Here is a 72089-nt window from a genome sequence, read left to right on the forward strand (position 1 = left end):
GCTCCGCCTAGAAAGTGTGATGGGTCTGCTGCTGGAATTCTTGGCTCCGTCGTCCTTTGGGCTCCCACTGACAACGTCTTTCTGATGCCTGGCTACTTTTATCTTGAATACAGTTATGTCCTCATAGGAGTAAGAACGACGAAAGAGGCGACGGCACCAGAGGTTTATCGTGTCCTACAACGGAAACGTCCTCCAAACATCCTGAAGGCAAAGAATACTTATCATAGTTGGTAGGTGGTGTGGTGGACGATACATGTTGTTACACAGGATACAGACGTCCGAAGAACGTGGTACTTCACAGTCAACGGTACATAGGTCACCCGACTGCACCTCAGTGCGCGAAACACGGAAAACCAGATGTGGCACAGAGGAAGACGTATGGTACTTGGTGAGACAAATTTTGGCGTACTTTCTAAGAGTGAAAACGAAAGATTTCGCACCTAAGCATCAACTTTTTACAGTTGAACTATATTTCCTGCGCGCCAAAACCAACACAGTCACGTGGATCCGTGGGCAATTTGGGAAATATTTATTTCACAATGGACCCAAAGATGGCTCTGAGCACTATGGGACTAAACAGCTGGGACTAAACAGAGGTCAGCAGTCCCCTAGAACTTAGAACTACTTAATCCTAACTAACCTAAGGACATCACACACATCCATGCCCGAGGCAGGATTCGAACCTGCGTCCGTAGCGGTCGTGCGGGATCCAGACTGAAGCGCCTAGAACCGCTCGGTCACACTGACCGGCTCCTAAAGATGTATTGGACTTTTGGAACTACCTTCAAGTACTTCATATTAAGATTGTACAGAACCAGAATAATGGCAACACTTTTCTTACTAGTTAGGAAGTATCTTAAGCGATCTTCCGCGCACATGGATCATACACAGGTAGAGGAAGATACCCATTAACTGGGCTGACGACGACACGACAGAATATCGATGGAATAACCTACGACATTCGTGAAAGAGTACCTGGATGATCACACGTAAGGACAACAGCGGCGCACCCCTCTGCATCGTAGTACGTAGCACGTTTTCCATTTCCCCATATATATTGCCTCGGCATAGGATAGTACTGGGATATTTGTTTCTTTACTTGGTGCACGACGCAGTGCTATAGTTGGAGCCATGAACAGCAGCGTTGGGGTTCAGGCTAGTTCTGCGCATCTGACGTGACGTGTTCCTCCGACAGCCAATGAACATTCAGTAGATTTCTCAACACTCTGCTGTCAACATCTTGGCCAGTGAGAGTGTCAAACGTGTTTGTGGAAGTTATTAGGGGATTTTTTCGGTTTATTGCGATTTGTAATTGCTGATGGTGGTGGTAAGCGACAAATTCTCCATAAACAGGCAAGAGACATAAATTACAGGATACACGCTCTCTTCAAGCGCTTAGATGAAAACGGTGGGCCTATCAGAAATGTTGCCAGATCTTAGGAACGGACAGCGGCAGGAGTGGCGACAGCTTGAGAACTGTTCAGAGGATTGCCAGTGAAGGTAATTTGTCTTCCCATACAACTGAAGCCCAGTTTTTAGATCGCCAAGGAAACATCAAGTCGTGAGAAGCCTGTCACCAAAATGATGTCCTAAGTCGAGTTGTGTTAAATTGGTACAAGACAGACGAATTTCCTACTGTTAAAAAACTTACGTTTAAATTGCGGGAAACTACATACTTCAAAGGCAGTTTTACATCAATGGGAAGAATACTGAAAGACATTGGGTTCAGATATGTAAATACAAATTACGGACGAAAAATTTTTGCGGAATTTCGTGATATCACTGCTTCAAGGTCTCAGTTTTTAAGAAGTATTCTTGTAATAAGAAAATTTCGCAATCAGAATATTTTTTACCTGGACGAAACATGGGTAAACCAGGACATACAAGGAAGGAATGGGTATTGAAAACTGAGTGTTGAAATGGCTCTGTGCGCTATGGGACTTAACTTCTGTGGTCATCAGTCCCCTAGTACTTAGAACTACTTAAACCTAACTAACCTAAGGACATCACACACCCACGCCCGAGGCAGGATTCGAACCTGCGACCGTAGCAGTCGCACGGTTCCATACTGTAGCGCCTAGAACAGCTTGGCCACTCCGGCCGGCAAACTGAGTGTAGTTCGGGTGGTTTTAAAGTACCACTTGGCAAAAGGGAACGAGTAATTCTGGTTCTCACTGATTCTGCTTTAGGATTCATTCCAGAAAGCAAACTAGGGTTTGGGGAAAAAAAATGGCAATTCAGGTGATTATCATTGAAATGAGAAAATTTGCCGCGCGGGATTACCCAGCGGTTTAGGCGCTGCAGTCATGAACTGTGCTGCTGGTCCCGGTGGAGGTTTGAGTCCTCCCTCGGGCATGGTTGTGTGTATTTGTTCATAGTATAATCTAGCTTAAGTAGTGTATAAGCTTAGGGACTGATCACCTTAGCAGTTAAGTCCAATAAGATTTCGCACTAATTTGAACACATTTTCAGAAAATTTACCTTATGGTTTATGAAACAGTTTCTCCCTTACTTGACTGCAAACTTAGCGATTGTCATGGGCTCTGCAAGTTACCACTAGATTGTTTTCACAAGGATCCCACAACAAGTACAAAAAAAGGCGATATCATGCAGTGGGTTGCAAGTAAGATGATTCAGCGCACTGCCAGTCAAACTCGACTAGGGTTTCATAAGTCTCGTGTGAAAGTGTACGAAATCCATTATATTGCACAGGAATATGGACATACAGTTCTGCGTCTGTCACCATGTCGGTGCCAGTACAATCTGTTCACTTGGACTAGAAGACACAGTCCACTCCACGTAAACATAGGGGCACAAGTTCAGAAGTGAAAGGATATGTTGCAGAATGAAACACTAGATGAAGACAGTCGCTGCAATTGAAAACAACCACTGGTGAGCTGCACATACCATGTTCACGTTGTCTTTTCTATTTTTGTACTTTCTCTTCCGCAGTTGCAGTTATAGCATTAATATTTAGATATATTCTGTCTTTTACGTCTGTAATGAATGTCTTATTTATACCAGCCACTTTTTACTTTATTTTGAGGCATCTTCAGTGGACAGTATTTTGACTTCTATAAGACCACTTGAATACCTGTCGTAGTTTTATGCGTCGCTGCGATTGTAAGATCATATTCAACGTTTCTCTCAACTGATCTATATTTTAGCAATTAACTGCTGTTTGTATATGACAGACACACTCAAATAAGTTCGTATTTTGGTGCACGTCCCTTCACTATATAACACTCAATAATTTTTTGTCTTTATCTCTTCGTGAGTACGCAACTGACTTTACATACTTTATCTACTTTGTTTTAATCGAGGTGCTTTAAAAAAATGTGAAATGTGTCTGGCACAAATAAAACGTTTGACACAGTCAGAAAAGACGGAAAATTTTCTAATACTGCATACAATATTTCTGTGGTATTAAAATTATTTCATTCAGAATGTTACAGTGCTGCATGAAGAGGAACAAAAATCTTAGAATTCCGTTATTTAATGGTGTAGTTTTGCATTTTGAATATAATACAGAGGAATAACGCTAGACAGTATCTTTCTATACCCTATCTGTAAACCACTGAAGATAGATGTGTGCTAAATATTTGAAATGTTGAAAACAGATTTAATAATTTTCTGATATTGATAAGGATATTATGAGAGATTATATTGGATTAGAGAGTAATATGAAATCGTATTGTAGCTGTGTGATATTGAGAAACAATGAGGAACTGTAATATGATTTTGACTGAAGCTATATAAATTGATAACATTGTAAAGAGTGCCAAATCACACATATTAGCATGAAACGTCTCACTTCAGTAAAGATGATCATATTGGAGATTGACTATTGCAAGAGGGCTGTAGGTAACAAACAATTTATATAAAGAATTCGTAAAATTTTATATAATCGACTACTGCAATTAATTATATTTTGTATGTATTGGAGTGATGACTAGTAATGATATATGTTTCCTGTGGGGTATGAAACGTGTGTTTTTGCCAGGAGCAGCATGGGTTGATGGGTACTTACCACAAGAGTATTAGGATATAAACTGAAGGAATAGTTAGCACATTTCAACATCATATTAAAATCAACATACGGAACTCAATATTGAGAGATGAGGTGTCACACGGGGTGTTAAGTGATGAACAGTTTGAGATGTGGCTGTAACAATCAAAACAAAAAAGAAAGTCCAGTAAAAGTGGGCAGTATAATGCATACCTTAAATGATATGAGGACTTGTTCATTTTCGATACCGCAAAACCGATCTCTTCTAATGAATTAATGCTCATAGCTCTTAAGGTATGCATTTTATAGGACATATTTATTGGACATTTCTTCAGGTTTTGATATTTACTATTACCTTTCATAATATTAGACACTTTTTTGACATGATGTATAATTATTTCAATAAAAAGGTCAATAAATATTCACGTTATGAAAAAGTATCTGACTGAACTGCAATTTTCAAGAAGTAAAGGAATATGAGCATTTGTATTTACTATACTTCCACAAATGTACGTTATCAGTATTATTAGATTGTACATGTAACCAAACTAATGTCTATAAAGATTAGGAAATAAGATAAACAATGATTTGTCAGTAACATTTTTCAGCATTAAGTGTAAAATGATGCAACATCCACAGGGCGATTGAAATGAAATGGATCCAATTAGTGGTTGCTGCATTTCATGTCATTAGAAATCCGAACACACCGACCATCATGGTGGTTTTAATACCTATATTGGCTGAAACCATGGACCTGCGGGGTTAGTTGTGTATCAGTGTATCTGCTGGGGTCTAAGGAGCTTTTGTATTGTTGCCATCCTGGTTCCAGACTGCAGCGGTGTGCGACTTAATCCCCGTACCGTGGCATCAGCCTAGGAGTCATTGCCCTTATTATATTTACCACGGCAATATTTGTTATAAATGTATATCTAGGATGTAAAAACCATTAGGAAGCGTTTATTCCCCTCTTATGTTACTATGAGCCATGAGGAATATGCTGATCCCTTGGGATCCTCTGATCCTCCGATAATACTCTTCATACCCGCCCCCCCTCCCCACAGCCTCCTTACCATGATGGCTTGGTACAACATGTCTTGTGTTAAGTGTTGAGAACGGATTCAGCCTTAATTTCAGTGAAAGTCATTAGTGAATGTATTGTCTACAAGTAAACGTTTAGTGGCAGAATATTATCAGAAAAGACATGTCGAAACCAATAACATACGTTTGGGACACAATAAGCGAACCATGTCCATCAACAGCGGCAAACTACCACATCGTTACTACAAGGTCAAGGTCTCCTATCTGGCTCATAATCCTCATATTTTTGCGTTTTTGTCTTTGCCAAAATACTCTCCATTGTAAAGAGTAATGTTCCTTCCTTTCCTCTTTAAATGCTCAGCGATAGTCGTTTTGTATTCTCATATTTTTATTGACGTGTTCCTGGGTATTAACGATGTTAAAAACTTCGATGATACATGTGTTGAAGCACAGAAACTCAGATTTAAGTTCTCGTTGTTTCACTTATTTTCAACAACCTCCGTAGTTTTACAATTTATGGCGACTGTTTTAAGCAGTGAATGCAGTTTCATCCGTTCAAAACTCACGAAAATAACTCACTCGATTGCATTTATATTTTTCACCCTATGTCTCCTATAATGCCTTGCAATAATTATTAAAACAATGACTTGTAATTTATTCTGAGAAAGGAAATCCTATACATTGTTCTCACAGCATTTTTTGTACAGAGACTTAAAGAGTGTGATCTCTTTCCAAAGTGTACTGATTCATTCATTTATTTTCTTCCAGATTTCAGCAAAAGACCGACCTTGGCCTTCAACGGGGGTAAGTGTATTTCAGATTTTGATTTTAAACTGAATTAATATGTGCTCTTACTGTCAACGAATGGAGAAGCTCATACATGGAAGGAGACGTACCTTTGTTTTCCACCAGAGCAACGGAATATGTTGGCTAAAATGTATTTTTTGAAACTCTGGGCATATAATTTAACGTTAAGCTTCTGATGTGAATTCGTGAAACACAATCAATAAAGTCTCTTGGTCTTAGTTTTAATTATTGGAAAGACGCATACCAAAAATGTGTACATGCTCTTGGGTTGTTAATGTTATCATTACCTGAGTTACAGGCTATATATGTGTTTTATGTGTTTAGAGGTAATTACTACAGTATCCACAGAAATCCAGTAAAACTAGATAGAAACTACAGCGTTGGAACTTCATCTCGTAATTCTAGTATAGCATTCTCGGAGCACATACAGGGTGTTACCAAAAGGTACGCCCAAACTTTCAGGAAACATTCCTCACACACAACGAAAGAAAATATGTTATGTTGACATGTGTCCGGAAACGCTTACTTTTCATGTTAGAGCTCATTTTATTACTTCTCTTCAAATCACATTAATCATGGAATGGAAACACACAGCAACAGAACGTACCAGCGTGACTTCAAACACTTTGTTACAGGAAATGTTCAAAATGTCCTCCGTTAGACAGGATACATGCATCCACCCTCCGTCGCATGGAATCCCTGATGCGCTGATGCAGCCCTGGAGAATGTCGTATTGTATCACAGCCGTCCACAATACGAGCTCGAAGAGTCTCTACATTTGGTACCGGGGTTGCCTAGACAAGGAGCTTTCAAATGCCCCCATAAATGAGAGTCAAGAGGGTTGAGGTCAGGAGAGCGTGGTGGCCATGGAATTGGTCCGCCTCTACCAATCCATCGGTCACCGAATCTGTTGTTGAGAAGCGTACGAACACTTCGACTGAAACGTGCAGGAGCTCCATCGTGCATGAACCACATGTTGTGTCGCAATTGTAAAGGCACATGTTCTAGCAGCACAGGTAGAGTATCCCATATAAAATCATGATAACGTGCTCCATTGAACGTAGGTGGAAGAACATAGGGCCGAATCAAGATGTCACCAACAATGCCAGCCCAAACGTTTGCCGAAAGCCTGTGTTGATGACGTGATTGCACAATTTCGTGCGGATTCTCGTCAGCCCACACATGTTGATTGTGAAAATTTACAATTTGATCACGTTGGAATGAAGCCTCATCCGTAAAGAGAACATTTGCACTGAAATGCGGATTGACACATTGCTGGATGAACCATTCGCAGAAGTGTACCCGTGGAGGCCAATCAGCTGCTGATAGGGCCTGCACACGCTGTACATGGTACGGGAACAGCTGGTTCTCCCGTAGCACTCTCCATACAGTGACGTGGTCAACGTTACCTTGTACAGCAACAGCTTCTCTGACGCTGACATTAAGGTTATCGTCAATTGCACGAAGAATTGCCTCGTCCATTGCAGGTGTCCTCGTCGTTCTATGTCTTCCCCAGCCGCGCGTCATAGGCTGGAATGTTCCGTGCTCCCTAAGACGCCGATCAATTGCTTCGAACGTATTCCTGTAGGGACACCTTCGTTCTTGAAATCTATCTCGATACAAACGTACCACACCACGGCTATTGCCCCGTGCTAATCCATACATCAAATGGGCATCTGCCAATTCCGCATTTGTAAACATTGCACTGACCGCAAAACCACGTTCGTGATGAACACTAACCTGTTGATGCTACGTACTGATATGCTTGATGCTTGTACTGTAGAGCAATGAGTCGCATGTCAACACAAGCACCGAAGTCAACATTACCTTCCTTCAATTGGGCCAACTGGCGGTGAATCGAGGAAGTACAGTACATACTGACGAAACTAAAATGAACTCTAACATGGAAATTAAGCGTTTCCGGACACATGTCCACATAACATCATTTCTTTGTTTGTGTGTGAGGAATGTTTCCTGAAAGTTTGGCCGTACCTTTTTGAAACACCCCGTATAACAACAGTTTGAATCATTGTTTACAACCTGCAGTTTTCGCTGTTTTAAGAAGGATTTTAATAATTACTCGCTGCTGTTCTTTCAACACTATGTTGACGTTTATCTGGGTTTTTAACTAACATGTAATACTGTTGAATTATTTATCACCAAACTAAATAGACCACTTATATGAACTATAATTCACATAATTTGCGTGATGCGTTAAAATTTGATTTAATACCTAGACTACTTTGAATGATGAAAATGTCAGTCGACGAAAAAGTATGAAAAGCAGAAAACGTACCTTACAACAATACAGAAAGCTCTTCCTTCTTGAGCTGAAGAAGCAACCTGTACAAACACTACTTCCAATTATTGATTATAGCAATGTTATTTAGCAAGGCCTTTGTCAAGAACGTTGACGACGCCTGAAATTAACTATCAGTGTCCATGTTAGTTATATCAGGGACGTTCGATCCATTGATAATATTTGACCATCACATGCACAGCGATACTGGCTGTGTGCAGACAAGTGCTGGGATTTCCATACCTTCTGTCTTTTGTCTTGCCTTACCTTCTCTGCTCAACGTTCACTTTTCCCAACATTTTTCCTCGACCTTAACGCTCGTTTCTGAAAAACAAGGCAGAAACACAAATTTCCATCAGAGCGAAGTTCTTTCGCCCTACTTCTCTGATCAGAAACCTATTCTCGAAATCTTTCTCTGTATTAGGAATCCAACTGTGGAACAAGCTCCCGCACCATAATAGAAAACTGTGTAACGTCACCAGCTTGACAATAGAGGTAATGGAAAATCTACTAAGGGAACAATAATAGTTATCATTGTCCCTGTAGGCACTCTTTACCCCCGAACGGCCATCTTTCCAGCCAAATACTCTCATTTTTCGGTATTCTTAGCTGATGCAGTATCCATACATACTGCGTTCCCAGAACGCGCCGTCAGAAAACATCTACTTTGTACACCTACAAATCCTTTTTTTGTCTGCCACTACCATTATTGGTATTATTTTCATTAATACCATTCTGACAGAAAAAATCGCAGCACAAAATGATTAACGTCGATTAGTGAAGTTTCGCGAATACATTTGTCTATGTAATATATTTGATTGATTAGCATTGCAAGGTCACAGGTTAACGAAAGCACGAGGTAAGCCATTCCAATGGTGAAATTGTCGTACATAAATAACCGGTGGAATCTCTAGAATGTTGAATACAAGCAAGCCAAAGTGCATGCATTGTATTGCACAGGTGCTGGATATCAGTTTCTGGTATGGCGTTCCACGGCTGTTGCATTTGGTCGGGCAATAACAGTACAGTTGATGCTGTTTGTGGATGATGCTGGAGTTGTCATCCGATGATGTCCTATATGCGCACCCTTGGAGATAGATCTCATGATCGAGCTGGCCACGCCAACATGTCTGTTGAGCATATTGCATTACAACAACGGTTTGTGGGAGAGCGTTATCCATTTGGAAGTCATCCCTTGGAATGCTGTTCATAAACGGCAGTAGAACAGATCGAATCCTCTAACTGGCGCACAATTTGGGGTCAGGGTGCGTGGGATAATCACAAGGGTGTTTCCTGCTGTCATACGAAATCACACCCTAGGCCATAAGTCGAAGTATATGTCCACTATATCTTACACACACACACACACACACACACAAACACACACACTCAGGTTGGTTGCTTGTCCTTCTTATAACAAACACACAGCCATTTCTGGCACCGAGGCAGAACCAGCTTTCATCAGAAAATAAAACAGGATTCCGCTTTGTCCTCCAGTGAGTTCTCAATTGACACCACTCAAGTCGAAAATGCCGGTGTTTTGGGTTCAGTGGAAGGCATGCTACAGGGTGTCTGGCTCGGAGCTTTCCTTCAAGAAACCGATTTGTGACGGTTCATTGCGTCAATGTGGTGGCAACTGCCGCTCATATTGCTGCTGCAGATGGAGAACGATACTACAGAGCCATACGCCAAACGTGATGGTCTTCCCTCTCCGTAAGGCCATGTGGCTGCCTGGAGCTGGACATTCTTGCGACCGAACATTCTCGTGACCACTACTGCCAACATTCATGTACAGTGAGTTAATTCCTGCCAAGTCTTTCTGCGGTATCGCAGAAGGAACAATGTGAGTCTAGTAGCCTTATTACACGACCTCGTTCAAAATCAGTGAGGTGCTGATGACGGCGACTTCCTTGCCTCAAAGGCGTCTTTCACCAACATCAACTCACCACGAAGATTCTGAAAGATAACACACGCTCACGACCGTTACAGCATGTGTTTAAAGTAAACCGGATTTTCATCCTCATAGTGGCGCTGCTAGCGCCACTCTTATGCGAGTGGTGTGAAGTTAGGTCACACATCATCTTCCAGGTGTACAAATACGCCCACCAACTTTCGTTTATGTCACACAACTCCTCCTTCGTGCTGCGAAATTTTCCGTCACTGTATTATTACTGTTATCTCTATTAGCGGCAGCAGAAAAAGTAGTACAAGTACCGCAAATATTATCTGTTTACAATCAGTGTTATTTACTCGCATTTTCACTATAGACACTTAAATCACTTAAATACTATTTGAAAAGTTCAAATCGTTATTTATGAAGCAACTATGACTTAAAGAATGTACTGTATGTTTGAAACACTGGTCCGATATATGATAGGGCCTTATAGCCTAATTAGATCATGGTAAATAAATAACTTAATTTGAAATAAGTGAACTTAATGCAATATGTTAATTTCCACATGACGGCCTGTAACTCTTTGATGTCACAAGGGCACCAGCAACTGCTTAACCGCAGACAAGTGCGAATGATCAGCATGGGTATCCTCCTACCCGTTTATGACATGTCCCGAATATGTAAGTTCTTCATGGAAGACGGACCACTTTTCCTGATTGCACTTTAATCCAACCTCAGACAGCACTTGAAATAAGCACTCTAAATGGGCGAAACGTTCAGCAAGCCTATTATGTGGGCCAACAGATAGTTCGTACATGAAGGGGCATTGACTACTAATGGTTCCAGGAAACGTTGAAGAATAACAGGAACTGACGATAACCTGTGAAACAGGATCAATCACATGTGAGTATTGATCACTAAATTTTGCTTGGACTGACCGTCCAGTGGTAGCTGTAAACATTCCTCACATAAATCAATCTTCAAAAGGAGTCTACCTTCTCCCACTGTCCATTAATTCCCTTGGTCTTGGAAGAAGAAAATTAAGCACGACACTTTGTCGTTTCACTGTAGCTTTGAAATAAATGCATAGACATAAACCTCCTGATGTCTTTTTAAGAATTACATTGGGGGATACCCGCTAGTTTGCCAAAATGAGTTATATCATCCCATTGTCCTTCCATCGTTCCAGACCCCTCGCTACCAACTCACGTAGCTATAGCATGAAGGACAAACCAAGCGCGATAAAATCGTGGTTACACATATTCTTTAATAGTAATGTCTGCCTCAAAACCTTTGGCTCTACCTCATCCTGTTTCAAAACGTTTGCTACACTTACTGAATAAGTCAAAAACAAACTGAGTAATTGACTTGTAACACAATGTCTTTCATGCACAGGTTGAACAAATCAAACACGTCTAACAAGGAACTCTTTGAGTGCAAAGTCGCAAAAGGTCAATGACGTTTACGGCATTCAATGCCCACATGTTGTCTACCATGCAACCGAATACTGGCTGCTAATGGCAACAGGGGGCGGGACTGGAGGTATCCATTGGTTAGCATATAATGAGGCTACGAAGCGTAGCTGAACTGTTTAGTCGACCATTAACTCACAATAGTGTTACAGTGCTATTGGTGTTGATACAGAGCAGAGAAATGACAACGACAAACAAAGCAAGCATTGCATTATGTCTACAACTACAGCCGCGAAAATTGACATTTCGTTAGAAAGGACTGCATGGAATATCGCATAGTCGGAAAGAAGTGCCAGATGAAATATTAGCGTTTCGCCAAGATGAGTCAGTGATATTTGTGGTGCCGTATATGCTCGACTGTGTGGACGATGTACATGAGAAGTTCAATGATGAAGATACATACTTATCAAGTAAAAGTGATACGAAAACAGGTGTCGAGCAATGTAGTTCATCGGCCTTATTCGCCAGGGAGCCACAAAGCCCGTCTCCAGTTAAACGTATTAAAGGGCAGTCGCTGTTCCAGAACATGAAAGATCATCCAAAGCACAATAAAAGAAAAATAAAACTAATTACATTCCAGGAATGGCAAGGCCCACTTGTTACAAGAATTGGTGTCTATACTTTTCAAGGATGGTCGATACAATTGCAAGACGTGAACGATAGTGATGTACTACGTTACACACATCAAACTGGACGCGACATAAATTGCAGTGATTTCAAGTGAAGCTGTGGATGGTTGTATAACTTCAAACAATGTTACAAAATTTGAAGACGTAAGATAACAAAATTCCAAACAAAGCGTCAATCTGACGATGCACAAAAACTGCGGAATCATCATAAAAATTAATAGATGACATAAAGAAACTTATTCTATCGTTCATTAAAGGCTTTATTTTCGATTCGGACCATCTAGGGTTTGAAGAGGAAATGCATATGAAACGAACCCTTGAAAGTAGAGGTTCCAGGAGAGTGGCATCGAGATCTGCTGACATCAGTGCCTTAACACAATCGTATAGATTATGCCATTGCTACTCTGGATCTTCGATTGGCTGGAAAGTTATTTATTGTGCTAGGAGAAGTTAGAGGTGCTCTGCCCCCTAAGATTCTTTTTCTGATGCGTAATCTTCCAAGGGCAGTAGGGAATACTTCCTTCGTAGCAACGAAGTGTGAGAAAATGGGGTAATAGAACTACAGCAGTGGTATGAGCAGTGCTTTTGGCCAATAGCTGGTCAAAATAATTTGATTTTGATTGATTCGTGATCTGCGTATAAAAATCATACTTTTTTAGAGCATTTACCCTCCTGCAAAGTGTGTGACATTACAGTTCAAACCATCTGGAACCGTTAGACATATTCAGCCTCTGGAGGTTTTTTTTTCTGTGCCTATTAAACATGTCATCGTCCTTTCTGCAGCTACAGGCTCGGTGGATACCAGTCGAACTATAATATCCGCGACAGACTGTTTGGCATTCGGTTGCATGCCTACACATTCCATCAGTTCTCATCATTTCGTTACACCAATATGATTCTATATGCATTATTTAAGAGTGGATACCAAGCTGAACGTCCTTCACGATTTATAACTCCTAAGGAATTCGTCTTCGATTTGTGTTCGATGTTCATGGTGCTAGTTAATGGTTTCTTTTGGACATTTCCTGAATGTCGACGATGGCCGTTTTGTGAAGTGTAATTCATACATCCCACAGAAGGTTGATCTCTGCACCTCCCGGACACTCATTTTATGTAACCCTCGTGATGCAATGGTAAGTCATTAGCAGCTAATTTTTTTCTGTCATGATTGTTAACACAACACTATGAAATGAGCTTTTACCAAAGATTCAACTCGTGACCTCGCACTCGAGTGTTTCCCTGTTAGCCGAAAACGTTTACAATGTTTCCAGAACGTCGTACAAGGATTGAAACATACTTTGTTGCTTGCAAGCTGTCACTGCAAGTCTTGGTATGGCGCGTCCATCATACGCAGACAAAACAGAAGTAGGCTCTTGCAGCTATGCGCTACCCACCATATCATAGGCATCTTCTCTGATCAGGAAAGCAGACACGCCACTCATAATTGGAAAAAATGCTCTACCTTCTATGCACTGCACCAGAAGGCTTTCGCAAAGCAGAAAAGCGAGACTTTCTTTGTGATGACCCTACTGGCTGGACTGTGGCGACACTCATGTGCTGACAACAACTCTGTGGCTTCACCTGAGGGTATTTCTCTGCTTAATGACGTTGTAAACAGGCTCTCTGTCTATGACCTTGCTTACTACACATGAGAGTCTGTGCTACAAGACAAGGACTTGCTTCTGTGTCATAAGCAGGAACGCACTGACGGCTAGACCTCTTCATCTTATTTTGAAGTACACCTCATTTACAATGGGACTGAAAGGTTTCACCTTTAGCCGTAAACTGGGCCCTGTTTTAATCTCTTTATTGCTTTGTATTAACTGTAGCCTGAGTGTGTTGTGCACTACAAACAATAGAAATATACGGAGATCCAAAATAAATATTCGAATACCTTGAGGTTCTACAATTGACATGTATGTCCAGACAGGGATTTGGCAGTTTCAAAGATGCAGCACGTTTACATACATCTGACACGTTTTGTGTGACTGCATCATGGAGTATACCATCACTATAATTTTGTCCGCGAGGACGCTTGAATCTGTAATGTCTTCCTAGCTCCTTTAGTTCAACCATTCATTGATTTATTGACAGTTCAGAGTGCTTCTTAACAAGAGAAAACTTAAATCTCGTCTTAGTAACATTAGTTTTCTTACAAGTTTCTGATAATCAGCATCATCCGGACGAGAGTCGGGAAACAATTCGACACACAGACGATAGACGTCGGCTGCAGCAGCGGACTGAACGAATGCAATGCGCGCCATATCTTTAAAGTTGTACGTGGAGAAAAGAGCTTCCATTTGAGAGCGATGCTCCAACCAATCCTCTTCCTTGCTGTTGAACTGACGAAACTTGGGAGTGGCTGTGGTGCTGCTTGTTGCGATGGTAAGACACTGATAGCAGTCGTTCAATCAGCTGCACCTGACACTGGATAGCTTCGGTTACTGATAGTTCACGTGGTTGCTCGGAGCTGGTTAAACACATTACACTAGATATAAAACAAAAACAAATATTACTGCCACTGTGAAAAGCGGCTACCAAAGCACGTCTAGCCAGGCAGGCGGAGCGGAAGTCTGTTTAGCAGTATTCGTTGCCATGTTCATATTTAACGATCGAGAAATCACTTGAACATGCAGAGTTACAGTTATTGAAGTATATAATATAAAATCGTTATATAACGGAGCGAGGTGGCGCAGTGGTTAGCACACTGGTCTCGCATTCGGGAGGACGACGGTTTAATCCCGCGTCCGGCCAACCTGATTTAGGTTCTCCGTGATTTCCCTAAATCGCTCCAGGCAAATGCTAGGATGGTTCCTTTGAAAGGGCACGGCCGACTTCCTTCCCCGTCCTTCCCTAATCCGATGAGACCGATGACCTCGCTGTTTGGTCTCTTCCCCCAAACAATCCGATCCAAATCGTTATAACTTCTGAACGCTGTACGTTAGGACGTTCAAACTGCACTGGTGTCCGTGAGCATGACGGGAATTAGTATGTGCATGCGTGATTTGGTATACAGACGAAGGTCATTTTCATTCCGACGGCTTAGCCAATAAGCAAAGTTGGCTCATTTGGGTGAGTGAGAATCCGCATTTCGCGATCGACAATTCTCTTCACCCTCAATGGCTGACTCTTTGGTGTGCAATGTCCAGTTACGTAATAATCGGTGCGATATTCCTTTATGGCACGGTGACTACAGAACGGTACGTGAAGGTTTTGGAGGATGATTTCATCCCCATTATCCAAAGTGACTCTGATTTCGACAATATGTGGTTCATGAAAGACGGAGGCTGACCCCATCGAAGCTGGAGAGTGTTTAATGTCCAGGAGGAGCACTTTGGGGACCGCATTCTGGCTCTGGGGCTACCCACATGCCACTGCCATAGGCCTCGATTGGCTGCCATATTCTCCGGATCTGAACACATGCGACTCCTTTCTGTAGGGCTGTATTAAAGGCAAAGTGTACAGCAATAACCCCAAACTATTGCTAAACTGAAAACAGCCGTTCAGAAGTCATCGGCAGCATCGATGCTCCGACACTTCAGCAGGTCATGCATAGTTTCGCTGTTCTTCTGCGCCACATCAACGTCAATGATGGCAATCATATCGAACATGTCATAACCTAAATCAGAATATCTGTAGTATCGTTTACATGTTGAATTAAGTGTGTGCGGCCCGTAGATTGTATCTAATTTGCGTTTCTTTTATGTAAGTCAGTAATTGTCACCGCAAATGTAGGAATATACTCGTTGTCTTGTACATGTACGTCGCAGCACGGCTGGACAACAGTCGAATCGGGTTACCTACTTGAGGGGGGGTCTAGAGGAAGCTGGATCATATAGATAGTATTGGCTGCTTGTCAGTAGATCTCTTTAATACTCAATACTTTTCTTAAGTAGAAATCCATGTCCATGAGAGGGACTAGATACGTTTACAGTCTCAGAACTTAATGATAACTGGTCTTCAAATGTATGTGAAATATTATGAGACTTGTCTGCTAAGGTCATCAGTCCCTAAGCTTACACACTACTTAACCTAAATTATCCTAAGGACAAATGCACACACCCATGCCCGAGGGAGGACTGAAAACTCCCCCGGGACTAGCCGCACAGTCCATGACTACGGCGCCGTAGACCGCTCGGCTAATCCCGCGCGACAACTGTTCTTGAACAGAATAGTACTGTAATGTAACGTCGCAACAGTTTTTTTTCTTGACGTTCCTCATAATGTAAAATGAGTAGGAGACATCTTTACGTACCTTAGAGAATTTTTTTACTGGCAAGGTACCAGTCAATATTGTATTTTACTGACCAGCTTCGACAGGTATATCATGTTCAAATCTGTAACATTATGCGCTTACATATATTTCATCTGCTATTATTATTTTTGTTAGGCATTACAACTGAAGAAATGGTAATTATACGTTTACATACGTTTACTACACGCATATTTGAAGATTGTCACAGAAAGGATCACCGTAGTATCAAAACTGCAGACAGGAAATATTGGATGCTTCAGAACGAAGGTATCTGCCAGGTGAGTTCCGAAACTACTCAAAAATACCTAACACCAACCGAACCCAGACATAAGAAGAAATGTAACAGTTGTGCAAGCCGATCCGTACATTTTTCAGCTGTCTAACATCATCGATGAGTGCTGAGGGTATCAATATAACTAAGTAACAACGGTAGAAAGCAAACTATGGAAACATACGGATTCACCACCACTGAAAACGGCGGGCAATGTGTTGCTGAGTGTGTTTCTACGGAAAGCCGTGCTGTGAAAATAAGAGATTATAGTCTTAAGAGGTAAACCGCCACGGGAGCGTACAGCCGAAGTCTTCTCACAACGTTATGGATGTCCGTGTAGAGGAAGTGTCGCAGCAGTCTGTTGAACGGAGTATTTTTCTCCACGACAACGCCTCAGTTCTTTTGCATAGAACACTACCACAAATACTGTTTTTTTTAAGCTACAAAATTTTGTATCTCACCGGTGATCCCTGACATGGTACTCAGAGACATCTTCCTCATTTCTCGGATGAAGAAGCCATTGCGCGGCAGGCATTCCAAAATCCAAATTGATGATGAGGTCCTTTTCGATGTGGAACGTTTTCCGAACAGCCGAAATGCAGACTTCTGCAACCACCAACTTTTTCGTCACCCATCGTTGGGGAAAGTAAGTTGCATTGAAGGGTGGATGTATAGAGTACTTCTAACAACATTACCAATTGTGATGGTTGCATTATGAATTTTTCGAGGTGATAGTTGATTGTTTATTACATGATTTCCCCTAACCTCTTGTGATGGTTCCCGTGATAAATCTATGGCCAATTCCCTGTCCCATCCTTGCCCAAATAATATTTGTACTTCGTCACTAATGACCTGAACGACAACGACACGTGAAGCCTTAGGTGACTTCCTTCATTGACTAATATTTACAGAAAAATCTTCCGCTAAAATCGTTGAAAATGCGTCACTTGTGAGTGATATAATCACTTTTATTATTAGAACTGAAATATATCACAGGAGTAGCCATAATGCCTGTTTCTTTCCTGAAAAGAGAGAGGAAACTGCATTGTGCCACCATTCGTAAGCTATAAATTAAGTAAATGCTACAGTATGTAATTTTTGGGAAATGGGGTAGCCGTGCGGTTTGAGGCGACTTGCCATGGTTCGCACGGGTCTCCCCGTCGGAGGTTCGAGTGCTCTCTCGGGCATGGGTGTATGTGTTGCCCTTAGCGTAAGTTAGTTTAAGTTAGATTACGTAGTGTGTAAGCCTAGGGACCGATGACCCCAGCAGTTCGATCCCTTAGGAACTTAACACAAAAACAAAAAGTTTTGGGATATATTTCACATAAATCGTCGAAGGATTTTGTACCGTTCTACGTTTCCTCTAAACAAATCTAAAATTCAATTAAAAGCTTACATTTTCTCAGTTATAAACATTGTATTGCCTTCAGTATCGTGATAGGTAAATTCGATTTCTTTTGTACTAACATTTGTGTAACTTCCCGAATGGACATTTTGAATGACTTGTGGAATATCAGAAGTGTCCCTGCTATCTCATACCTGCAATAAATCCATATCATTAAGAAATCCGCGACATTACAAGAACATAAAATCTGTTTCAAAATGATATTTAGCTTCACTTAATGCCGATTACTAATTCGTATTTTCCACAGTGTATGAAGTGATTTAGCATCTTGCATGCGTTCCTGTACCCGACAGAGCGAACCGCTCCACTTCACCCAATCTCTTTGTAATCAAACGGTGAGGGAAGGCTTATTAAGAGGTGGAGATACGATAGGACAACCTATTTTCATGTATATCATTTCCTGTCTCGCCACACAAGCTTTTCTGCATGCAGACTCATACAAAACTGTGTTATAGGAGAAATGGTAAATTACGTGAATCCGAAAATGGAACGTACACATTTAATATGTGAACTTTCTGATTGCAACACGAGAGAATGAACACGTATTCACTCGTTTAGTTTTCCTACTTGCACACATACTGAACAGCCAAAACATTATGACCACTGCCCAGCGCCACATTGGATGCCGCCTGGTGACGTTGCGGGCACATGATGCGGTAAGAGACGTCCTGTATGTAAGCGGAGCAGACAAATAGAAAAATCCATTGAGATAAGCAACTTTGACAAAGAGCACATTATTATTACGCAGAGAATGTGAACGAGTTTCTCGAAAACGGCGAAGCTGGGCGAATGCTCACTTGCCACTGTTGTGAGCATCTACGAAAAGAGGTAGACGGACAGTGAAACTACCACTAGACGCTAAATGGTTTGAGGTCCATGACTCTTCACAGAACATGGGTTTCGGAGGCTTGTGTTCTCTGTGAAGTAGAACGGGTGGTAACATGTGATATCTCTTCCAATGCTGGTGTGCGCACAAGTGTCCGCAGCACACCATTCATCGTACGTTGTTGAAAGTGCTGCTCTGCAGCAAACCATCCCTGTTAGCCCAACGACATCATCAGTTAAGATGGGCCATCACCACGTGTGCAAATCAGCGTCCCGTTATTTACATGAATTACACGACCTGTGTGTAGAAACATAATGCTGCATACCTCCAGAAACTTACCAACAAACTGTCGTATCTCTGATATGCGGAATCAGTTACGATTTTCGTCCCAAAGACGGAGAAACAAGCTATTAAGCAGTTGTTCACAACGTTTTGATTCATCAGTGTGTTTGAGACATAGGAACATTGAAAGCGTTACGTGACGAATTGCGAAGGATATGAGAGTCTCAGAATTGAGCGACAGATTACGTAAACATGTCAGTATTTCTATTGTTCGTTTCGATAATAATCGTTTGGTTCACATTATATGATATACTGATACCAGCAGTAGAAGTCATATAAAAATGACGGCGTCGATAATTCTACGACAGCTACGAGTTTCAGCCATCATTTGAGTGAGCATATGGAAGGAAAAACATTCTTTCTCGAGTTAGTTTTTGTACTTTGTAACTGTTTCTCTTTCTTGTCCCTACCGGTTGCCCATCAGTACAGGGTTAACTCTAGTTCATGTCGTGGCAGTTGTTTGTATTAATTTGGTGTCCCTCTAGATCTGCTAATGTCACAGTCGTCAGTTTGTCAAAGGGAAAAGCTGTTCTTAATTTCTCTACACTTTTCATGTCGTTGTTACCCTGTTCCAATCGCGTGTGTTTCCTGAGGCGGAGATTGGAATGAAACCAATTTTTGCCTGAAAGAGAGTAAGAAACCACTTAGAGATCACACTAAGACCTACTTATGTACTAGTACAATTATGATGCACAACGTTAGCACGGGAATCAAAATCATGAAACGTCTGCTAAGACACAACACAGCATCGAAGATATACAAGCCAATAGGTAGTCCATAATATCTTTTTAAGAACACCCACCACAAACGCTGGAATTTTTCCCGTATTTGTTTGTTAAGCAGTATACGTATAAATCTAGGACTCATGTTCACTTTTGTATCTTATAATGTAATAATTTATTCTGATAAATAGCAATTTTTAGCCCACTCTAAGCCCACGTTTGTACACAGTATCGACACGTGTATTTTAAAATTGTATCTCGTCCGTTAGTCTCTCGCTCAAGTGCATAAAAGTGCAGAAAACGATTCACCACTACAGCTGCTCCAATTTTCGTTTAAAATCCAACAGACGATTCCTCGTAGTTTTTCCTCAGTGATTTTTAAGAACATAGTTTTGGCACCTTGTGACCTAGAAGATGTAAATGTAGTGTTAAAAACGCTTCACGTGGTGGAGAGCGAACTGTGGACGAAAGACAGGATCACACTTTCAGTCTCTACCATCCAGTGCACGCTATGACCTACCTATGCATCATTCCCATTCGGTGGAGCATAGTTTACAGTGGCGATCTTGTGATGCACAGGATTTGGACAGTACTTCCTCTACCTTCAGAAACAGGCAAGGTTGCACGCTAGGGAGGCGTGAGAACACAATCCGCATGAACACTGATCATGTATCGACAGCTAGCTGCAAGTTACGCTCACAGACTTTTAAGCTTTACCTATTTCCAGATCTTATTCCTACGAAAGGGCATGATACTCAATCGGGAAATACAATCACCACTCTACAGGGAGTTAGCTCTGAGAAGTAGTAAAATTAGAAAAAAATTCAATAATTTCAATAAAGAAACTACATATCTATAAAGTGTAGCTTCGAAAGGCGCTGTGATGTCGATCAACTTATTGAACCTCTTAATTATCTTCAGTGTTAGCGTAGCTGAAAGTCATTCCTCTCTCACCTCCTGCCACGTTGGATGCGGATGTTAGCAGATCTCCCTCCTTATTCGTAGGACTTGCTCTTTTGCATGTAACAGTCTTATGTTCCTCTTAACAACCAGACCCAATCAGCGGCCAACGGTAGAAATGGTTCAAATGGCTCTGAGCACTATGGGACTCAACATCTTAGGTCATAAGTCCCCTAGAACTTAGAACTACTTAAACCTAACTAACTTAAGAACATCACACACACCCATGCCCGAGGCAGGATTCGAACTTGCGACCGTAGCAGTCCCGCGGTTCCGGACTGCAGCGCCAGAACCGCTAGACCACCGCGGCCGGCGGCCAACGGTAGAAGGACCAATATGTACTTACAACAACAAATCTTACAAAACAGTGCAAACAGTTAGGTTTATTCCCGGTTAGGACGGTGGGGCTAATCATAGAAACGATTAGTGTTATTTCTAGCCAGCTGGGGTGGCCGAGCGGTTCTAGGCACTACCGTCTGGAACCGCGCGACCGTTACGGTCACAGGTTCGAAACCTGCCACGGGCATGGATGTGTGTGATGTTCTTAGGTTAGTTAGGTTTAAGTAGTTCTAAGTTCTAGGGGACTGATGACCTTAGAAGTTAAGTCCCATAGTGTTCAAAGCCATTTGAACCATTTTTGTTATTTCTAAATTGGCGTTGCTATGGTACCGAGAGCCTTTTACAAAAAGACTCTTCTACAAAAGACCTAGCTAACACAAAATTGCTGTAGTTTCAATACATCAGCCTTACAAATAACGCTAAATATAGAAGAAGGTATTCCGACCAAGGGTCCGACCATAGTTTCTCACCCCCCCCCCCCTCCCCCACCCACACCTATAAATGGAAGCTTGGAACAACAGTGACATTTTGGAACACTATTTAAACAATTTCTAAACAAGTTTATTGGTGTTGCAGCAATCGGTTTGGAAGAAATATGACAACAGTTACTACTACTATCGATACGAATTAGTAAGATTTAATTCGTATACGCCGTTTGATGTGGCTTCTTAGCTTATTTAGCTCTACGTCTGCCTTCAGGCCCCTAAGAGCTGCTCAGTCCCAGAGACAGCTCAGCACATCGGGTTGCCGAGGATGACGTGTGTTTGTCTTTCGGGAAGCGAGGACTGTTGACTCCCGGAACCATTCGCTCGCCTGTCGTTGTGGTGGAAGCAGACGGGGGGCCAGGGTCTCATTAAAATTTGCACAACGCAAGCACGCACCATACGGTGCGCATACTGTGTCTGCAAACGAGGCCGCACCACACTAAATGTCTCGCGCGTGTGATGAGCACTTCTCTGCCAGCGAAAAAGTCCATTGACACAGGTACAACAGCGACACTTTTCCGCTGTGCGTAGCGGTAAGCATCTCATAAAATTTTGGTCACCCTTGGGAGACATTATGCTAACATAGAGTGTTCCCGCCTTTAGTCATGACAACGGCGTCAATTAGGCGACCAAGAGGCCAAATGTCTCTTTATGAGTTCTTTATCCATGCCATGTCACTAACTGATTAAGTCACATAGAAATACTGGCTATAAGATGCTAACTGTTTCGTTTCTGCCTCTGATTTAAACACTCCCAAAAAATTTTCATGTGTTTAATTCAAGTAATTTACCGGATCAGCCGATATGCGACAGGGTGCCAAAGATTCTTTAAACTACAAATGTTACAGGTAGTCTGCAAACACAGCAGTTGTCACCATGATAGAGGAGAGTGTTAGTGGTAGAGTAAATTACTCTTTCAGTAAACTGTGACCTTTTATTCCCTTCGCGTTTCCCTCTCTAAGCCGTGCCCAGCCCCTTCCCCTATACCCACCTCCCCTCTCCTCCTCCTCCTATCCACAATCTTAAGTTGTGCCCATTTCCGTCCCCTCCAGTTTCCTAGGACATCCCCCATTTTTGGAATGAATTCAGTCATGGAAATGCCAAGCCAACCCATATGTGTATCTCGCCCGACCACAGATCACTATTTTACTTCCATATCAGCTCATTGAATCACATTTCACATCTTAAGCCATGCCTACCTATTGGAAATAGGGAAATCAGTGTTCTTCCTAGAGCTAGTATGAGTACGCCTTAACATCTACCTCATCCAGTGGTGTTGACTATCGAATAGCGCCTGCCTCACGTTCGACGTATTTGTGTCATCACAAATATTGGATCGTTTTCGGTAGTTGGGCCCTAAGATGATGAGGCATTGTGCTATGGACAATTTGATACGATATTATAGGTTTAATTTTTAATAAACTTTCCGTTGTAGATAAAGCTATTGACAACAACATTCAAATGGCTCTAAGCACTATGGACTTAACATCTGAGGTCATCAGTCCCCTAGACTTAGAACTACTTAAACAAAACTAACCTAAGGACATCACACACATCCATGCATGAGGCAGGATTCGAACCTGCGACCGTAGCGGCAGCGCGGTTCCGGACTGAAGCGCCTAGAAACGCCCGCCCATAACGGCCGGCACTGACAGCAACATTCGCTTAGAGGTATTGGGCGTCATAAACATACGCTAGCATAATACTCTATTTGGCTTCATTTCACACTCTAAAAAAAGCTAAAAAAATCGAATCGAAGGTTATCTCTATAGCTAAAGCAACAACCTACACTACTGGCCATTAAAATTCCTCGGTTTTTGTGTTATTCTAGAGTTACGTAAGAGAGCGAACTTTAAATGAGCCCCTACCCCAAGCTCATTGCAAACCGCTCAGGAATTTTAGTATGTAGTTCACGGCACTCCCTCCTACCACTGTGCAAAACTTTGCGACTACACGAATTTTTGTCCTAATTGTTGTCTTGGCTATCAAGTGTTGCCTCTCTTGCGACAGTATCATGATACTACACTACTGGCCATTAAAATTGTTACACCACGAAGATGACGTGCTACAGACGCGAAATTTAACCGACAGGAAGAAGATTCTGTGACATGCAAACGATTAACTTTTCAGAACATTCACACAAGTTTGGCGCCTCTGGCGACACGTACAACTTGCTGACATGAGGAAAGTTTCCAACTGATTTCTCATACAGAAACAGCAGTTGACCGGTGAAACGTCGTGATGCCTCGTGTAAGGAGGAGAAATGCGTACCATCACGTTTCCGACTTTGATAAAGGTCGGATTGTAGCCTATCGCGATTGCGGTTTATCGTATCGCTACATTGGTGCTCGCATTGGTCGAGATCCAATGACTGTTAGCAGAATATGGAGTCGGTGGGTTCAGGACGGTAATACGGAAACCCGTGCTGGATCCCAACGGCCTCGTATCACTAGCAGTCGAGATGACAGGCATCTTATACGCATGGCTGCAACGGATCGTGCAGGCATATCTCGATCCCTGAGTCAACAGATGAGGAATTTAGTAAGACAATAACCATCTGCACGAACAGTTCGACGACGTTTGCAGCAACATGGACTATCAGCTCGGAGACCATGGTTGCGGTTTCCCTTGACGCTGCATCATTGGCAGGAGCGCCTGCGGCGGTGTACTCAACGACGAACCTGGGTGCACGAATGGCAAAACGGATCGGTCCAAGTGATGCAGTGACACTGCATACTCATTTGCTGAACACAACAATCTAAATCCTACCTGCAGGGTCATCGGTAAGAAACCGTGTATGCTGATACATTGTAACAGCACATTTATGTTACCTGTCATGCCTTTCATAAGCAGGATGACGCATTTGAATGTATATTTTATTTATTTATGTATCCTGATCTGCTTACGGCCGTGAGGTCTTCTCTTATGTAGAACCAACGGTTTCACATACACAATAACATTTTACATCAAAATTTCCTAACAAATAACGATTTTAATGTGACAAATAGTATTAAGATGATCTGAGTGTCCATAGCGACCATGTAAGTAAAACAGTTCCGATTATGAACGTATGAACATAATAACTATAATGATAGATGTTGATATACGTAAAAGGAATTTATAGGTGTACAAAATAGTTGTCTTCTGATATAATAACTTCTAAATGAAGCAAATTTAAGGAGGCTGCTCCAGCTAAGAATACTAGGAAATGTGAAAGATCTGGATGGAAAGAAGAATTCACAGGCTTAACCTCTGTGTACGAGGATCATTGTAATCTTAATTTTTTCTTTATTAGATATGACATTAAATGTGTTACGAAGCTGCAGTTGTTATTCAGTTCTCTAATATACTGTAGCAGATTATTCCAGACTAGGGATCCTGATAGTGAGATGGACTTCGAGAGGAAGTGGTGGTGGGGGGGGGGGGGGGGGTGTAGGAAGGATTTTGCTCTAATGGGAACAGGTGTTCCTGCCATGTTGTTCAGCTAAGAGCGTTAGGGTCGTGGAGAGATATGGGGGTTCATGAATGTGGATAAAGCTGTAGAGCAGATAGAGCGTATGGAAGTCTCTGCACTTGTCAGCACGCAACCAGGATAGCTGTGCATATGGTGTTGAAATATGATCAAAGAGTCCGACATCACCGGTATAATGAAGGCAGGTATTCATAGTCACTTCAAGGTGGCGTGAGCTCTCCTGAGAAAGGCCTTGCAGGATAACGTAGCTGTAGCCAATAATTGGAAGTAAAAGTATTTCTACATGTTTGTTCTTCAGGTCTAGAAGGACGAGAGTTTTATATTTTTTTAACGAATGGAAAGATGCCGAAACTTTCTTGCACACTGCAGTTGCGTGATCAATTTACTTTAGATTTTCGTCAGTTACTCCTAGACTCTTTGCTGAGGGAGAGAAGTGGATATTTATCCCATGTAAAATTAAAGACGGTAGGAATTGCCGATAATTGAGTCTAATGAGCTTATAATGTCAAACCAATAGCCCCTGGGTTTTGGATGGGTTGAACGTTAAATTTACATCCGGCGCCCATGTTGATAGTGCGCACAGGTCGGCAATGAGATTCTCTATAGCTGTCTTTAAGTCTTTTGATTTTGCACTAAGATGCAGCTGGAGGTAATGAGCATGAAACGTTCACGATACTCCCTCTCGTATTGTAAGTAACATTTTCTTCTTACGTTTTTCGTCTCTACGAAAGGAAAACACAACAGTATGTGACGAGCGGACATACCAGCTCTAACTAGCAACGAGTAACACATCAACTGCTTGTATCAGGACGCTATGATATAGCAGGGCTGCGTGGATCAAGTGCTTAACAGACCTACCTTTGTTTTTCTCCAAATTTGACATCCAGATGCACCATACACACCTGTCAAACTTAACTGATTTACCTACACAACAGCTAACTTCACGCTGCACTCCAGCCTGGGAATTCTGAATATGAAGGAACTTCGAAAATAATACTCATTGCAGGTGGTTATCCTCCTAAACAAACCACACACAAAGCTGATAAAATCTCTATATATTGTCGAGGGGCAGCGTCCTCGAATTTCGAATGTGAACGATCGTTTCAGCACTAGCATAAATTGCCAACTGCTTCGATCAGAAATCACAGTGCTCTCGTGAACATAACTTTTGCTTCTTGGTCCGAAACTACGATGTACAAAACAACTTACTTGTCTGAGCAGACGCAGTAATAATCTCACATCGTTCTTCTTCACTTGAAAGTCTACCTGCCAAGCGCGTCTCGATACCGCATCCTGATAGGATATTTTTGGTAATGTTGGGAATCTCTTAATGAACCCAAAATGACTATAATCTTTCGCTGTCGCAAACAAATTATCACAGTGGTGCTCATGATGTAACACTGAGAGAACACGCAGTGGAACAGTAAAGACATCCAACTTACTTGCTTGCATGGTAGCAATGGTGTCACGACTGACAAGAGCTTTGCGTATTGTCTGATAACGTGAAAGCCTCTGCATATGTCACAAAGCAAAAAACAATTATAAGAACCCAACAATTGTGTTTCCTACTTAACTTGACTATTTGAAACATTATTTACGAAATATGTGCAAAGACAAAGTGTATTTCACTATAATGCTGAAGCCACCTCTTGTTACATCCACTCGCCTCCACCCCAGCCGAGTTCTCCTCGAACAACGGCGCGTCCTCCTCTCTTCTACCACACCATGGCGAAAATTACATCACTCTACCACCGTTAATAATTGTGAATAATTTGATATTAGAATATCTTCCGTAGTTAGCTCCAAGTGAGACGGTTGCAGAATGATGTCGGGCAGGATTTTACACCTCTCCTTACCATCACAATCCTTAACATACCTAGGCCCTACTTTATATGTTACCGTCGACTCCCCCAACCGTTCAGAAAGTTGGGTGTCTACTGCTGAAAACTACGCAGTATTTTCGGTTTAGAACACATATCCCACCCATCATTCAGGTGTGCACCAATACCTCCCCAAGGCGCGACATGGGCGGCGCCCGCTCGCTTTACGCCCCTCGTTTATAGAGAACATCTTAACTAAAACGCAAATATCCCGTGAGCAGTTATTCGGTCTCATTGCAGTTTTCACCTCGATTAATCTAATAAATTTTTATGCAACTAGTTATGAAATTAATTGCTCATAATTTCATTAATTATTTTAATTTCCCCAGTAATGGACGAGGAGTACCATGAGTGAGAACAGTGGACACCAATACCACTGTCACCTCTCACCCTGGCCACATTGGTCTTAAAACTATAATGAATTTGAAAACAAGCATACTAAATCTTTCTAATTCGGTGATTACTCAATCATACGGTTCAATATCGTTTTCTTCCTCATTTTCTTATGTCAAATGGTGTTCTACGCTTCACATATTCTGATTCTGGCTTTGTACCCTACTTTACTGGTTAACACATAAAGTAATTCTAGTCTAAACTTAACACTAGTGCATGAAATTCGTGGATAATTATTCCCTTTCTTTTCAATTAATTGGGCATACTAGATACCACTTCAAATCAATACTAGTGTTGATACAGTAATCGAAAGCACAAGGGTGGAACGTCTCTTTATATTCACCTTGAGGGTTACCATTTTCCATGTGGCCAAGAAGGGTACTGATACATCTCAGCTTATTGGTGACGTCACCTCTTTCCTTGTAACTGAAGCTGGCTGCTCCAAACACTGCCTCTTAACTCCCTGGCTCAATGTGCCACTGTGTTTGTATAACCATGCTATTTTCTGCATTTTTTATATTAAAAAACCCACTGATGAGGGTGATATTTGTCGCCGAAACTAGTTTGGGAGAATAAAGAAATAAACGATTAACGAGGTATTTGTATCAAGGCGGTCTCAGTTTCTGGTATTGTGTTTTTTTTATGCAAACACGGACGAAATGGGACAGTTCCAAGATACAGTTATGGTCTTGCTCAACTGTTGACGAGCTTTACAATTCTCCGGCGTTCGACCTTGCTATGATGCCGGAAGGCCATCACTTGTCTCACGGCGTAATAATAAGAACTGTCGACCAAGACCCAGATTTCTCAGTTCGATTTTTTGCTTTTTGGATTAGTAATTCCACAGGATAAGGAAAACGTAGGAAATTTCATGTTACTACACATCCGGTTACCTTCTTCTGACGTACACGCAGAATTTCATTTCCCCGTCTCTGGCATTTACTGTACCATCATACATTTTTTAATTAGACCGAATATCGCACTTTCTTAGCATTCCTTTCTGTTGTCACTTAAATCGTAAACCTTCTTATGTTCATATAAGTTAAGTGAACTCTTTTAGCGCTTCTGGCTGCTCATCTATGTTGTACTCTCACCAGCTTAGAACTAATAACAACACAAAACTGACAACTATTCTGACGCATTATGCTTCGGAGTCCTTTATTTCTCTTTGGCCAACTTAGAACTAAATATAAAACAGAAACTTAGCTCTATTCTGGAGCTTTATGCAACTGAGTCCGGTAGTTATTCAACCATTGCCTGCTCATGTCTCCTTCTTAATAATGTTCTTCGTTCTATGCTGCACAGTATTGGTTCACTTAGGCTAAATACATACTTTCAATTTATCATTTATCTGTGGTACCCTGTACTCGTTATCTTGACGTAAAAAAAAAAGGTTCAAATGGCTCTGAGCACTATGGGACTTAACTTCTAAGGTCATCAGTCCCCTACAACTTAGAACTACTTGAACCCAACTAACCTAAGGACATCACACACATACACGCCCGAGGCAGGATTCGAACCTGCGACCGTAGCGGTCACGCGGTTCCAGACTGTAGCGCCTAGAACGGTTCGGCCACACCGGTCGGCCATCGTGACGTACATATCTTTCTCTCTTACATCTTACTTCAGTTACAAGTTACCTTCCTTTTCACGTTTAACTCCTTGAAATTCTGTCAATTAACTGCCAGGACCACTATTCATACATTGACATTTCAGAGCAGTTCATCCCAATTATTACGTTCCCAGGACTTACATCTAATCTGTACTTCACTTAAATCAGGCTACTTTCCTTACATTTCACAACTTTATTCACTTGGCTTTCCTTCTGGTATTCTCTGTTGCTACTGTCACCATCATAACCTATTATAACACCCTCTGATAATTTCGACTGTTTTTTGCTATTTGTGTCATTTTTCCCGAAACTTCTCTGCTTTCTAGACATTCTCTACAACATCAAACCATTTATAGATAAAGTAAGAGAGGAAGATAACAGAACAAGAAACAAGAGAACTGTCCTATAAATTTCAGGTGTGCGGACCCGGCTCACTGTGAGATTTCATAAAGCACAAGAAGACCCTTACAGTTTGACATTAGAACAACTTATCGTCCCCTCTCATGCATTTATCTGACTCACGTTCTGCTGTTAGTGATTCGTTATCACTTTGATAGCCCCAGGTTCTGTTTCTGCTTCTCTTTGAACTCTCACGAAGTTACGCTTTGTATTTTATATATTTTTGTCATAGTTATTCGCGACCCAACTCTGACGTTCAGAGGTGTTCTTAACTGACTCTTTTTACAGTGTAAACGGTATCCTAATCGCTCTGCTTTTGACATAAGTTTTCAAATAACCAAGTTCAAAATTTACGTCGTAATAAAGCAAATACAGAAAATCGGTCCTGATAAACAGGTTGAATCTGAGTTTGGAAAATATTAAAAACGCGTGCTCCATAGCAACACCCTTGAACTGCACTGGCAGGGTAACCTCATGCTATAATTTGGACACCTTGCGTGTAGCTCCATCAATTTCAAAATTAGAGACCGGAAATGCCATTTGTTTGACAACAGTGAAAAACATACTGCGAAACTGTGGAAATTTCTGAACCATTGCCTACTAATAACTCACTGTGCAATCCTCCTATTGCTATATTTGCAACAGGGTACACATCAGGTGGTATGGGTAATTGTTCTCATTCGTATAAAAAATCCTTAATTATGGCTTTCCGATAAAACTCTAGCATCACTATCCATTTATCTTTATTTACTCTTCCTATAGGCTGACATTTAACCTCTTTTAGAATTTCGTCGTGAAGTGACAGGACACAAATGCGCCGGGCTTCCTGACATTCAGCCTTGGGGTCTGATAGCTTTTCAGAATCGTTATCAAACCGTAAGGTCAGTTCGATCTCGGAATATTTGTGGAATACGAATTCATAAGTCACGTTGCTTTCCTCTAAAGCCACGCTTGTACTTGCTAATGCCATTGCCTGTTCAGGTTCTCTTTCTTGCTTTTCGAAAGATTACAAAATTTAGTTTTGTTTAATAGACTGCTCCACTGCCAACAATTAACATAGTTTCTCACTCCCTGAGTTATTATCTATTATAGTAGTGGGTGCAATCGGTTCTGGTTCCTTAAACAATTGCGCCACACCGCTGTTGTCAGCGCGCTCACATCGTTAAGCAGATCATGGTCGCTTGAACTGCAGTTTCTATGATCACGCTTCCTCGCGTTTGCTTTGAGCGAGTCACTCCTACGCCTGCATAGTAGAGATGACGCTTACCACTGAAGCAACACCTTTTCCTTTATACCGGTTTCTTTCCACAACAGTTTAACTTGACTGTTAGACCCGCTCAAAATAATCGCTTGCTGAAAAAGTCGATCTTCGGTTTTTTGTCCTTCTTACTTCCTGTAATAAACGTAGAAATCGATCTAATAAAAGTGGCAAGTGGTTGAATGATAGAAAAAATCACAAGTATTCTGGTACAGATTCTAGTTCTTTTTTAAACTCTCCTAAAAATCATGTTATAATCAGGGATGATAACAGTATTTGCGTATTACGAACAGTCGGTGCTAACGGGTGAAAACTGAGGTTGAAGAAGTCTTTTTTTTCGTGTTAATTTGTCCGTTTTCAAGAGCTACAAACAGACGAAGAGATATTATGTAGGCACTGGCAGTAAATATGCTGATCTCTATTTTTATTGTGCATTGTGCATTAGTTGTTGTTAGGTTTTTAATTTATTACTGTTACTGTCATCTCATTACCGATTTATTATTTCATAGAAAAGGAAGACAAATCTTTAATTTACTAAAGCAAATGAAGCATTGTAATTCATTGTTATGCCACTTTGTAAAAATATCTCCACACCAGGGTTGGTGCAGTTCTGCAATGCAATGGATGCCTGGCGACGACAGCGAGAAACAACTTTATAGACCAGGTCGGGGCAAGTCTAGCACACTGCACGTACATACGTACCTTAAGCCACGACGCATTGCAACGGGGACAGCATTGTCTCAGCGATGCTGTACCAATTCTTATACCTCGTGTTTTTTATCGTTTCTGTCGGTATTGTGATTAAAATAGTACTGATCACTTTCCACATATTCTGTAATAAAGCATTATTTCAAAATAACGTAAATTTTACGCATAAAAATTACCGCCTTTTTAAGAAAGGTTTATTGAAAAATGAAAAATTTTTGCACTGTCGCTATGACTTACTGATATTTCGTTTCTTACTCGGTTATTAGTAAAAAAAAACACCTGCTATAACCGAGAACAAATAAATAACAAAAAATACCAGTTACTCGGCACTAAAACACCGGTATCGGTTTTAACCAGTCGGTTTCCCCCTGCCTACTGCCCACGTTTCTATAAAACTCCATGTGATGTTCCACCAGGCCACGCAGTGAGACTAGGATCTCCACCAGCCATTCGTCTTATCTACCAAGTTAACCGGTCCCTGCTACATTCGGCATAGGGCTTTGCTCTCTAGCTATTACCATTACTTGCCAATGTTCCCATAAAACTGGGGTCTCAGACATCTCTCTCTGGTCGATCCCTTGATGAGGCTTTATTTAGTTTAACGTCTCCTATTGGCTAGGTTAACTGCCATGTTCAACATCGTTATTACTACTGATTCTGCTGTGACGTCGGTTGCTTCGTTATGTGCAGCGGCCACCTCAGCACGTCCCGCGCATCTCTCTTACATATTTCTGCGGAATTGTTTCTATACTTGGGCGTTCGCTATAATTGCCACTCAAGCGTTCGACTCTTTCTAGGAACCTCGTGTAGTTCTCATAATCGTCTCTCGGCACTGCCAGTTATTTGCGCTGAGTATTAAACTGCAACACTCATTCTATTTCCGCTCCAAACAATTATACAACAATAAATCCATCTAGATAGTTAATACTCTGCCACTAGTATTCCTTTCATCGTACCGCGCGCGATCGGGTTCATACTTGTTCGCACTCCACAAACTTGCTGGCAGTTCTCCCTGAATTTCTGCCATCCGATAGTGCTTTAAAAACTTGTCCTTGCCCTCTCGTAAACCACTACCTTCATTAGGTATACCATTTGCCCATCTAACAGCGTCTTCCCTGCAATGTATACCACAAAAGAAATTTGTTCCTGCACAGGCCATGGTACGGATTGTACGTCCATAAATCCTTGTGTGAACGGTTCCGGAGACACATTTTCGTGCAGCTCAAAATTACTAAATTTATGACAATGAACAACGGAAGATTCCACTGAAGTTATAGGTGAATGTTGTAATACAGTTATTGACAACTTTTAAAATTTCTTATACATTTCATTCTAAATATCCTCTACTGATTTATTCTGTAGCCAACGGCCTTGCCGCATTGGTAACATCGGTTTCGGTCACCGAAGTTATGCGCTTTCAGGCTGGGCTAGTACTTGAATGGGTGACCATCAAGTCTGCCGATCACTGTTGGCAACAGGAGTGCACTCAGCCTTTGTGAGGCAAATCGAGGAGCTATTTGATTGAGAGGTAGAGGCAGCGGTCTCGTAAACTGACATACGACCGGGAGAGCGGTGTGCTGACCACATGCCCCTCCATATCCGCATCCAGTGTCCAGTGACGCCTGTGGGCTGAGAATGAGACGGCGACCGGTCGATACCATAGAGCCTTCATGGCCTGTTCGGCCGGAGTTCAGTTTAGTTTTAGAGTTACCGTGTGCCAGCTGCTCTGTTAGGAACAACGTCCGTGCTGTGTTCTCCACATCCTGCAAGCGCCCTTCTCATTCACATGTTCATCAAATTTAGTACTTTCATCAAGTATTATCTTATTACACATATCATTTCATTTTATGTTTACTGCTTTTTGATGATCCAGATATCTTAGTGAGATTTTCTCAGTGAAAGTGCGATAGCCAGCGTCACTTGCTTCCTAACTTTTCGCTATCTACTCTCTGCTTCCTTAGCTTGAGTATAATCATTTAGGCGTACTTCTTTCAGACCTGAATCTACCTTTGAAAATAGTGTTCTCTACGTTTGCTCTACCAACAACAAAACATGTTGTCCTTTCGATTTAGCCTTTGAAGTCAACTGAAATTCCACTTCGTCTGTCACTAGCTGAGTCTTGTTAATGCCTGCAATGTGGTGAATCACCAAATTACTATTCATTGACTCCACTTTCCCTTCTTATAAATCGACGAATAATGGAGATTCTAAAACATTTCCTTATCGTCTAAAATTATTAATAAGTATAATTCTTTCTTAATACTATCCATGCCAATGGTTCAAATGGCTCTGAGCACTATGGGATTTAAGTTCTGAGGTCATCAGTCCCCTAAAACTGCTTAAACCTAACTAACCTAAGGACATCACACACATCCATGCCCGAGGCAGGATTCGAACCTGTGACCGTAGCAGTCGCGCAGTTCCGGATTGAAGCGCCTAGAACCGCTCGGTCACCGCGGCCGGCTCCATGCCAATTGTACATTCTATTTTCCCTAGTGAAATGGAATTTACTGTGTCTATATCAGAATCAGCCATTCTATTCTGTTACTAGCGCTCCTGAAAACTCGTACTCATTATTAGGGCTTAGCTTTGAAAGTGGCCGCCGTCGCATCGTCTCCCACAGCTGCGTCCGATGCGCCGGTCGGTCGGCCGGGTGGAACCACCCGTCGCTGCAGGCAGACGCCAGGATAGCCGTGCATATGCTGGTGAAATATGTTGAAAGGGTCGAACATCACAGATATGACGAACACAGGCATTCATAACCAGATCCAGGGGCCGTGAGCTTTCCTGAGAAAGATGTTGCGGGATAACGTCTCTGTTGTCAATAACTGGGAGTATATGTGTTTGTAGAAGTTTCTTCTTTAGGTCAGTAGGAAAGAGCTTTTTATATTTTTCTAGGGCGTGGAGAGCAGCTGATATCTTCTTGCACATTGCAGTTACGGGCTCAGTCCAATTTCAGATTTACATTTATCACTCCTAAACTCTTTGCTGAGAGAGAGAAGTTGATATTTGTCCCATTATGTGTTAAAGATGGAAGGGATTCCAGACATTTCGGGCTAATGACACTAGGATGATCAACCAGTACCCCTTGGGTGTTGGATAGGTTGAACTTTAATCGCCGGCCACTGTGACAAAGCGGTTTTAGGGGCTTCAGCCTGGAACCGTGCTGCTGCTATGGTCGCAGGTTCGAATCCTGCCTCGGGCATGGATGTGTGTGATGTCCTTAGGTTAGTTAGGTTTAGGTAGTTCTAAGTCTAGGGGACTGAAGACCTCAGATGTTAAGTCCCATAGTGCTTAGAGCTATTTGAACCATTTGAACTTTAATGTTTTGGTATTGGATGGGTTGAACTTTAACACAACATCCTCTTACTGTTCTGCAAGTGTACATAGTTCGGTATAGAGATACTATACAGCTGTCATCAGGTTTATTGGCTTTGCACTGAGATACAACTGCAGGTCATCAGCGCGTAACGTTGGCGATATTCCCTCTTGAATATTAAGTGACTTTGTCTTCATACCTTTTATGTCTCCACCAAACTAAACCACATTGGTATGTCACGAGAGGACATACGAACAGTAACCAGTAATGTATAACACGTCTGCTACCTGTTGCAGGACGCTCTCGTCTCACAGATCTGCGTGGAATGAATGCTTAGAAGATCTACCTTTGTGTCGTACTCCCGTTAGGCACATTGCCTCTATATGCTAACACCACTTTATGAATCTTCGGTTGTCGTAATATTCTGCAAAACGAGTGCTTTGTAAGAGTCCTCTGTGAAACCATTCATGAGGTATAAAGTCTAGTAGGTTTATGTCACATCCGTGTTTACCGTATTATGCGGCGCCGAAATACTGTATATACAAATATACCGTCTCTAGCACGTATTGGGTTCGGTTCTTCAGCTGTTATTCGGTTGTGCAGACCTAGTGCCGGTTATTGTTGTACGTTTTATTACTGTCCGCCTGAAATTTCACGCAGTTCCTCAGATTCTTCTAGTTATTTTGCAGGAACTACTGAACTGTATCGTACAAGTAAAAGTAGACTTCACAAGAATGTTACGTCATTCTACATGTAGTACCTAGCGACACCGCCATATCCCGTTACCTACTTCTTACTTCCTTGGCTAGCACCTCTTGCAAGCTTTTCTAGATGCCTGACGTGTATATCACTCATCGATAACTTTGTAGCCATTTCTATAATTACAGTGCGGCCTTAGAAGTAGTGTATTTTTAACACTGCTCCTGACAGCGACAGCCCTTGCAAAGCCTACTCGAAGCCAAGCCGATCTCCACGTCAGCAATACCAGACGTTTCCAACAAACTATGCTAATGAGGCTAAGGATTATGGCCAACTGCTTAATAGCATGTTGGTCCACATTTGTAACGCAACATACAGGTGTTACGGGTATACGTGTAGGTACTCCTACTGATGATTGAAGACAGTGTACTGAACAACGTTACGTAAGCATTTACTTGATTTATGTTGTACCACTGGTGGTCACAAAAGTAAGTTGTAGACTAGGAAGCAGGAGACAGACCACGGTAGCTGGACACACTACAAAATATTAATAGACAGAGCGGTAATTGAATAATGAAACACATTTACTTATCTTTTGAGAAGCCATTGTGTAGAACATAACAAGCATTAACAATCTATGAATAAAATCTTTCATCATTTCAACAGTAATCTATCTCCCAAGCTGCGCTAATTCTCGCACACATAACTAAGAATGACGTCGGCAGACACTGCCCCGTGGAGCTCAGCTCTCGAACTGAGGAGACGACCTGCGATGACGAACTAGCCACCACATGCTGTCGTCCTCGAACATTATGCTAATGCAAGAGAGAGCATGGTGTCATATAGTTTTCCCGAATAGGACAGGTGTGTCTCGTATACTGACACACTAGTGCCATCGTTAGCAGTCAGCAGATATTGACGTTCGCGCTGGCGATTTTTTGACGGCCAGAGCACGAATGGTGTCTTTCGATGACAGCACACCTCTTCCCCTGAAACCTATGTAAGATAATCGAGTACGGACGCCTACCATAACGACGGCCGGCCGGAATGGCCGAACGGTTCTAGGAGCTACAGTCTGGAATTGCGCGACCGCTACGGTCGCAGGTTCGAATCCTGTCTCGGGCATGGATGTGTGTGATGTCCTTAGGTTAGTTAGGTTTAAGTACTTCTTAGTTCTAGGGGACTGATGACCTCAGATGTTAAGTCCTATAGTGCTCAGAGCCATTTGAACCACTTTTTGATGTGCTGAGTTCATGTTAAGTTGCCAAAATAGTACATTCTGAATTCCCAAATGATTAATAGCAAACACAAATTTCGGTTTTTATGTAGTGTTCATATAAAAAGTATATATTAGAAAGTAAAAGCTTGTCTTTTATACTAAGCTTTCTTCGCACAATCTTTCATACCACAGGAATGTGGTTTTTAATATCCGCAGAGCTTTGTCTTCACATTTTCGTTCAATGTCCTCCCTAAATTTATAAATCTTATATACTGCTAATTGGCTCGAAGTCCTTAGCACACATTTCCACACACTTATCAGTCACTACGTTCTTGTCGTCTTCCAAATTATTTATAGACTGAGGAAGCTGATGGTCAAATTTACGAACGCGGCATAACATACTGGTGGCTCCTGGACGAGCGTTCAGCAACTTTTTACACCATTTGCCCTGTGAGACACCTACCGGTTTGTCTGTAGCTACCTCATCAACACATGAAGACTTCTGCTATGCTGGACTTTGGCTCTGTTTCGTGACTGGTATATATTCGCCAGTAGTTTATTTATTTCCAGTCTATTTTTAGTTTGGTTTGTTCATTTTGCTACTCCCACCATTAAGACAGCTCAGTTGCTGTGAAACTGCCTACACAGACATACAATATACCTGGGTATTCTGTAATCACGTTGTACTGACATCCTAATCTGTTGGCAGGTGCAGCAGGCTGAACTGTGCCTCAGCACATATTTACTCTTGTGCCTCCGTTGCGGTAGGTTGAGCCACTTTAATGGTTGCGGCGCAGAGAGTGGCAGGCAGGCTGGATGGAGAATTTGTACACCTCCGGCCGTAGTACAGCTTGGACAGCTTTTTCTAGTTTCAGCATTGTTTTGCACTGTGCGCGAGGCTTGGGCGGTGAACAGCACGGGCCAGCTGTCGAAGTCTGCGTTTTCCTGGACCGGTCGCGGCCCGGTCGTTGAGATCAGGCCACTAGCGGCGAGCAAGACGGAACAGAAGTGTTATCTATAGAGTACATAGGCGCAATACCAAAGCTATCCGCTGCCGCTTCGTAAAGGTCCTGATAAACTAAAATTTTAAATATTTGCTGCAGAATCGGGTCTGGGTATTTCAAGATATCTTCGTAAATGAGAGAATCCTTCACATTTTGAGTGATTGCGTCTCAGATCCATTGCTATAATGTTTGCCACACTTACACGTGAACCGACGTTTCCATGGAGGACCTAGCAAATCAATATAACACTGACGGTATGTTTGTCCAATGTATTTCTTCAACCGAAAAAAACTGTAATGTGTAGCTGCCACATGCACTTTTTCTTAAAGAAATATTTATTAAGGGTCACTAGTAAGTAACGAAATAAAGGTTTTCCTGTTGGGACGTATGAAACGGAAACATCTGCAGTCGGCATGGAAAATGGAAGTCTAGATTCACCTGTGATGTGATGTGAAATGAAATTGGCCTGTAGAAGAGCAGTATTAGTCTTGCTAGGTTTCTTGAGCCTCATCGCATTCGAGCAATGGCGATGCTGATTACAAGTGATTTTTTCCATCGTGTACAAATTCTAGGGATTGATCGATCAAGGGATACGGAACAAAAGAGTTTTAGTAGACTTATGTGCGGACATTCATTGTTTCCATGCTGGAGAACAATTATTCCATCATACATTGCTACGGAAACTGCGGTCTAATACCCGCTGTACCATGCAGCCACAGTCACAACATGCGTTGGAAATGGTTTCCATCTGTATCACCGCATGCGTGTACGCGCGTAACATGTTCAGTCTCACACGTCCACATCGCCCAGGCTGCATTCGAAAAGTGTCAGAGGAAGCATATATACGCTGCTCCATTGTCTCAACATCTGGAATGGGCTCTGTATACACGATACTTCCGAGATGGCCCCATAACCGGAAATCCCACGGGGTGAGATGCGGTGAACGAGCAGGTCATGCAACTGACTCCTTCCCCCCTCCCCTTTCGATCCATCGAGCAGGGAAGACATGATTGAGATGCGTCCGGACGTTAACGGTGAAGTGGACTTGAGCACCATCAGGTGGCAGCCATATAACCCTTCGAATCGTCAACGGCACTTCTTTCAGCCGGGGAGAAATATCATCCGTAAGAAATGCAGACAGTTCCGTCCTGTTAGGAGACGTTGAATGATAACTGGTCCCAAAATATGGTCGTCAGCTACCCCGGCCCACATATTCCGGCTGCACCGATGCTGACTATTTGCTGTCACCATACCATAATTCTGCGTACTACCCACAGATGTCTGTTACGAAAGTTGAAGGTACCACTCCGCGTAAAGGTGGCTTCATTTGTGAACATGATGGATGACACAAATCCCGGAATCGTGCTTGACTGGTGAAGAAATCAGTGACAAAACTGCTTTCAATGTGGAAATTCTGTCGCCAGTAAGCCCTGCACACGCTGTAAGTGATAAGGGTAGGAACAGTTGTCATGGAGAACGTCCCACACGGTCCTCTGGATTACCCTGTACTGGCGGTTCAGCTGCCACCGACTGACAGTGCTGTCACCTTCCACAGCGTTAATCGCATTTTCCTCCAAGTCTGGTGTCCGAACACTTCGGGCACTTCCTTCATGATTTCCTGCTTTCTGAAAACGACCCTGTCTCAGACAAACGGCGAAACACTGTCGCAAACATTGAATCCTGTGGTTATTGTATGTGGGGATAGGTTTCCTGATTCAACCTGGCTGCTCGCCTCCCGTTGCCATTTGCCTTTCCGTAAGTAAACACCATGCCCTCAAGTTCTCGATTCGAATACGGAACCATTGTGTACAAGGTTGTATTCTATCCGCTACAAGGTGAGTCAGCAAGAGAAGTGAATCGGACACAACTTTACGAATTACTATGGTAGGATAGGGACCTAGGGCATGACGTATGAGGATGAGTACCACCCTCAGGGAGGTAACCACGCATACTGTAACTGTGGCAGCTTGGTACAGTGCGTATTACGTCACAATCTCTGTAACTATGTATGATTGAGTAAATGGTATGTAGCATGGGAACCATGCATGTCCAGACATAAGTTCGTTAGACCTTTCTTGTGGCGTATGCTCTCATCGATCCTTAGATTTTCTACACGGTGGGAAACATCACCCTGTATACTGGGTGGCAGTAGTTAAAATGTAGCTAGGCGCTTCAGTCCGGAACCGCGCTGCTGCTACGGTCGCAGGTTCGAATCCTGCCTCGGGCATGGATGTGTGTGATGTCCTTAGGTTGGTAAGGTTTAAGTAGCTCTAAGTCTAGGGCACTGATGACCTCAGATGTTAAGTACCATATTGCATACAGATATTTGAACCATTTCAAATGTAGCTACCCACGGATGTCCAGTTTGACTGTAATTATCGTAGACATGCTAATGCATTAATGGAGGACTGATATACGCGGGAAAAGAATTAGTTGCACTTGTGGCCACCAGATGCAAATCTGGGTCTGTACACTGCTTGTATGACGGTCATTTGAGAAGCCATAGCGTGCTTGAACAATATGACTATCGAGAAGAGAGACCATATCCTGTCAGTGAAACTGTTTTATATGAACGGCTGCCATTACAGAGAGTGTATCACTGACTGAAAGATCTGAAGAGAGGTCCATTGTAATTAACGGTTTAAAGAAGATAATAACGAATTTCGAAAACGTGGGGGAGATTTGTGTGGTACCTGTACAGAGAAGACTTCCTGTCCCAGTGGAAGTTATTGACGAAGTTGCTGTTGCTGTAACTGAGAATCCAGCAAGTGCTGCAGCTTTTGCTCGTGCTCTGTCACGAGAATTGTCCATCCCATGATCAACAGAATGTTTAGTTTTGTGGTCTGTTTCACACTGGTATCCCTACAAGGTCCAGACGATGCAACAACTCCAACCTCATGACACTGTAGCAACGTTCTGAATTTTCTCTTCGTTTTGTGGCACGGGTCGAAGCTGATGGCATGTAGCTGGGTGATATTCTATGGAGGGACGAAGTACACTTTACACTCCAGGATTCCGTGAATACACAGAACTGCCGATTGGGGTATTATTAAACTGTGTATTGTGCACAAAGAGGCAGTGCACTCACCGCATGTGATTAAGTAGTGAGGATTTGCGAGCTCCCTTGTTCTCGGTCCATTCTTCTTTGAAGAGGACACACACAGAGGGTGTGATTAACGCTTTGGAAGAGCACAACTTCGTGTAAACCACTGTTTTCATGAAAGATAGAGCAACACCTCATGTCGTTCGCCTAGTGAGAGCTCTGCTTACTGTAACCTTCCGCGAACGTGTTATCTTCAGAGGTTTTACAGATGCATGGCCTACAAGATCACTTGATCTTAATTCATGTGACTTTTGACTCTGGGGATACCTATAAGAACGCGTTCACCTGAGACACGATAGGTCACTACCTGAATTGAAGACCAGTATACAAGAACATGTTCTCAGATTCCACCGGAACTGCCGTGTGCAACTGTAGATCACATCGTTTCATGAATGCAGCATCTCGTTGGCATTTACGATGGTCGTATTCAACAAACTGGGTTATTGTCGATTCTGATCAATTCCCGTACCTAATCCATTATGTATGGCAGCATCACTATACGTATTTCTTGTATACACAGGCCAGATTTGCACCAGGTGGCGAAAATTTGAACTAATTTTATTTTAGCGTAAACCGGTTACACAATAAAGCACAAGAATATTTACCATGTTTTGCTGCGGTACGATAATTACAGACGACGCTGGAACAGTGTCAGGTGCTGCACTTTAATTATAACCACCCGGAATTTCCCTTATCGCGTCACGTGGCCGCAACGCCAGCGGGCGGCATTAAATCTCGTATAGGACAGTAGTCATAACGTTCCGGCTCATCTGTGTGTAAGGTTTTGGGGTCAGAACAACAACTGTGTAAGCTGTATATAATTTTGGTTTAATCTTGCAATATTATCACAGAAATACACGCATTTACACAGTTTACCATGTAACCATGTTACGACATTTGTCAAACGAAAGCATTTCTTTTGATTGTGTTTCTCCACTCGACGTTGATGGTTCACTATTCAGTAACTTAGCTTTCAGTCATAAATCTCACAGTCGCATGAAATTTTCAAATGTATATGTGTATAGTTGGCTCCGCTTTTTCACATACGGGACGCTAAGGCAGAAGAGTCGCGTACAAATTTCTTACGAATTGGAGATGTTGGCTGCAGAGTCTCCCGATTTTAATTCTGTCTTTGGCGTCACAGGAAAGCCTGTTACGCAGAGGCCTGTGCTGGCAAAGGCTGGCTCCACTTTGTTGTGCGGGCCTGCTTAACGTAGATATGTGTAGCACCCTCAAATTAGTCCTCTGAAGGATGTACGGAGCTAAAGAGCTGACTAACTAAGCGTCTCACATCAGACCGTGAGAGAATTCGTTACTGACGTAAACCAACAGTTAGCAACCTTAATTCATATTTTCAGGGCATAATATTAGATTGCTCCTTCATTCTCAGACTTCAATTGGGAATCTCTACACAGAGCCATAAGACATGCAATATGAAGAAACTACTCAGTACTCGATGTAGAGGCGATGCATCTAGTCCCTGAATTACAACCCACAGTCATATTTTCAAAGGTGCTAAACATTGTGACAAAGGGTGACAATACAGCAGAAAACTGACGACTATCTCATCAATTCCCTGAAATCAGCTCATTTTCACGGGTTGTATATTATCAGAAGTATCCCGCCTGCGCAATGTAAGTGACATTTTTCCCAACGAGCCTTATGTACTGTAGCCTCAAAAGTATCTTGACGACGTCAGTGACGTTGCGACTGGTTTGCATGCAGCCCACCAATGTACTTTTCTTGCAGGTCCTGTAATCTTTTTTCGGTAGAGTCGTTTGACTATTCCAACATATTACCACAAGAGACCAGTAGTGAACAATGCTTTGTATGATAATCTATCCAAATGCAAATTAATAACAAGTTACAGAAAGTATCTGAAAACTCGTTATTGGAGATGACACAGTCTTTAACTCTTATATACTCAAAATAATTACAATAATGCAAGTTTGATAAAGTCTCAACCGGAAATTACATGACGAGAATTAATATTCTACTTTACCACGACCTGGGTCTCCTATGCAGCAACTATATATAGTCCATGTTAACTAATCTAGGAAGGTCATGAATATGGATTCGCTTACAAATAACGTGTTTAACCATGAAATTACATGATGCTAGGTTTTGTGTTGGATGCGGATTTCAACGCAGTACCTAATCGGATTATTACCTAAGCGCATTCAAGTGTTAAATATCGAATTTTTTCATTAGTAGCAAGACAATTGAAACAGCAATGATGAGACGAAAAAGTTTTGCCCTACCGCGGTTCGACACGACATCTGTCGCCGTTGTTTTGTAGCAACAAATAGACTTAGATGTCGGCTAATTTTACCGATAGCAAGATATGCGCATATTTGGACTCAACGTAACGTGACGAAAAGTTCTGTTTGTCACTAGAAGTCGAAACTTGCACTTGTCACCGGCAGTGAACGAGACGGTAAATACCGAATACCTTACCTCCAGTGGCTGAGACTGTCGTGTTTGGACTTGAAATGATGTGATGAGAAGTTATGTGTCTGACTGGAAGCCGAGACCAACGCCTACCCTTATTGTTGACAATGCACTAAGAGACATAAAAGTCATAAGTTTTTCAACAGTAATTTGGTGATTACATGCTACTGCTTGAAGTGACCTGAAGAAAAATATTATGCCGTATGAGGACTCGAACTCTGACATTCATCTTTCGTTCACACCTTGAAGAGTTTGGAATTTTTGGGAAATAACGATATGATGGAACTACATCAAACTAGTGGAGTCTAATCTCGTGAAAGAGGAAATCTCAGTTCCAATCCTAGTCCAGATCAACATTTTAAACGTATCGAGCTCACACCCAATTAGAAGAAGGTAGCCTGTGACCTTATATGAGGGTTGGCCCACAAAATAAAATAAAATTTCTAATATATCGAAATAGCAAGCAAACAGTTGCATAAATGAAATGTAATTTCCTTACCGGTGTCGGGCACTTAGTGCCCGTCCTCAGAAGGTTATACTCATCGCAATATTTGCGAGTGTCACCAACAAAGTCATATTGCACATTGCCGTGGTCTTATAAAGTGTAGGATACGGAAATCTCTATAGGCATTGTTTCTTTCGACTTGAGCTGCCTTGCTGCTGACTATATTTGTGGGTTTGTGGTAAATTTTGTGAGGTGGAAGTGTGAAGGCGAGGTATGGAGGACACTCCTCTTTCTATTACTTGAAAACCGGATAACTGTGTAGGCAACAGCGTTGTGACCGCTGCTCACGCAGCTTACAAAGTGAAGAATATTGAAGTATGTAATCTACAATTACAAATAAAATTTATCTGAAGCAAGTAGGTTGTGCATTGGTTTGCAGATATTTTGTTTAACGCCGTTTCACTCACGATGCTATAAGTATCTGTTGTCATTTTTATTTGAAGTTATAGGGTTGACCTTGTGGTGAATTATTGAATTTTCCGTATTTGAAGGCTATGAGGTATATAGTTAAAGCGACAGAAAACGGTGTGTCAACTGGAAACAGTGCTGTTGTTTCTGACTTTTGTTCTCTTTGGATGTAATAAAGCGGCGCCAACAGCAGAGGCCACTGGAAAAATTTTTCTCGTGTACATGGTAACTGCATCAAAGATATCATATCAGAAAATAGTTTTCTCGTTCCAAGTAGAAATGCTTTTACCAGTATCATATTCAAGAAAATCAGTGGTTTTTGATATGTCGGTTGTTGTGGTGGCCAGTAAAGTCAATCAGACATCTACAAAAAAATGTTCAACTGCGTGTGAAATCTTATGGCACTTAACTGCTAAGGTCATCAGTCCCTAAGCTTACACACAACTTAAATTCTGCTAAGGACAAACACACACACCCATCCCCGAGGGAGGACTCGAACCTCCGCCGGGACTAGCCGCACAGTTCGTGACTGTAGTGCCCTAGACCGCTCGGCTAATCCCGCGTGGCAGACATCTACAAAAAGGTCTTACATTCTTAAGTTTAATTGCGATATGTCACTTAATAATTGAGATATACTTAACTTCGTGTAGATGTAGGTCCATTTGCGGTGCTGAGTTATATACACTGAAGCGACAAAGAAACTGGTATAGGCATGAGTATTCCAATACATAGATATGTAAAGAGGCAGAATACGGCGCTGCGGTCGACAACGCCTATATAAGACAAAAAGGATCTGGCGCAGTTGTTAGATCGGTAGGGATTTTACCGTCCGACCTTTTCACAAGTGTACCATGAATATCAGGAATCGGGTAAAACATAAAATCTCCGACATCGATGCGGCCGGAAAACGATCCTGCAAGAACCGGACCAACGACGACTGAAGAGAATCGTTTAAGATGACGGAAGTGCAACCATTCCTCAAATTTTGGCAGATTTCAATGCTGGACCGTCAACAAGTGTCAGCGTGCGAACCATTCAACGAAACATCATCGATATGGGCTTTAGGAGCCAAAGATCCACTCGTGTACCCTTGAAGACTGCACGACACAAAGCATTACGCCTAGCCTAGGTTCGTCAACACTGACACTGGACTTCAATGACTAGAAACATGTTACCTGGTCGGACAGGTCTCGTTTCAAATTGTGTCGAGTGGATAGACGTGTACGTGTATGAGATATCCTCATGAATCCATGAACCCTGCATGTCAGCAGGGGACTGTTGAAGCTGGTGGAGGATCTGTAATGGTGTAGGTCGTGTGCAGTAGGAGTGATATGAACCCCTAATACGTCTAGATATGACTGTTACAGGTGGCTCGTACGTAAGCATCCTGTCTGATGACCTGCATCCATTCATGTCCACTGTGCATTCAGACGGACTTGGGAAATTCCTGCAGGACAATGAGAAACCCCACACGTCCAGAATTGCTACAGAGTGCCTCCAGCAACGTTCTGCTTCTGAAAACCTCCCTAAGGCGCTGAAGTCATGGACTGTGCGGCTGGTTCCGGCGTAGGTTCGAGTCCTCCCTCGGGCATGGATGTGTGTATCCGTCCTTAGGATAATTTAGGTTAAGTAGTGTGTAAACGTAGGGACTGATGACCTTTGCAGTTGAGTCCTATAAGATTTCACACACTTTTTTTTTTCGAAAACTTCCGCTGGCTACCAAAGCCCCAGATACAAACATTATTGAGGATATCTGAGACGCCTTGCAACGTACTGTTCAGAAGGGATTTCCACCCCCTTGTACTCTTACCAACTTATGGACATCCCAGAAGGATTCATGGCGTCAGTTCCCTCCAGCATTACTTCAGACAGTAGAGTCCATGCCACGTCGTGTTGCGGCACTTCTGCGTGCTCCCCGGGGCCCACACGAAATTAGGCAGGAGTACCAATTTCTTTCACTCTTCAGTGTATAATTAGAATAATGTTCTCGATAGAAAAATAGTTTTCAATGATAACACAATCTGATGAGTCACTGATGCGTAGTAATGCTGAGCAGAGTCTTATAAGATACAGTGAGCGATGGAAAGGGAGTTTGCCGGCAGCGTGCTCGCGGGAGATCTGCACGTGCCGTCTCCTACGTAGCTGTATGTGTGACACGCGGAGAGCCGGATTCGGTTGACGATGATGAAGTCGATACAGTGTTCCTCCCCTCATCCAACCCCCACCCCCCACCTCTCCCTCGCAATGGAACACCTTCATCGAATAGTTTATATGTGGGCAACGACGAGAGGCATTTCTGTGCCACGGTGCTGCAAATGGAAATTTCGTGGTAAGTTCCTATGAAACCAAACTGCTGAGGTCATCGGTCCCTAGGCTTACACGCTACTTGATCTAACTTAAACTAACTTAACGCTAAGGACAACACACACACCCATGCCCACGGGAGGACTCGAACCTCCGACGGGGGCAGCCGCGCGAAGCGTGGCAAGGTGCACTAGACAGCGCTGCTACCGCGCACGGCGCTGCAGATGAGGTTGGCTGTGGCGTGATGGCAGATGGCGTCAACCAATCTTCATATCGACATTCATCTTGCAAACAAACGGGAACATCTACCGAAGGTAAGTCGTCCATCCATTAGCACGGATGGGTGCAGCATTGATGCTGCTGACGATGCAGAAGGCTGTACCGCTGATGCACACTCTATGTTCGTGATTTTCATCACAGGGAACTACAAGGGGAGGGGGGACGGGCCGTGTGGGTAAAGGCTGAAAGGCTGCGGAGACAGCAGCGGCTGCAGGGGCAGGTCGGAGTCTATCTCCGTAGCACAGTCGTCAGGAGACCCAAGCGGCCTGACATTAGACACCATTAAGAGATGTTCATGGGCAGTAGTATGGGTCGTAGGCAGTGTTCCTGATAAATCCGTAGCAGGATCACTACAATCACGGAAATAAAGTTAGTACTGGTGCCATCGATGGTGGTCCGATGCACCATGAATACATAATGAGCGCGGCCATATGACGACGTTCTAATTCCAGTTGTGATACTTTTTGCAAAAGACGACAGAAAAAGTTGCCCCTCGTGCAGAACTGCGCTGCAAAAAGTTAACGCTGAAACCAGAGTTACGAAGGTGAAAGACTTGCAGCAGGGTGCGGTGGCGAGGACCATGTAAAATTTCCGTTCACGAAGCCTCCTCATGAGCAGGTATGGTGCAATCGGTGTTCAGAAACTACAACAAATCATTTTCGTCGAGTGAGAAGCACAAAGTTTAGACATCTGAGACTTGAAAGTGCAAATGAAACATTCTTCTTCAGCCTTTTATTGAGGAGAGAAAGGTGGAGTTTTTTTGCGTATGTAGAATTCCATTATTTAGGCAAATTTTCTGAAAGTCAGAAAAATCACTTTGCGAACCGTTGTGCGAAGTAAATTTTTTGTGGCAATCATTTTAAGCAAGAGACAGAAGCGAATGCTTTGATGGTGATAGCAATAACAGCCTAATGCATTGCAATTGCAGAAGAATATTTATTTATTTATTTATTTAACCTGATCAGATTAGGGCCATCAGGCCCTCTCTTACATCGGACCACTGTTCCACACATGCAGCATTTCACACATCAGAGTAACATCATGAACATAGTTTAAATGAGAAAATTAGCTTACTCTAGTGACAATATGAATAAAGACTAGTGACTAAGACCTAATAAAGTAAATGCGGAAGTACTTTTACAACAGTTGCTATACATACAGATTATGATAAAAGCAATAATAATAACAGTAAAACAAAAAATCTTGACCAATCATGTTTTCCAGAAACTGCCAGCTGAAACAAGATTAAAACGTTGTCGAGAACCATCAATTTGAAGCCAATTAAAAGATTCCTTTCGTTACACTGCCTTGTTATCCGCGCATGCTACACAATGGGCAGTCATATCTTGAATCTGTTTATCAAGCCCAAGCCACAAACGATTTCCCAGGGTCCTCTATACAATATTTTTAACAGACGTAATTACAAAGATGTGGGGATCAATACTCGCGTTTGTTCATTACGGCAATGCAATTAAAGACACCGTTCTGAAGAGGGTAGCTAATGCACTATGAATCCTATTTGCGGACTACTGCATTTCAGACTGATTTCCGATTATGAGACCAACCCATCCAAATGTTGTTGTTGTTGTTGTGGTCTTCAGTCCTGAGACTGGTTTGATGCAGCTCTCCATGCTACTCTACCCTGTGCAAGCTTTTTCATCTCCCAGTACCTACTGCAACCTACATCCTTCTGAATCTGCTTAGTGTATTCATCTCTTGGTCTCCCTCTACGATTTTTACCCTCCACGCTGCCCTCCAATACTAAATTGGTGATCCCTTGATGCCTCAGAACATGTCCTACCAACCGATCCCTTCTTCTGGTCAAGTTGTGCCACAAACTTCTCTTCTCCCCAATCCTATTCAATACTTCCTCATTAGTTATGTGATCTACCCATCTAATCTTCAGCATTCTTCTGTAGCACCACATTTCGAAAGCTTCTATTCTCTTTTTGTCCAAACTATTTATCGTCCATGTTTCACTTCCATACATGGCTACACTCCATACGAATACTTTCAGAAATGACTTCCTGACACTTAAATCTATACTGGATGTTAACAAATTTCTCTTCTTCAGAAACGCTTTCCTTGCCATTGCCAGCCTACATTTTATATCCTCTCTACTTCGACCATCATCAGTTATTTTGCTCCCCAAATAGCAAAACTCCTTTACTACTTTAAGTGCCTCATTTCCTAATCTAATTCCCTCAGCATCACCCGACTTAATTAGACTACATTCCATTATCCTTGTTTTGCTTTTGTTGATGTTCATCTTATATCCTCCTTTCAAGACACTGTCCATTCCATTCAACTGCTCTTCCAAGTCCTTTGCTGTCTCTGACAGAATTACAATGTCATCGGCGAACCTCAAAGTTTTTATTTCTTCTCCATGAATTTTAATACCTACTCCGAATTTTTCTTTTGTTTCCTTTACTGCTTGCTCAATATACAGATTGAACAACATCGGGGAGAGGCTACAACCCTGTCTTACTCCCTTCCCAACCACTGCTTCCCTTTCATGTCCCTCGACTCTTATAACTGCCATCTGGTTTCTGTACAAATTGTAAATAGCCTTTCGCTCCCTGTATTTTACCCCTGCCACCTTTAGAATTTGAAAGAGAGTATTCCAGTCAACATTGTCAAAAGCTTTCTCTAAGTCTACAAATGCTAGAAACGTAGGTTTGTCTTTCCTTAATCTTTCTTCTAAGATAAGTCGTAAGGTCAGTATTGCCTCACGTGTTCCAGTGTTTCTACGGAATCCAAACTGATCTTCCCCATCCAAATATAGTAGTTGAATAGTCGTATTGATCGATCGTGTTCAGTAGCCTGTGAGAACTGCTGAGAGTTAAAGGGGAAAACATTCAAGTGCTTGCGAATCATAATGATCAATTCGGATACAAGGAACTGCCAATGCCACAAAATCCGGTTCATGTCCCCTACGCAAGCGAGGCAGAGTGTCTGCATTTGTATGCTGTACCGTATGGCGATAAGCAATTCCATATTGGTAATTGAAAGGAAATAGGGATCAGCGTTGCAGCTTCTTTTCTGTTCCATCAGATATATATTTCGTCGGAGAAAGAAGAGCAGTCATCGACTTACGATAGGCAACAGGAAAAAAATTTCTACCATGCAGATATTACTGAAATTTTGTGGAACCATAAACTGTAGTTGAATTGGGCCTTGTTCAGAGTCGCATCTAAACGCAAATTTTATGGGACATTTGGTGATGCCAACCTTGTTAGATAAAGTGAACCAATTCCAATTACATTCTCCAGTACAATTAAAAGGAACATTATTACGTCAGTGGTGAGTGGGAGCGTCTGTTTGCGCTGCATTCAGAAGGAATTTGATGTAGTATGTCAGTTTGCCACGAACAGTATGGAGTTCTCATTCATTTATACGACAACATAATTTCCGTATAGCCTCAAAATGCTTAATATGGGACGAGCGCCATGGACGTCAGTTACATGACCCCAAATATTCATTTTAAATATTCACGTATGACCTTGAATACGTGACTCCAAAGTTTCAAGGCTCTGTTCCGGTATTTGTCCGGATACAACGACATCTAAATAATTTGAACAGGACGGAAATTTCGACGCAATTTCTTCATGAAAGTGTTGAAATAACGCTGGAGAAGAGGCGTTTCGAAAGGGAACACCCTGTTACTAATAAAAGCACACTTTTTTGTATTAACTTCCGTAATTGTTTGGTTTCCTCATCTACAGAAAGTTGAAGATAAGCATAGGTCAAACTTATTTTTGACAAGAATCGGCCACCTACTAGGCGATCCATCAGTTTCTAAACGTGGAACTTGGGGGAATCAGTCACTGTATGAGTGTTAATTGTCGCTTTAAGGTGGGCTCAAACATTGACCTTCCTGTTCGCTTTTCTTCTGATCACAAGTGGAGATGCCCACTGACTTGCTGAAACAGGTTTCAAAACTTCGATATGTTCAAATCTGTGGATTTCCGAAGCAGCTTCATCGCGAATGGCATGGGGCACAGTAAGAGCGTGGCTAAACTTAGGTTTTTAATTGTCCTTTATGGTAATGTGAGCGTGAAAATTCTTTGCATGTCCAACAAATATCCTACTTTTTCACACAAATGATAAATACGGACATGGGATAGTAGTTTATCAATAGCATGGACTTCTCCTGAATATCTAAACCAATTAAATCAAGAATATTCACGCCAAAAATATTGGGACTACGACATGACTGAACTACTGACAAATGCACTAATGTAGTTGTATTCCTACATTTTAGTTATAAAGAACACTTTCCAAGTACGTATATAGTTATAATCGGGAAAGAGTGGCCAGTTAGTATTTAACCGGTAATATGTGGTAGATGAGACAGTTGAAAATAATTGTTCTTAGAACACGTGATTGCTGGTTTATGTAGGAACAAATTATGTTAGTTACAGCAGCCGAACTTTCAGTACTTAACTTAAATGTCACTCTATGTCAGATTATGCTCATTCATTTTCTTGACCACATCGTCCGCTGAGAGTACGCGACACATAGTCAGTGGGTACGCACTAACATAAATCAAAAGAAAAGTCGACATTTACTTCATAACCTATGCATTCCTCATGCCACCATTGGCAGCAGTTTTAACACATGATCCAGTCTTCAGTGACGGGCTCCTTGTGAGCTAAAGCACTCCCTGGGCAATTCAAAATATCACAATCAGACTTGGATTTCGGCTTGGTTGTTCCTGAAGTGAATTGTGCGAGTAAGTCCAGATTAGGCTTCAATATCTGCGTTCCTTGACACTGGTATTTTGTCCCTTTCTGGTTTTGTCTGGTTTAAATGGTTTTTCTAACGACGCATTTTTGTATGGCAACGCTAAAAAATCTTGAATTTATTTGCCATTTTTTCTTTGTTTTTCATCGATCATATTGCAGCAGTAGATAGATCTCTTCCCGGTACATCAGTACTTTGACTTTCATTTGTGTCGCCCTCTTGATTTTCCCCTGGTGACCACGCAGGCATATCTTCTCTTTCTGAGGAGCAGCATTTGTCCGTAGAATCCTGTTGAGCTGCTGTGTCCTCTTTAGTTGTTTGACATTCGGCTCTCTGGAATATGCAACTCGAAACAAAACGCTTTCATCTGTCTTCGTAATTGGTCTTCCTGCATTAATAACATTGAACATTCCAGCTCCCACTGTATATACTGATTTAGAAAGACCACTGAACCACCTTTCCAGTGAAGGTATCTTGTGACTAGACTGGGGAGGTAGGGACCGAAAAGTCATGTTATTTTTTCTGGAAAATGTATTCGCTTGAAAAGAACAATGGGAGACATTGTTGTCCAAAGGATCAATAGTCGAAGGTTTTACGTACTGGGAAAAGTGCTTCAACCAATGCAAAAACCGTTCGGAGTTTATGAAACCAAACTCAGAAACCAGAGGTTAGATTCCTATAGAGGCTTCAGAGAAGATTTCTAGTTTCATGCGTTTAGAAGGGTAAATAAAAGTTAATGGAACATAGATATCTGTTGAGCTGAAATATCAGATGACTGTAACAGTTTCTTCTCTTCCGCCTCACACTCCCTTGCACACTCTTTTCTTACGTTTTGGAAAGTGGATACCAGGTTGCTTGGGCGGTACTGTTGACATTCATGTCTCTTCCATGGTGCAGATACTGTTCAGTTGAACCTTTTCCCATCGTGGCACGAATTCAAATTATTTAAAAAACTGATCTATGTCGGTTTCGCTGACACCCATAATCCGCCCGAAGCTGCAGTTCTCAGAACTATGAAGAGATAATCTCTCTCTCTCTTGATAAAGTCAGTCAACTTTCTTGCCAGTTTTTTTTTCGGTTGAATCTGTGATCAGGAGTATTCTGCTATGAAAAATCGAACGCCAGCATCATTATTTGTCTTCATGTCAGACGATATAGTCTGGCGTCCAGGTCCCAGCAATGATCTGCAAGTTCTCTCCCCCAACTGGATTAAACGTCTTCTTGAATCTGTCAAGTGACGTGCGGGCGTACCCCTGTAGAAGTAAATAAGATAACTCTTTCCACTGAGATATATTTCATTACGCCTATAGGCCAACAGAATGCAGGCCACTCAGTAGGTATACAACAGCAAAAGCAACAACGACAATAATAATAATAAGGAAGTACTTACTCGCTTCAGTTGCCTCCTTAGCCTACATTCGTTCTTTTCGAGCGTCCAGCATGTTTTGAACGCAGAGTCCTTACACGCCTTTCATATCCAAAGGGAGCAGTTATTGTACCCCGATGACTATTCTCCGCGAGTCAATTTTGCACAGTGGTTTCTGCAACAAAGTGGCCGAGATGTACTCTTCCTGCCGCGCGGGATAAGCCGAGCGGTCTGATGCGCTGCAGTCGTGGACTGTGCGGCTGGTCCCGACGGAGGTTCGAGTGCGCTCTCGGGCATGGGTGTGTGTGTTTGTCCTTAGGAAAATTTAGGTTAAGTAGTGTGTAAGCTTAGGGACTGACGACCTCAGCAGTTAAGTCCCATAAGATTTCACACACATTTGAACATTTTGTGCTTTTCCTACCTTGCGTCTTGTTCTTTGAGGAGACCACATTCACTGGGTTCAAAAAATGGTTCAAATGGCTCTGAGCGCTATGGGACTTAACATCTATGGTCATCAGTCCCCTAGAACTTAGAACTACTTAAACCTAACTAACCTAAGGACATCACACAACACCCAGTCATCACGAGGCAGAGAAAATCCCTGACCCCGCCGGGAATCGAACCCGGGAACCCGGGCGTGCATTCACTGGGAATGGAGTATTCAGTCACCACAGTGAGCATTTGTGGGAACAAGGAAACGCCTACCGTGGGCAGCACCACGCGGTACAACATCGCTTGACAGTGAGTAGGAGGATGTCGTCGGCGACTGCTTTGTCATGCCGTCCCGCTTGACCACCGCAGATTGTCAGACCCTTCTGGAATAGGTTCCTCCCTGCTTATTTGAAGATATTCCAGCAAAATTGAGGTGCAGGATGTGGTTCCAACATGATGGGGTACCTGCTTATTTGGACTGGGTGTTCGTAGGCATTTAAACAGGTCATTCCCGCATCAGTAGACTGGTCGTTGTTGACCAGTTTCCTCGTACCTACTCTCACTGGATATACTGACCCTTAATATTTTCTTTGGGAAGCCGTGAAATCCGCCACATATCGCGATCCATTTTGCAGTCTGAAATATACGACGCAAGAATCGCCTGCGCAGCTGCTACACTCAAACCAACTCCGGTTGCGTTCTAGCGTGTCTGGGACATCTTGTATACAGTAATTCATTTGATGTTCACCACCAGGGTAGGATAATTAAATATATGTTTTGAATATGTATCACTTGACATATTCTCACGTTGATGCCTGTAATATTTTGTCTTAACTTGTTACCTACAAAAAAAAATACATACGAGAAAAAGTAACGGTCACCCCGTGCCGGTATGTGAGGTAGTTTCGATCAGCATGCGACTAATAAGCGAACTCATATTGCATGACATTATTTTCTCGAAAGAATGAGAGTACTATCATTCACAGCCAATGTATATGTTGCCTAAGGTATCATTCTTTGTGTAATCAATTTGCACTTTGGATAATAAAAACTGTAAGCATAAAACGCGTAGATTTATAACCTATTATCACTCCTGATGGTCTGTCTTCGAGGGGAGTATCGATATGTCATTTCATCCAGTCATTACTGAATATTTCGTTGAAACGACAGTTTTTCGCAGCATATACACACCCAGCTAAGCTATAATACTTTTCTACTGTAATTTTAGGAGTCATTACTGGAAATGGCATAATGATCAATTGATCCGCACTCATGCTCGCGTGTTTCACCTCCTAGTAGACAAAGTATAGAATGGCATCAGGGCTATATATACGAAAATTTTAGTAGACTATGGACTAAACCTGCTTGACACATTGCCCCCTTTGCATCTCAGGTCATAATGTTGTGCATCACTGCCAGCAACAGAGTCAGGTGGCTAGAGATATGTTCTTTGCGTTCTTTGTTCCAGTGTCACGAGAATTGTCCATATTGTTAACATTAGCAGATGACCTCTGGAAAGGATGTATCCTGCACTGATTTTGAAATGTGATTTGCTTAAAATGAATAGCTAGCCATACAGATGTACAACATAGAGTACCACCAAGATATATTCTACAGCTGAACAGGCAGCATCACCGTTAGGTAATGCATGTTATAAATTTCCACATTGGACCGCTACATTAATAAATTTATCCCGCTAAATATGTGATGTTGGTGCACAGAGTAAAACTATGCACACAAAAAAGCACAGGCACGTTCCTTATATTTGTTTCATCCACAGCTCACACATGGCCCTGTGGTATCCACGTCGCAGCTACAACAAAATAGTGTATTTGGACGGTATATTCAATCACATTTAGAAGGTAGAACAGAAGTTCATATGACTGGAAGTGTTGTCATCATGACCTTTACAAGAAGGGTTTTGCTACTGGTGTGAATAATAATCATAAAGTAAAAGCATTTACTGTTGAACAGCCTGATCATATTGCTACGCTAAGAAGCATTCCGGTGTTAGTCCTACAAATTTACAAATTCTGAGACAGGCTGTTGTGGGACCTAAACCTGCACCTTCCGGAGAATTTAATGAAATAATGTTAACTTGTGCGTATTTAGACACTTTCCAGGTAACCGAGACCGACATTTGGTTGCAAATAAATGCTCTGTACGTCTGTAGCTTTAATTATTTAAAGTGTAAATTGGTCTACCATAAGGCGATGCTGGCAGTCCTGCTTTAGGCTGTATCTTGATGGTGTACTATGTTTTACATATGGATGACTGTCTATACATAGCAAGCAAATCACATTTCAGAATCAGTATGGGATTATAATACCTTCTTAGAGGTCCCTTGCTACTATTTAGGATATAGAAAGTTTTAGTGATAATAGATCTGAGAACGTAAAGAATAGCCATGTATCTCTAGAGGCATTAGTGTCTGGTTGGCAAGGATGAAGAACATATTATGCCTTCCTGATGTGTAAAGGTAACAATGTGTCAAGCAGACTTAGACAATTACCAACTAAACTTATCGGTTATGTAGTCCTCATGTATTTCAGCAATTTCTTTGATAGGTAGTACGAGATACGAATTTATGTGCTGATCAGTTGATCATGATATCTTTTCCGATTATGACTCCTAATATTAGAATAAAGAAGTGTTATATTTTAGCTGGGTGGGTACATACTGCCGAAGACTAACTGTAACCGAATATTCGGTAATGGTAGGATGCACTACCATACACCAATACTGTACTCTAAATAGACAATCAGGAGTTATAATGGGTTGTAAGACTATGCACTCTATGCCTAAAGTTTAAATTGTTTAAAGTGGAAACTCATTGCAAAAACAGAATTTTACTGACAAATACATTACATTTCATACGAGTTACGTGCCTTGCTGCAGCAGAAAAAGGGAGGTAACCAGCGGCAAAATACTCCTATCCGAGCACAATAAATGTCAATATGTTCCTGTTTATTTAAAAGACGTTGACTGAAAAGTGTGGTACCAGCTGCTTCATTCTACTTTGCTCAGCGCTTTTAAGAATTTTCACAAAAAAATTAGCATACGAACATATTCGCGCTGTTTTATGCTGAGAGAGAAGAATGTGGTGGCAGTGATGCAGAGAAGCAAAAGTAGTAAATACAGGAGGATAGTAGACAGTGCTTGTGTTATACTGGTAAGAGCAAAGGTGACAATGACAGTGTTAGAGAAAGAGACAGATGCAGTGGCTGTGGAACATAGTTGACAGTGACAGGCCAGTGCTAGGAACAGAGCGGGGGAGACTCTGCCCGGGGTGAGGGAGCGGAGGAGGAATAAAGAGAAAATGGAAGTGGATGAAATCCGGTGATAATGATAGACAGAGTATATGACAATGAGTGCCAGAAAGAGAGAATTAGCCACCGTGAGAAGAAACAACAACAGTAGGAAGAAAGGAATGAGATATTAGCAGTTACAGACAGCATGAGGGAGACAGTGACAGTGAGAGTAGACTATAGTAGTTAGACAGAATGAAGGGAATTGTTTCTGTAACACAGGAGACAATAAGAGAGACACGAAGACATAACGACAAAGTGTTGGGGTGAATGAGTAAGTGAGAAATAGCAACTGGGAGTGGATTGGTATTGACGACATAGAGCAATTGACTACTGGGTGATAGATAATTACAGTAGGAGTACGAGGTATATTGCATGTTGGAAAAATATTTTCGCATGACAAAATTCTTGTGAAATTTTTTTACTGTGCTGAGAAAGATAGAATGAGGCAGCTTGTACCCCACTTTTCAGTCAGAATCTTTTATATAAACAGGAATATAATGGTGTATTTGTGCACGGATAGGAGTATTTCGCCGCTAGTTCCCATCTTTTCCCCGCTGCAACAGGACATGTAAGTCACATGCAAAGAAATATGTTGGTCAGTAACATTTAGTTAGTTTACTTACCTGAAACTGAATTAACGACAGACTAGTTTAACACCTCAGACCGCCATTCGTGGCAGAAAAAATTTGCACGTGCTTCACTACTACAACATGGGATTCCCAGATGCTAACAGCGACACTTTATATGGTATTTCTTTGTTCTGCATCACCTTATAAACAAAGTCTTCGCATTGCACCGGATTTTAGTGCGTATTTTATGTGTAGAAGTAGGGTGACTTTGAACCTCCGTATCTCAGAAATGACTAAAAAGATGAAGAAAATTTTCAAGGCTGTTCAGATTGTGATCTTAAGAATGCATCTTAAAAATTGCTTCCATTATCTGTCCATAACCGTCAAGGAATTCACAGCTGTGTTTTGGAAAAAAAAAAGATTTCTGGGAGTTTTATAAATGCCTCGAGAACATGCCCTTTTCTGCGGTTATTTATTATTATTATTATTTGCATTTCGCCTCATATTGGATCTTACGCGTAGAGGTAGGGTAACTTAGAACCTCTATATCTTTCAACTCCCAGCAAAATGTGTGCACTGCTGGTGGATATCAAAACCCAATTTGGCAAGAGAAATCATGTCGCTATTTATGATACAGGAGTAATCGAAAGACTTCTGTTTCTAGTAACACAACACACGTCCATAGTCAGAATGTGTTTTAAATAGGTGAACGGAAAGTGTCAGTTTTGCGGAAGTTTCACCTTTCTACATTCAATAGCCGGCCGCTGTGGACGAGCGGTTCTACGCACTTCAGTTCGGAACGGCGCGGCTGCTACGGTCGAAGGTTTCAATCCTGCCTCGGGCATGGATGTGTGTGATGTCCTTAGGTTAGTTAGGTTTAAGTAGTTCTAAAAATCCAGGGGACTGATGACCTCAGATGTTAAATCCCATAGTGCTTAGAGCCATTTGAACCATTTTTACATTCAATATGGAACAGAGGGCACTACTCACGCTTTAAAACCTTGCATAAGACGATTCTAGTGAGTCGAGGATGTACAGCAGGCAGTTACGAACTTTTTCACTCAGTAGGACATCGTTTGTTCCCAAATGGGTATCTAACCAAGTGCGTCTGTAGCGTAATTACCTCAATGCTCACGACGATTTTGCCACATTGGCATAACGATTCTGGACTGTAAGGCCTTCAGACGGAAACCTTTCGACTGTCCTATACACAGGATACTTGAAATGTATACACATATTCCAAACGCATGTACTTATTAAACAATAAGACACACAATGAAACTATGGACACATATTTACGAATTTCTCAGAGGTTCAATACGTCCTCCACCGGCCACACGAACAAAATAAGATAGATACTCGAATTCCTCGCATTCACAGGCAAGAATGTCCATCGTCACCGATTTTATGGCAGTTTGGACTCGGTGCTTCAACTCTTCTACGTTTTGTGGCAGTGTTGACCCTTAAACGTTGTTCTCAATCGAACTCCACAGGAATAATTCCAAGAGCGGCACATCGAGCTAATGCGGGGGCCTGCTTAAAGTTCTAATTCGCCAGATGTTTGACGACCAATCCGACGGCTCAGAAGACTTTGTTTCAGATATTCACACACTTGGTATCTCCAGTGAGAGGTTGCCCCTGTTGTTGATAAATGAAGTTGTTTTCATTCAGCCACCTACATAACTCGTTTTGTAACATAGTAGGATACTGCCGACCATTAACCGTGTTTCCGTCAAAGAAGAATGGGCCGAAACAGATGAATGGGATATGGCACAAAACGCATTGACTTAGGGTGAATCTCGCATAAGTTCATTGTGTGTGCTGAAGTTTTTAAGCCCGAAATTCGAACATTGTATTTGCTTACTTTCTCACTAAGGTGGTAAGTTGCTTCATCAGTAAACACGACGCTTTTTGTGAAAGTGTTATAATGTCATCAGAAAGTGTCACACATCTCCGTTTGTCGTCATGACGTAGAGCTTGTTACAGCTGTAATTTGTACAGCTTCATAATCAACCGAAGTCTCAATAAACACCAAACTGTTGTTGTAGGCAGCTGTTACTCCGGACTGGCATGACAAGTTGATTATGCAGGACAACGTTGGAAAGCGATTTGATTTCGCACGACATTTTCGTCGGAAACAGGAGGGTGGCCCCGACTCTTTCCTTTACATACATATTCTCTCTCTACAAACGGTGATACCATCTGCGAGTGTTCCATTCATTCAGAGGATCAGTTTGGTACCTCAGCCTTTGCACTATAATCACAAAATTACACTTTGTAAGGTCGAGAGAACAAAATGATTTCTTCTGCTCACTAGCCATTTTGCAACACGTGATGGTACGCAAGCAAAAAAAAGACAGCCGACATCTAGCAGCAATGAGTATAAACAAGACAACGTGTTTAATCCTGCAACAAACGACCCATGGAGCAGCGTCGATAGTCTTGACAACTTCATACTTTGTAGCGGAAACATTATTTTTGAAACACCCTATGTATAGCACAAGTGTGTAACCTGACACCGGAAGTCCTTATCGCTGACAATGAGATAAGATCGTTGTCTGTTCCAGAATATCTACGCACTTGGTGGTAAAAAACTCTACAAGAAAACCTCAATCACGAGGTGGGCTGCGTGCAGAGACGCTTGACTGTCGAGGTGGAACAATCGTTAGTGGGAAATTTCCGGGGAGCCGGCCACACCTAAGTTGTGTAAAGCTTATCCAGTGAAGCGGGCCTCTCTGTGGGTGGACTCTTCTTTCCTTAGCTTATCGCTTTCTATTCCTAGCTGAACTTGACAAGAGAATTGTGTCGACAGTTATCCTGATACAGGTTCTGTTTCTAGTAACAGATCAAAAGTTACTAGTCAGAGTTTTTATTTTTTTAATAGCTGAAAGGAAAGAGGACAGCTTTGGGGATGTTTCACCTTTCTACATACAACAGGGTTTACAGGGCATTGCTTTTACCTATAAAACTGTCAAGCGATTGAGAAGTTGGACGCTGTTGGTTGAACCTTCTAGTTCCCATCAAGCAACGTACATCCAGACAGCTAAATGCCTCTGAGAATATGTAAAAGAAACGAAGCTATACAACAACATAAAGTACAGCAAAGATGCTGTACCCTGCTGAGATCTTGTTTAAAGATGAGTAGGCTCAAGAAGTGCAAATTATAATGAAAAAGGATTGATGGCGAGCAGATCAAACCCGACTCGTTTATCCGTACATTGAATAGTACGAAAGTTCCATAGCATGTCAACGTTTATATATTTCACTTAAACGAGCAGTGTTACGTCCCCAACCCAATGCGCTGATTTACACCCCAGCACCCTGAGCACACTACTCTGGGATGCAAGGGAGAAGTCACTTGTGGAAAATGCACTCAAGTCGCTCACGAAGGTGGCGTTTGTTCATCTTTTCTGAAGTGTTTAAATTGCTCTATGGATCACCCTGTCTGGCGTAGAGACTGCCGCGTCTACCATGAAGAAAGGAAGATACAGAAGCTGAAAGTAATGAAACGTATTGCGTTTAATGAGGTCAAAATGACCTATAAGGATATGCAACGTTCCACGTTCGCTACTGATTTTGCTTCAGCTGTTAAAAGGCTGTTCCAAAAGCCAATATCTCTACACAAACTGAAGTTGCTAGTGTCAGCACTGGTCCTGCATTTTTCAATGAAGCTGTGAAGGTGATGCTATTCCAGAGCCCAAAGCCCCCCCCCCACCCCCCCCCCCCCACCCCAAAAGCATCAGAAATGTCCGCAGTTGCTGACACTGGAGAGTTTCCTGTACATCAGGTACTTGACTATAATAAACAAACTAGCTCGGATAGAACCACTGCCGCTGTCATTTCACCGAAACCATCTATGAGAAACAAACCAAATGGGAACAAGAAAACAGTCGTAATCTGTCAGATCATGTAGACCTCAATCTGACAGTTGTCATGACTTGGCTTTTGAGCCTATGGACTGTCATGCCCGTCAAGGTTAACTATCTCGTCTCAAGACAAAGCCTCCATCCATTGGAGTTTCCCCATCCTGGCAAAGGAACAGGGCGAAAGTACTACCCCCTCCTCGCAGCTAATTTTTCCCCATACTACAGTGGCGCATCATTGTGTTTAGGGTGCAAGTGAAGGAGATGAAATTCCTAGCACCGAAACACTCTATGTGCTAGTGTTTACTGGAAACACGTTTTAAAGCTACTGACACTACTGCGCTATGCAGCTATGTCCTCCACTGTAAGCGTGACCTAATTGACGAATGGGCAAAGGGTGGGATCGCTGTGTTTATGGATAACAAACACCACTCCTCTGCTCTATGCCTTGTTACTGAATTGCAAGCAGTTACCTTTGATGTTCATGCAGGTCACTGTATCACTATCTGCTCTGTGCATTTACCACCATGGGGAAGAACATATTCTTATGCTCTCACAGATCTTATAGAACAACTCTCCCATCTATTTCTGGGGCTCACACTTCATATCCGCAAGGAGTCGAGTTTTAGAGAGCCTCATGATGTCTCAGGAGCTGTGCATTCTAAACGCAAGGAGACCCACTCATTTCATCACTGTTACTCTGTCATCCTCCTGTATAGACCTCTGGTTTTGATTCCCTGTCGTTGTAGATTCGGTCTGTGGGAAGGTATTGATAACCTTCCCACTCTGCATTTACCTAACAGATAGAGATGTGGATAAAAGGACGCCACTAGGATGGATGATCAGTTGAGCTAACTGGGAGCCGTTTAACCACCTGGATGTGTTTGAACGCCGATTCAGCATCCAGGAATTGGTGGAGCACAATAGACGATTGATCCACCACGCCACAGACTTATCCATCCCAAAGTCCTCAGGTCATCTTAGCAGATAGGATGTACCTTGGTGAACAAATGACTGCAACTCAGCTATATCAGTCATGTGTGCAGCTGTGTGACGATGTAAGCCGCGCCCAAAAGCAGAAATCCTCGCAGCCTTTGGATCAGTGACAGACAAAGCTCGCCACATACTCAATGAGAACAAGACAACGTCATGGCTAGAGTTCTAGTACTCTCTAAACCACTCTACTTGTTCTATGAAAGTATTGGAAGCCATCAGGTATCCCAGTAAATGAAATTCGTTATACATAGCAGCGGTTGGGAGAAATGAGTGTCTCTTAATGACGCCTGGAAACATCACTCAGGAAATGGCTGAGCACCTTGCAGGGATTACTGCCATGGCCAGCAGGGATTTGGCATTCCATCGTTACTGTGTCATTATGGAGAGGGTGAGTTTGGACATCAAATGCTACAATTCTGAGTTCTATAACTAACCATTCTCTATGTGGGAGCTCAGTTTGGCACTGTCTGGGGCACATAGTACTGTTCCTGGTCACGAGAAAATCCAATACGTCATGCTGTGGGACTTTTAGCAGGTGTGAGAGGAAATACTCTTACGTTTTAATACCATATGACGGAGAGGCCATTATCCCAGTTTGTTAAGTGAGGCAGTTTCGATACCTCTCTTCAAACTAGGAAAGGGCCGAACGTGTGCTAGTCGTTACAGAGCGCCGCCTTAAGGAGCTGTGTGAGACAGACCTTGGAGCAAATCGTCAGTCTCGTGTTGTCTAGATTTTAGAGACCAGCCAGGTCCTCAGCCGCTCTCAGTGTCTGTTCAGGAGATACCATTAAATTTACAATAAACTGACCCTGCTAGAGGCCGCTATTCACCAGCCTTATCTAGACGAACAACGTTGGGGAGGTGTACCCTTTAACATAGGTATGGGATACGATACCACCTGGAGACACTGTATTATGGGGCAGCTGCATCAATGAGGGTTTCGTGGTCTCACCCCCTATATTCATTCGGTCATGCCCGTCAAGGTTAACTATCTCGTCTCAAGACAAAGCCTCCATCCATTGGAGTTTCCCCATCCTGGCAAAGGAACAGGGCGAAAGTACTACCCCCTCCTCGCAGCTAATTTTTCCGCATACTACAGTGGCGCATCATTGTGTTTAGGGTGCAAGTGAAGGAGATGAAATTCCTAGCACCGAAACACTCTATGTGCTAGTGTTTACTGGAAACACGTTTTAAAGCTACTGACACTACTGCGCTATGCAGCTATGTCCTCCACTGTAAGCATGACCTAATTGACGAATGGGCAAAGGGTGGGATCGCTGTGTTTATGGATAACAAACACCACTCCTCTGCTCTATGCCTTGTTACTGAATTGCAAGCAGTTACCTTTGATGTTCATGCAGGTCACTGTATCACTATCTGCTCTGTGCATTTACCACCATGGGGAAGAACATATTCTTATGCTCTCACAGATCTTATAGAACAACTCTCCCATCTATTTCTGGGGCTCACACTTCATATCCGCAAGGAGTCGAGTTTTAGAGAGCCTCATGATGTCTCAGGAGCTGTGCATTCTAAACGCAAGGAGACCCACTCATTTCATCACTGTTACTCTGTCATCCTCCTGTATAGACCTCTGGTTTTGATTCCCTGTCGTTGTAGATTCGGTCTGTGGGAAGGTATTGATAACCTTCCCACTCTGCATTTACCTAACAGATAGAGATGTGGATAAAAGGACGCCACTAGGATGGATGATCAGTTGAGCTAACTGGGAGCCGTTTAACCACCTGGATGTGTTTGATCGCCGATTCAGCATCCAGGAATTGGTGGAGCACAATAGACGATTGATCCACCACGCCACAGACTTATCCATCCCAAAGTCCTCAGGTCATCTTAGCAGATAGGATGTACCTTGGTGAACAAATGACTGCAACTCAGCTATCTCAGTCATGTGTGCAGCTGTGTGACGATGTAAGCCCCGCCCAAAAGCAGAAATCCTCGCAGCCTTTGGATCAGTGACAGACAAAGCTCGCCACATACTCAATGAGAACAAGACAACGTCATGGCTAGAGTTCTAGTACTCTCTAAACCACTCTACTTGTTCTATGAAAGTATTGGAAGCCATCAGGTATCTCAGTAAATGAAATTCGTTATACATAGCAGCGGTTGGGAGAAAGGAGTGTCTCTTAATGACGCCTGGAAACATCACTCAGGAAATGGCTGAGCACCTTGCAGGGATTACTGCCATGGCCAGCAGGGATTTGGCATTCCATCGTTACTGTGTCATTATGGAGAGGGTGAGTTTGGACATCAAATGCTACAATTCTGAGTCCTATAACTAACCATTCTCTATGTGGGAGCTCAGTTTGGCACTGTCTGGGGCACATAGTACTGTTCCTGGTCACGAGAAAATCCAATACGTCATGCTGTGGGACTTTTAGCAGGTGTGAAAGGAAATACTCTTACGTTTTAATACCATATGACGGAGAGGCCATTATCCCAGTTTGTTAAGTGAGGCAGTTTCGATACCTCTCTTCAAACTAGGAAAGGGCCGAACGTGTGCTAGTCGTTACAGAGCGCCGCCTTAAGGAGCTGTGTGAGACAGACCTTGGAGCAAATCGTCAGTCTCGTGTTGTCTAGATTTTAGAGACCAGCCAGGTCCTCAGCCGCTCTCAGTGTCTGTTCAGGAGATACCAATAAATTTACAATAACCTGACCCTGCTAGAGGCCGCTATTCACCAGCCTTATCTAGACGAACAACGTTGGGGAGGTGTACCCTTTGACATAGGTATGGGATACGATACCACCTGGAGACACTGTATTATGGGGCAGCTGCATCAATGAGGGTTTCGTGGTCTCACCCGCTATATTCATTCGGTCCTTCTAGTCTACGAGTTTGTTTAGTCATAGAACTAGTGGCGTGCTGTCAGATAGTCTTACTACCAGCTCTGCGTCTGAGGACAATTTGCAGATTTTGGCGTCCCCCCCCCCCCCCCCCACAACCTCGATCTCGCCTGTACCTCAGACGCAATGGTTCTCCATTCTGGCTCTCCTTCGGTGGCGGTAGGTGACCCAGCGGCGTAATCTGCCTCCTCAGTCCCTTCACGCCTTTTTCGACCATGGACAATGTCATCCTCCAGTGGAATTGCAGCGGTTCTTACAACCACATTGCTGAGCTCTGACAACTTCTCAGCCTCCACCCTTTCTTCTGCACTGCTCTCCAGGAAACTTGGTTTCCGGCGATACGCACCCCCGTCCTCCATAGCTATCGGAGTTATTATAAGAATCGGGCAGCTGGTGGAGCTCTTTACAGCGAGTGTGTCCCTCTTCAGACACCTTTAGAAGCTGTCGCTGTTCGGGTGTGGACACCTCAGGCTGTTACTGTCTGCAGTGTCTATCTTCCAGCGGATGGTGATGTCACTCAGCATGTATTGGCTGCACTGGTTGCGCAATGGCCACCACCTTTTCTGCTCTTGGGCGACTTTAACGCCCATAATCCTATGTGGGGTAGCCGAGGCACTGTCGTTGAGCAAGTGTTGGCACAGCTCGACCTTTCTCTTTTAAATGATGGTGCCTCCACACATTTCAGTGTGGCACATGGCACGTACTCAGCCATCGACCTTTCTGCCTGCAGCCCTGGCCTTCTAGCGTTTGTCCAATGGAGTGTGCATGACGACTTCTGCGGTAGTGACCACTTTCTGTTACTGCCCCAGCGTCACTCACTTGGGCGCCTCCCCAGATGGGCTTTGAATAAGGCAGCCTGGGACCCATTCGCCTCCATTGCGACTCTTGAGCCTCTTTCTCATGGCGCCATTGATGTGGTGGATCAGACGATAACCACCGGCATCGTTTCTGAAGTGGAATCTACAGTTCCCTGTTCTTCTGGGTCGCCTTGGAAGCGGACTGTGCCTTGGTGGTCACCAGAGATCGCTGAGGCGATCAGAGATCGCTGAGGCGATCACAGATCGCAGGCAGGTCCTCCAACGTCATAAGCGGCATCCATCGCTGAAACACCTCCTTGCCTTTAGGTGGCTCCGTGCCCGAGCTCGATGCCTTATTCGCCGACAGAAGCAGGAGTGCTGGGAAAGGTATGTCTCAACCCTTGGCCTCTGTACCTCTCCATCACAGGTTTGTGCCAAGATTAAGCGACTTTATGGCTATCAGATAGCCCGTCAGCGTACCTGGCCTTTCCCTGAATGGAGCAGTCAGTACTGAATCCAACACGATTGCAGGACTCTTACCAGGGCATTATGCTCAGAGTTCGGCTTCTACAAATTACCCGCTGGCCTTACGCTCCCTGAAAGAACGGTTGGAAGGTCGGAGTTTTGCATTCCTTACGTGCCATCCCGAATCGTACAATGCTCCATGCAGTGTGTGGGAAGTCCAAAGTGCCCTCACCGCTTTCCCTGACACAGCTCCTGGGCTGGATCGCATCCACTATCAGATGCTCCAGCACCTCTCGGTGGACTGCCTGCAACATCTCCTAGATCTTTTCAACCGTATCTGGGTTGAGGGTGAGCTTACGTCTCAATGGCGGCAAAGCATTATCATACCAGTGTTGACGCGTGGCAAGGAACCACTGGTGGTGGACAGCTACCGCCCCATTGACCTCACCAACGTTCTGTACAAGTTGCTCGAACGTATGGTGAGCCGGAGGTTGATTTGGCTGCTTTAGTCTTGGGGCCTTCTGGCTTTTTCTCAGGGTGGGTTCCATAAGAGCGACTCTGTCACTGATATTCTGGTCTGCCTGGAGCCTGCCATCTGTATGGCATTTGCATGCCATCAGCATCTGGTTGCTGTCTTTTTTCACATGCGGATGGCATATGATACAACATGGTGACATTACATCCTCACTACGCTACATGGGTGGGGTTTTTGGGGACCTGCTCCCGATTTTTAATCAAAATTTTCTGTCGCTTCTTTCCTTCCACGTGCAAGTTGGTTCCTCCCATAGTTCCTTCCGAGTCCAAGAGAATGAGGTCTCGCTAGGCTCTGTCTTGAGTGTCTGTCTGTTTTTAGTTGCTATCAATGGGCTATCTGCAGCTGTGGAAACGCCTGTATCGGCTTCTTTGTGTGCTGATGACTTTTGTCTGTACTATAGCCCCACAGGAATTGCGGTTGCAGAACGGCAACTACAGGGCGCTATCCGCAGGGTAAAGTCTTGGGCCGTCACGCACGGCTTCCAATACTCGGCCGCCAAGATTTGCGTCATGCATATCTGCCGGCGTCGCACTGTTCACCCTGAGCCGCGGCTTTATCTTGACGGCGAACCTCTTGCCATGATGGAGACGCATCGGTTTTTGGGCTTGCTTTTTGATACCCGGTTAACTTGGCTCCCTCATATTCATCAGCTTAAACGAATGTGCTGGAGCCACCTTAACGCTCTTCGTTGCTTGAGTCATACCAGCTAGGATGCCGATCGGTCTACCCTTCTTCGACTGTATCAGGCATTTATTCAGTCCCGTCTCGATTATGAGAGCCTTGCTTAGGGTTCGGCATCGCCTTCCGCGTTGCGGTTGCACGACTCCATACTTCACTGCGGGATCCGACTCGCCACTGGTGCTTTCCGCAAAAGCCCTGTAAACAGCCTACTTGTGGAGACTGGTATCCCTCCATTGCAGATACGGCGCCGACGTCTACTGGTCAATTATGCTGCATTGTTTGTAGCTTTCCTGGGCATCCAAATTACCGTCTCTTGTTCCCCCACTCGGTCGTCCACCTTCCAGAACGGCGGCCCCGGTCAGGGTGTACGATTGCGTTCGCATCCAGGCTCTTCTCCCTTGGCTTGAGTTTTTCTCTCTCCCACCTCTTTAATGAACTCACATGCGTATACCTCCGTGGTGCGTGCCCCACCAATGCCTCGGCAGGATTTGGCACAGGGCCCGAAGGACTCAGTCCCTCCTGTGGACCTCCGCCGCCACTTTGTTTCCATCCTGGCCTCGTTTCACGGCTCTGACGTGGTCTGTACCGACGGTTCGATGGTTGCTGGTTGAGTTGGTTATGCTGTTACTCTTGGGGATCATTCTGAACAACGCTCATTGCTGGCTGGCTGCAGTGTTTTCACTATAGAGCTGGCCGCCATCCCCCGCGCCCTAGAGTATATCCGCTCTTGCTCAGGTGAGTCCTTCGTTATCTGTAGTGACTCCCTGAGCGGTTTAGGAGCTATCGACCAGTGTTTTCCTCGCTCTTGTCTGGTGACGGCTATCCAGGAGTCCATCCACACTCTTGCCGGTTGCGGCTGCTTCGTGGTTTTTGTGTGAACCCCAGGTCATGTTGGCATCGTGGGTAATGAACGTGTTGACAGGCTGGCCAAACAGGCTATCAGTGAACTGGCCCTGGAGATCGTCCTTTCGGAATGTGAGCCCCTGTCCGTATTGCTGCAGAAAGTCCTTGGTACCTGGAGTGATGAATGGCGTACACTGCCTTCACCCAACAAACTTCACGTCATCATGGAGACTGCAGGTGTGTGGCGCTCCTCCATGTGAGCATCCCGCAAGGACTCCATTGATCTCTGCCGGCTACGCATTGCCCACACCTGGCTGACGCATGGTCATTTATTGCACTGCGAAAATCCACCTCTATGAAAATCTTGTAGGAGTGTCCGCTTTTAACTGCGCTCAGACAGACGTTTGCGCTGCCTCATATGCTCCATGCTCTTTTAACGTATGACTGCAGTGGCAGGCTTAGTTTTGAGCTTCATTCGAGCGGCGGGCTTCTATCGCTCAATCTGAGGGTTTGTCCCTTTTGTGTGTTCCGTCTGGCCTTTGGATTGGGGTTTTTAGTGTGTCTCTTGGTGGCTGGCTTTTCCTTTTTTGTTTCCATGGTCCGCCAACCACTGCACAACTCTGTGTGCCTTTACTTCCTTGATTTCTTATCTTTGTCTGTGTCTTTCTAGTTCTGTGTCGTCGCTTGTACCTCTGTTGCTAGTTTTTATTCCTTGTGGGTTTTCATGATCGTGGAAAAAGGACCAATGGCCTTTGTAGTCTGGTCCCTTCAACCTCCACAAACCAGCCAACAGGAGTTTGTGCTGTCGTGTGGGACGGAAGACTCAGCTCCTCTGGAGCCCAGTGATAGGCTCAAGGTGGCGTGAAGGTGGTGTCATTGGTGCACTTTGTGGGAAAACTGATTTTTTTTTTCTGAAGAAGCGCGGAGCACTCGGGTGCTGGACATTGGTCTGGTAGGAGACTTCTAGTCGATGCTCTGGCATGCGTGGTTGGTGCTTGGGCCCTGTCCTGAGCCGGAATTCACTTGCATGTAGTATAGACTGTAGAGCCCGTGGTGAAGTTCTTACTGTACCGACAGTGTGTCTTCAAACATTTCGGACTACTCGTTTGCCGAGGGCACACTTATTCGTTTTTCGTTTACCAGTCTTGACGTCTGGTATCCTTGTGTGCTCTGTCATGTAAGTGAGCCAAATTGGTCTTTGGTCGTCTCTGTTACATTAAAAAAAAACGGAAAAACTGTAAGAATATGGAGTGTTCTCATATTAGCCAATTAAAACTTACCGTAAAAACCTTGAAAAGAAAATCTACACTCCTGGAAATTGAAATAAGAACACCGTGAATTCATTGTCCCAGGAAGGGGAAACTTTATTGACACATTCCTGGGGTCAGATACATCACATGATCACACTGACAGAACCACAGGCACATAGACACAGGCGACAGAGCATGCACAATGTCGGCACTAGTACAGTGTATATCCACCTTTCGCAGCAATGCAGGCTGCTATTCTCCCATGGAGACGATCGTAGAGATGCTGGATGTAGTCCTGTGGAACGGCTTGCCATGCCATTTCCACCTGGCGCCTCAGTTGGACCAGCGTTCGTGCTGGACGTGCAGACCACGTGAGACGACGCTTCATCCAGTCCCAAACATGCTCAATGGGGGACAGATCCGGAGATCTTGCTGGCCAGGGTATTTGACTTACACCTTCTAGAGCACGTTGGGTGGCACGGGATACATGCGGACGTGCATTGTCCTGTTGGAACAGCAAGTTCCCTTGCCGGTCTAGGAATGGTAGAACGATGGGTTCGATGACGGTTTGGATGTACCGTGCACTATTCAGTGTCCCCTCGACGATCACCAGTGGTGTACGGCCAGTGTAGGAGATCGCTCCCCACACCATGATGCCGGGTGTTGGCCCTGTGTGCCTCGGTCGTATGCAGTCCTGATTGTGGCGCTCACCTGCACGGCGCCAAACACGCATAGGACCATCATTGGCGCCCGCATCTTGGGTTCGATTCCCGGCGGGGTCAGAGATTTTCTCTGCCTCGTGATGGCTGGGTGTTCTGTGCTGTCCTTAGGTTAGTTAGGTTTAAGTAGTTCTAAGTTCTAGGGGACTTATGATCACAGCAGTTGAGTCCCATAGTGCTCAGAGCCATTTGAACCATTTGGAACCATCATTGGCACCAAGGCAGAAGCGACTCTCATCGCTGAAGACGACACGTCTTCATTCGTCCCTCCATTCACGCCTGTCGCGACACCACTGGAGGCGGGCTGCACGATGTTGGGGCGTGAGCGGAAGACGGCCTAACGGTGTGCGGGACCGTAGCCCAGCTTCATGGAGACGGTTGCGAATGGTCCTCGCCGATACCCCAGGAGCAACAGTGTCCCTAATTTGCTGGGAAGTGGTGGTGCGGTCCCCTACGGCACTGCGTAGCATCCTACGGTCTTGGCGTGCATCCGTGCGTCGCTGCGGTCCGGTCCCAGGTCGACGGGCACGTGCACCTTCCGCCGACCACTGGCGACAACATCGATGTACTGTGGAGACCTCACGCCCCACGTGTTGAGCAATTCGGCGGTACGTCCGTCCGGCCTCCCGCATGCCCACAATACGCCCTCGCTCAAAGTCCGTCAATTGCACATACGGTTCACGTCCACGCTGTCGCGGCATGCTACCAGTGTTAAAGACTGCGATGGAGCTCCGTATGCCACGGCAAACTGGCTGACACTGACGGCGGCGGTGCACAAATGCTGCGCAGCTAGCGCCATTCGACGGCCAACACCGCGGTTCCTGGTGTGTCCGCTGTGCCGTGCGTGTGATCATTGCTTGTACAGCCCTCTCGCAGTGTCCGGAGCAAGTATGGTGGGTCTGACACACCGGTGTCAATGTGTTCTTTTTTCCATTTCCAGGAGTGTACTTCAATAAAAGAAATAGTATCCCTAAAATACTCTTGCCCAAAATTTCATGCGTATTATGCACTTTTGATATTGGTATGGTCTGTGAGTATAAAATTGTGTCATACCCAAGATGAGTTTTGGATTATCACGATAGTATCTTAATCTGGGAGTGAGGTAGACACAAAAAGAAACCGTTTAACAAATTATTCAATGCTACCCATAAACGAAATAAGTGTATGTTCACAAAACCTAAAAATTAAGTATGCGCATAGCTAGCAAGCAACTGCTGCCTGCACTTCACTCTCATTGCCACCGTAATTCAAAACAAAGATATTTCGGAATGTACTACATGAGATTAGTTGTATTTTCTGAGTAGAATGGACTTACTGACATTAAGCCATCAAATTGACAAACCTATGTTACATTTCAGGTGAGAATCATTCAGAAAGTTTAATGGAAGTAACAAGGAAATAACATGTTCATTTATCTAGATAGTTCTGAATCACTCCAGGAAGTATGTCGATAGTCATGTGGCTGCCAAATGTGCTCTACAAAGCTTGCCCATTCTGTATAAAACCAGCAGCAAGAGGTATAAATTTCCGCAGCCAATGACTCCGTTCAGATGTCTCGCACTTAGTACGCCCACGCTTGGAAGACGCTGTGTTGCAGGCTGCTGCCACATTGATTGGGAGCTAAAATATCTTAAGTGTAGGACAACATCTTTTGTCCCCGTCTCTGTGAATATATTTTATGCCTAACACATAATTAGCAATAATACCCAGATGGAGGGGAATGAAAATCGAACATCATAAATAAATTTCATGGGAATTACTGAGCTGGCCCTTGTCTTCAGCGCCTGTCGTATATATTTTGATTTTCTGTTTTAAGTGCTCTGAAAAGTAAATGGTCTGTTCGCAAGGAGTGATTCTCCTTCTTGTAGCGTCCCAGGCCAATATTAAAA

This window comes from Schistocerca serialis, chromosome 3, assembly GCF_023864345.2.
Source record: "Schistocerca serialis cubense isolate TAMUIC-IGC-003099 chromosome 3, iqSchSeri2.2, whole genome shotgun sequence".
Classification (NCBI taxonomy): domain Eukaryota; kingdom Metazoa; phylum Arthropoda; class Insecta; order Orthoptera; family Acrididae; genus Schistocerca; species Schistocerca serialis.